Raw genomic sequence first — 72089 nt, 5'->3', positions numbered from 1 at the left:
TAGTTGGGTCCTGACCTTGATTATACACTCCTTTTTATGGATAATAAGTGCAAGCTTAAAAAAAAAACCCTATCGTTGTACTTCTTAATTCCCTAGCCAGTTCAAGATCCTTTCTCTTGCAGAAAATGTTTGAGATTAGTACATGACTTTTGGGCTTGCCTGAAAAAGTAATGAAGCATTTGGAACTTTGGCTTGTGGGCCTTTTATTTAATTTTATTCCTCCCTCACAGCTTGGATCATGGAGCTGGAGCAGAGGGAGCAGACTTGCATGCCTTCAAATTGTAATTTGCCTTCAGCTGTAGCTTTTCTTGGCGTATGAACACAGTCCCTGAGTGTCACTGCTGAAGTGCTCCCATTCATGCTGTTTCTGTAACTGAGCACTTAACGGCACACTGATACAGGAGCCTCTATTTGTTTAAGAATGTGTGCAGTATAGTTTTGTACAAAAGCTATTACACTGGGTAACTATGGATTGTCTGAGGGGCTGGATGAGTTAATAGCTAAAGACACTTTTCTTCTTGTTGCAAAATTTTCTTTCTTCACACTTCTTACTCCCAATTTTTGTGATCTTACTCTGTTACTTGATCATTGTTTTGTCTGTTTATTTTGGGTAGGAGGCTATTAGTGTATTGTTTCTAGACAATGAGTTTTCAAAGAAGGCTTTTTTTAGGGTTGGGGTTTTTTTATTTCTTCTATTTTAGGTATCTGGTTTATCTCATTTGCTAATTATATCAGCTAATCTTTCCAACCATATGACTGTACTGCATGTCTGATCATATGACTGGACTAGTTTCTTACAAATCTGTGATCAGTTTCCCCTTAAACACTAGAAGAGCAGTGTACAACTTCCAGTTATCATCTAGTGAATAAGACTTTTACTTAAAAACAGAATTTTTTCCCCTTTGGCTTGATATAGTCTTCTTTCACCATTTTAAAAATTAAGCTTTTTTTAAAATTTTCTTTCTAAGTTTTCACACTGAAATAGCAACAGCTGTTGAAAGATAACTTCTCTTCCCACAGTTTTTTCTCTTTATAATTAAAGTTGGTTTGAGCCTGCAGTATTTATATCTGAATTTCGGTCTCTGGCGTGGGGTTCCATCTCAGTATGGAGTGGTCTCGGGTGGAAGACAACAGCAACAGAGATCTCACCCAGTATAAAAGCTACCTTATATGTGTTAGGAGGAAATGGTGTCAGCAGATCTCAGTGAAATACTTCCAGGCAATAAGAGGCACCTTTGCTAATGACTGCTTATGAATGATTACATTGGGTTCTGGGGGAGCAGAAACCATATAAATTTGGGAGGGGGGGGGGGGGGGAAGCTACAGATATTGTTGAATGTCTTCGTTTTGCTTACTTTACATTTTATTTTATTTACAATCAATTTTACGTATGAGAATGATAGGAGAGCCATTAAGCCATTGCATTTTGAAATCCCAGTGATTCCCAGAGGTTTCTTCCCACCATGAGTTTAAGCCCTACTCCACATTCACGCTGTCCATAAATTCAGCTGCAAAGGAGTACCTGATTTTTGGGACAGGAAAGTTGAATGTGTCTCAATACACTGATAGCTACATCAGTTCTTTGCAATCTGTTGGGTATGAAACTCATGTGTGCTTTCATCACACTGGGCTATTGCAGCACCATTAGTATGGCAGGTAGCATGTTGTACGGCATGTTATTCACCCTCCCTCCCTCCCTGTTAACTCCGTGTGGATGTATCACCCCAGTGCAGCAGATCACACAGCCTAGGAAAGGATGTGGTAATAGCACCTCAGTGAAGGATCTCAGAGGATCCTAGTGATGGTAGCTTTGAGAGAGATTGGGAACTTAAGACTTCAGTAGATTACTGGGGGAAATCCAGCTACTAGCATTCTTGCATTGGCATCTGACCTGCCAAAAAATGTAAATCCCAAACTATTTACTTTAATTTCACACATTTGCTCTCTGAATCAACTGGTTTTTTTACAGTGCCTTTTCAGTGGCAGCTGTATTGAGTGACTGGGAAGATTTAAGCTACATACATCAGAGACAGGAGACTCCAAGCTTTTATATTTGCAGAGGAGAAAAGATTTAAAATTAGTTGCCCCTATCCAGTTTCCTAGTTGCATTTCCAATATTTATTCTCATAGCATTACCTCCTTCTGCTATTTCTATTTACACTGCCAGTTCTGGCAATTTTTGTTTCTCTGTAAAAGTCCTGTAAGCCTGGCCCACGTCTTTGCCAAAGCTGCATCTAAATAGAGTGTTTATGAAGCTGAATGGCTACTGTGGCAATAGCAGTTTTATGTGAATTTGTCTGAATATCAGACAGTCATACAGAAGAGTCACACTCAGCAAGGTGGGAGGGTGAACCTACCCTGTGTATTTGTAACTGTTTGCAAATACAGCCATATATTCTTTTTCATTTATTGAGCTGTTTTTTGGTATGGAATGCAGGAGTGAAGCTGCTGTTCCCATAACACACAGGAACAGCAATACAAACTGGAAGAACTGATTTATGCCCTATTTCCACTAAATTATGCAAATTGGAAAGCTTCAAAAGCCTTAGCAATCTGATGCAAATGGTACGATCATTGTTGGAAGCTGATTTCCATGTGTGTACGTTGCATGCATGCCTTCAAAAAATATACAGCCATCTTCTATTAGCAAAAGGAAGTAGTATGCATTTATTTAATGATTAAGGACAACCTTGTTTTCAGAGGGAAAGTAAAGAAATAATTTTGTCTTGAACAGGCATGGCTGGGGGTAAAAAGAAGAAAAGATGAATTGATCATTTACTGTATTAATGGATTTTCAGAAAGGAATCAAAAGAACGTATCTAACAAACCCTGCATACCAAACAGGATTAAAACTGACCTAGAAACTAATATTGAAAATGCATTGTCAGTCACAGAGTCAAAAGGGGCAATTTATATTAATGATATCTATATAATCTCTTAAGTGTAAAACAATTGTTACATGCATGTTAAGGTGGAGGGGAAGGTGAAAAATACTATAAAAAATTACAAGGTGACAAGATTGATAATTTGCTAAAGATGGGGCGGGACAGGGGAAAGAGCTTTAATTTTCCCTGTTAGCACCAGGGCTCCAATACCGCATACAGTAGTACCTTGCTATTAACACGGCTTCACTCCTTCCCCTTACTTTTCTTACCTTGTTTAGTTGCTGTGTTTGATCCTGATCTTGTTTTCTTGCTCCAGCAATCTGCACGCTATTATTCTTTCCCTTGCCCCATGTATTATCTTACATATAAGTGTTTTAAAGGCCAGCTATCCACATACACTCGAGAGTGAGATCACTACTGCAGCATAAGAATACTGTAAAATTAGCATAAAAGCATAACTACATTGCAGCTCTGCTCATACTGCAATTTAATTCTGTTTTTATGCTGGGTTTATAGTCAAGACTTAAGTACACCTAGAAAGATGACTGCTTTCTAAGCAGGGACATCTGTGATCCTGTAAAATCAAGGAAAGAGGAGAAGCCTGTTTTGGAAAGGTCGTCTCTGATTCACAAAGAAAGGGTGAAGAGCCCTTGGAGTGGGTATGCAGATGCAAACCAGAAAAGATAAGTAGTCAGACTTCAAGAGGGAGTCTTCATTGTGCTTAGAGGCTTTGCTCATACCAGTAAATAAAACAGAATTACCTTGTGGAATCAAGCACTAGTGAGTGAATATACATATAATTTAATTGTTAGCACAATGACTAACTGTCAAGGGTTTGAATCAAATAGAAATATTCCAGAAAATTGGCAGTTTTGCTTCTCTCTCCTTTTGGAATGAATATGAACTAGAGCTTCACCTGGTCTCAGTGTTAGAAAATGGCTCCAGCCTCTTTTATTTACTTTTGTAGACATAATCACAGGCCTCAGAAAGGGGACAGAGCATAGATAATCCTGTGACAGGATCATTGTACTGAGGAATGGGTAGTAAAAAGTGTAGTCAGTCAAGGTAAAGTGTTGATTAAAGATCTGATCCCAAGCTTATTTTGCATTTTCAGCACTTCTGTGAAATTCCTGGGGGACATTAGAGGTGCCTTTCTCTACAGTCCCTAAGGGGAACAAGCAGCTGCTTTCCCTTATAGTGCATCTCTTCTAGAGACTGATGGGATTTGCTGGCAGGAGAGAAATAATTTGCACCTGTCCATGCCATCTTCAGAGCATCTGGTCAATTTAAACCAATTTACATCAATATTCAAAAAGTGTGAATATTGATGTAATATTACACTTTGAAATTGGTCCATTCATTATTTATGATGGATGTTACTATGTGCTAGTTTCTTTTTGGACTAACTATAAGGAGGATTACTTGTTTCTATTGACTAACAGTAGTGTGGAAATTCTGGATTCTGCTACAAACAGACATGAAAAACATGTTCCTCCACTGAAAAAAAGCTGCTCATACATGGATAAAATAAAAATTCTGGTTCTAAATTACTTTTGTGCCTGCAAGTGTTTATTAGGACACAAAATAGTCTGGAAACTATATAAATATAATATGAAGTTAAGTTTCACAGCATTTCAAGAGCTTGCCTTCAATTTCTCACAAGTTTGCCAGGTTCTAAGCATTTGGGGTGAAACGTTCCATCTGAGAGATTTGCCTTAGCCTGAATTTCTCTGGAAACCATCAGTAAACAGTGTATGGCCATTTCCTAGAATAAGACTGAAGAAAACTACATTGTTCTTTCAAGTTAAAAACAAGTAAAAGCATTGCAATGGTGTTACTGTGAAGCTGTAGTAACTCAATACAGAACAGGCAACTTGACATTTGGCACTGGAACAGGCCTCTGCGTTACGTGTGCCATTTGCCAGCAAGTATCTGTGAAACCTACTGGCATAACTTGAATCTGTAGCGTAGATCAACATGCTGGATAAAAAATGAGTGATACTTTATATGAGCTGTGCTACTATGTCCAAGAGCCAGCAGGCTGTGCCGTGGATGAGTTTCCAGTCTTTTCTTTGATGCTCTTGAACATCAGGAGTATATCTAATGGTTCCTTGATTATTGTTTTGTTTTTAAATCAGAAAACACGTTCCTCACTAAGACAGCAAAGTCAAGTGCTAGAAAGTTAGGAAATGATAGGATTTATATTTTCTTTGCAGCCTTAACCAAATGTGTACATATTAAGATGCAATTTTGTTTTGTGTGCTTACAGTGTTTTGTTTTGGTGGGATATTTCTTTCATTCGGTGCTCCTGATGGAGCAGGGTGATCCAGAACTATAACATACAGAAGGCTGCTCTTACCTTATTTATTACTGAACTTAGAAGATATGTAGTGACAAGACAGGGGACAGGAAAAATATTTAATGCTGCTGGCCTTAGAACTACAGTGTGATTTTAAGCAAGTCAATGAAACCTTGTTTTTTAGTTGCAATCACTAGGCGTATATAGACTCTCAGTCAAGAACAAGTCTGAGATTGCATTGAAGCCCACAGAGATCTATGAGATCTTCTTCTTCAAAGCACCCTTATCACTTCCTGGAAGTTTCACAGACAGAACTTCTGAGAATGAACTTGAGACCAAGTCTTGACTCACTCATTATGTGGCTGCCCAGTTGCTTGTCTACTTTGAACAAAGAGTAGAAAACAATACACTGAAGAATGGAGCACTGTACCCTCAGAGGAGTCTTGCCTTAAGTGGCATCATTGCATGGAGGAGTCTGTATCATAATGTGCTTCCGGTAGGAGACTGACTCTGGCATTTTCCAACTTGTCAGGGCTTAATTTTGCAACCGTTGCACTCTATTACCGTTGTGAAACTGAGAAATAGTCTGGAGCTTTATAACGAAAAGGTAAAACATACTTAAGGGAATCATGTTATAATCATTGACGTTTTATAGATCAGATTTTTTTTCATTTTTTGCAGGTTTTTTGCAAAAGCAGTAGAATAATTAATTTCTCTTCTTTCACCTTCTTTTGTTTGTGTTCCCATTTAGCTCTGGATAGCATGTGGGATCTCCTTTTTTCCATTTACTTGGTCCTATTCACAGTTAGTTGTTTTGACTCTTTCTCCCTCCAAACCTTTCCACTACCCAACAGTTGCAGTAGTCACTTTCTCATTGAAAAGGCACAGCTTCTGCTCTGCAGTGTTAAGCGGTTTCATTGCAGAAAAATGTTAAGAGAAGACTAGTGAAGAGAAGGTGAAAATAGTGAGGGGGAGAAGAGACAGGAAGATTAGGATGGAGGCAACTGGTGTCTGCCACAGACTGGGTCCTTCTCAGTGCGGCTGGCAGCTACTGGAACAGAGCCAAGGCAGATGTGTTGGGCTCAGTGAAATACTGCAGTCTTAGCCAGGACCTCCATTTCCCTAATGATTGTTAAGTCTTTGTGTGAAAACAAAGACTCTTAGCTTAGGGTGCACTGGCCTTGCTACCTGCTGACTTTGTCTCCTTTTGTGTGAACAACTGATTTGTTGCTTGTTATTTTTCTGCATTTCAGCTGATTCCCAAATTGCTTTGAATTTTTCCCATCACTAATTAGAAAGTGGATGCACTGAAGCACAAGGTGAAATCTCATCTTTGGCAGTTACTTGGAGACTCTAAATAGTTCTCCTTAGTAGTTCTCTGTATTAGCATGATCATCCCATCATAAAGAGCCCTGGCAGGTTACAGTAGCTACTGTCCCTAATTCATGCCTGCCAAGCCTGTTCGCTTAGCAGCAGGCGACGTTTCAATGAGAGTTTTAACAAGTCTCCCCATTAGACAGCATCTTCTTGGTTTCCTCATTATAGCAAGATCTGATTTTCTTCATTAGCTAGAAGACTTCTACTTGTGGTACAAATATCCAAGAACTGGTAATGACTTCAGACTTTCTAAACTAGCATCCAAGCCCAAGTAGAGTTGGTTAGATTACTTACTGGGGGGAAAAAAAAAACCAACACAAATTTAAAAAAAACCCAACCAAACAAAAAACCCTTCCAACTAATTTAAATCCAAGACTTGATTTTTCATTTACTGTTGTGGTTTCTACATGTTGTCCCATCAGTCTAGCAAATGTAAAGAAAGTATATGCTGAGAGTCCTTTTATCCTGATGGAGCTTTGTACAGAAAGCTTACTTGTAAGTGGAAAAAAATACCATAACCTTTCTATTATTATATGACAAATTGATTCCTATTGTATTGATCCAAAGTAGATATAACCAGGTTGCTGTCCCACCTTGAGTTTTCTTGTGGTGCTTTTTGCAGGTATGACAAGACAAGCATTACAGATCCTGAGTTCTGATCCCTGGTTTATAGTTTCATATCCTGCTGCTTTATACGAACATGAACATGGAGTAGACCAGAAATAACATGTTCAATAGGAGATGATTTTTAGAGGACAATCTATTTTGCGCCAGGATCCCATGCCAGAGTTAAGCATAGGATATCAGCTCTGGGCTTAGAACTTCTTTACGAAGAAAGAAACGATTATAGAGACATAAAAAGTTTAATCTAACATTTAAACAACATAAAATAAGAAGTTCAATAATGGATTATCATCTTCAGGAAATCACTCTTTACAACCTGCCTCAAACATATTGGGATTCAACAACAGAATCCATATAAACAAAGAATTACTGTTGAAAGGATCCCCAAGGCCCGTCAGGGTGAATTCTATAGCCTAAGATGAATATATCTTGAGGTGCAATCAGCTGTGTAAATACACTCAGTGTCTGACCACCATTCCAAGCAAACCTCAGTATAGATTCAGAATACTGCTCCTTTGTTGCTCAGGTGCTTATAGATGTCTGGGAAGGAGGATGTCTGGGAAAAATAAACAGTGCAGTGAATTCAGTAAGTATTGCCTGTATGGAACTGGGCAAGTTTGCACATCAATTTCTTAAGAATCTCTCATGCTTTATGAAGTCTTATCATGATGTTCGCCAAGAGGACCGAAGGCAGTTTAGGAGGCTGTTGCATGTTTGATAGTCTGTGATGTTAAGAGGGAATACCCTGAGCTGCATTACACTGCTGTTACTTACCACGGAGATTTACTTATGGACAACCAGCACATTACAGTACTTTAGTAGAAGCTCCATAGAGTGCCATTTGTGCAAATACATTCATGTCATAGGAAAACTAGCAAAAATTAGTAAATTCTTTAAGAAATACTGATGGATAGGGAGGACTGCAAAAGCAGCATATATTAATTGGATTTTCTTTTGTTGAAAATGGTTGAAATAGCTCCAGTGACTAGGTCTAAATCATAAGGTTGTACGGTAAATTTAGGCTTTTGAATAAAACACTGGTCCTGTTGTCTTGCATAACATTATATGCTTTAACAATATAAAGAAAAGCAACTCATTCCCTTCTTTTTATTTAAATGCTTGGGTTTATATGTGTTCATGACTATCAGTGGCTGTATCAGCCACAGCTGATAGCTGATCTTCTTGTTAGGGTGGTGGTCTCCAGCTTACTGCATCTCTGTCATAGAAATTACTTTGTGTAGTTTACAGAGCATGGTTCATGGGTTTTCATGGAGGGCTCACGGCTTTGGATATTCTTGTGAACACACTTCTGTGAAATATCGTATCTCACTTATTTCATAACCTTGAGAGGGACATTGTGGCATTAGCTTTTTCTCATTTTTTAATGATCTATTAAAATTCTACTCACATATCTATTTGCAAATCCTCAGATGCTAAAGTAACTGGAAATACATAAGGTTCTCATAATATCTGATGCACAAACTTATTGTAAATAATAAAATAATCAACAGCAGATCATTTATCTGAAGGCTGCTCAAAATGTTTAATTTAGTTTGTAGAGTTTTTGAGAATGTATCTGGAAAGAATCAACAATGTATTTAGTGGCAAATTGTTAATAAAGAAGATATGGTATTTTCAAGACATGCAATTTTTAAACTTAATTTTATCTTTTGTGACCAGGCTGTGGTTATGCAGATATTCATAAACATAGATGTCAGTAAAATGCCATACTTTTCTTTCCCAGAATATTTACAAATTCATTCATTCATACTTCTCTTTTTCCTTATATCTTAAAGGTACTCTGTTTAATATTAGGTTATAGAAGTTGTGTAATAGCAGTAACCTGGGCAAACATTCATAGCCAGAATATCGGTCTTTCTTTTTTTCATATCCACTCATATTCCAAGTAACCTGAGATGGATGACATTTTCAATTGTGTTGTTCATGGAGAATACATCCTTGCTTAGTCGTCTTTGGTTTGGATTTAGTTCCTCGCTTTGCTTCCTGAACAGAGACAACAATGCCTAACTTTAAATTAGTGATTTGAGTTTTAACTTGAAATACTTTCTGATATGATATATTCATTCTCATGACCAACTGCAGTGTCATAAGTCTCCAGAACCAATTCAGGTAAAGCTGGAAAGTCTTATACCTTGCCTAGGCCTAGTGCTGTAACATTAAATTATTATGTTCTATTGCTCTGCAATTTGAAGGCACTTTAATTTTCCAGACAGCAGGGAATGATGAAGGCAGGAATGTATGAAAACCTCCTAGTTGCTTGTAATTAAGGCACATTGGTACAGCTGAGTAAATTAAAATCTATCACAAGTAGAGCTCTTACTGTAAGCAAAATATAGTTATTATTTTGACACGATGTGATGGGTTTTTCCTCTTTGATGCAAATGTTAACATTATTCATAACGTACTGAAGTACCAAGTAAGGTAGCACTAAACAGCACCACAGAAATTACTGTTTATCCCTACATACCATCCTTTTTTGGACGTACTTCTATTTCAATGCTATTGCTTCTTGCCCTCTGTAGCATTGTAGTCGATGTCAGTACAGTGAATGCTCCCACATTTTTGTTTGATATATCTGAAAACTATGTGGCCTACATTTGTTCTTAAGACAGATTGTTATATAAAGGTGGTAAAGAAGCAGTCTGAAAATGGAATAGTTAGGTTCTATGTTGTATCACAGTGTTTGGGGTTTTTTTTAAGAACAAGTCACTCCTACTTGACCATCTTGGCATATCTTTCAACAAATAGCTTGGAAGAAGTGTACGTGCAGGTATGAAACACGATGCGTGGAGAACAACTGCATTACACTCAGTATAAACCAAAACACTGATACTTAATATCTTCTGAATTACATTTACTCAAAGAACATTTAAAGTTAGCAAAAACTTAACATGGAAAGTTTGCTTCTTTATGAATATGTTAAGGCACGTTTCTTTGGAAATCTGATCTGAAATGTCTCATTAACTCTATTCATAGAATAGTTTATGAGCTTGTTTACCACAGAGAATGAAGAGGTTGCTTGTAAAGTTTGTCCTAATAAAATTCAGGTGAACACTAGTGATGAAAAATTGCATTTCCTACAAAATCTTCTTTCTTTCCTCACAGGATTGCAAAAATGAAAGCAACTGGGAAAAAAAAAGTACAAATTGACATGCAGCATGCAAAAGCTACAGTATAAGCCAATTCCTGGAACACTACGGTTTCCCCAGATGTTTAAAGTTTAAACTTCATAGTAAGATACTCCCTGGAATGTCATTGGTCCCAGGATCTCAAAAGGATCTCCTGCCTTAGAATTGGTTTCAACAAAGATACAAGTAGTATGATGCACTTGTTCATATTTCCAGGGAATTGTTTAAATTCTCAACAGTTCTCCAACTATTTAAAAGTACTTAATATTTTTAATGACAGAATTCAATATGTGGCTTGGTTTTTAATTTGTGAGCATGATATACCATTTACTTGAGGGAAATGTGAATTCTCCTAAAAGAAAACAGAAGATGTAGATAAATGTTAAATACTTTCAGTGCCACCTATTGGCCGATAAATTATTTAACAGTAAACATCAGCTTCATAATTTTGGACAAAGAAGTGAGATAGGGCTACTTATATTAATATTTCTAATTTGTACTGAAGGTAAAGCCAGCATCAGTGTCTACGACCACATTTGAAGACATTATCCCATCTACAAAGTATTTGAACTCTAAACACATATATTTGATTTTTCTTTATGGAAAACAACTCATGAATGCATCCTGTGGGATGCTTCAAACATCTTATGGTGGGACTGATGTTCTACAGCATGTAGTGAATAAGTAAGCTGGTGGGAGACATAGGAAGAGGTCAGGAAGTGATTTACACTTGTCTTTTTAGCCTGACAGTGGGGTTTTGTTTGTCTGAACATATGATCTAATCAGTTTAGCTACAGTTAGCTTCTCCTTTGTAAAATTTCGAGCCAAAGATACTCTTCACTGCATCTCAGGTTCCATTTCTGGAATATACCGAGCTCTGAGGCATCTCTGAGCACTTAAGCATGTCCTTAACTTTCCACACTCATAATTTCGTCAGGAACCTGAGGAATACCATTCAATTCACTGAAACTACACACATACTTAAAGGTAATCTCACAATTGTTTTCTAGAGCAAAGCAAAGTTTGCCACCTTGCATGAATGAGGCTTATATATTTTATCGTCTTTAAAATGTTCATGCTTCTTAATTCTCCTTAATGGCTTTGAACTTAGGATTTTGGGTAAACTATCCAGAGGCTGTGTTTATACAGAGAAGGCTTATTTGTTGCATACATAGTTATGAAGCTTGATGTTTCATTGCAGAGATGATAACTGAAGAGTTACAATTATTTCTTAGTTCTAGGAATCTTACCCTTAAATATGATTTACACTTTTTTTTCTCTGTGTTCTGAGGTTTTTTGTTTGTCCCCTGGATAAATTATGCCACAGTAAAGAGGTGAAATTATGCCTAATAATTTCAAAGAACTGAACTGCTTTGAAAATTTGGCTTGATTATAGTTCCCTATGTCAGAAAGGGACTTAAGGTCCCATACAGCTCTTTCTTTGTATGTTGCTGACACCTTTTTTAAGAAGGTGTCAGATTTTTGTTATTTAATTGAAGAATATGTAAGATATCTTTTTAACCAGTGAAGCAAAAAGGAAAAGCACTTGGGGTGACAGAGACTTAGCTTATCTCTTTGATAAACTAGATATGCTTGGAGAAGAGCAGAGCTGCACCAATGCCAAGAGAGTCCGACCACTGCAAACTAAGAATGGACCAATTTCTGGCCTGTCCTATCCTGAGAAAGGGAATTTATCTCACATCTCTTTAGCTACCTGAGAGTTCAGAGTCTACCTAAGCTGGCTGTCTAAGTTCCTTCTATAGTCAAAGGCAACCTCTCCAGGTTGGCAACCTAGAGAGAAATCCTAGTTATAGGACAATGAACCAGAACAGTAAAGTATCTTTACGACGTGCCTGTCCCGTATCAGGGACTACACAGGGAATGCAGGTGACCTTACATTTTACACAAAACCTTTTTAGGAGACTGAAATTTTGAGATGAGTCCTACTTTTACTGTCAAACTCTTTGACTCTGAGCATAGGCAGGTCCTTTGTGAGCATTTCCAGTTGTCCCAGTTTCTTAAAAAAAAAAAAAAATCAGATCTATGTTACAAAATAATCTTGGGATCAATGTCCCCGGCTGGGGGCAGGCAGGGCAGGACCTCTCCAGCTGAGGCCCCAGAGGTCATGGGACTGGCCCCAGCTGTGGAGGTCCACCCTGCCCTATCCATGGGCAGCCTCCACCATTCCTGTCCTCATAGTGCACTGGCACTGTCAACATTTTGGCACTGATTTAATCCCTCCTTTCAGGTCTTTTCTATTCCTGGCATTAATTTTTGCTTCTCCTTTCTCCTTATGCCCTCGTTGAATCGAGCTGCCCTTTTCTGGCACTGAAATGCAGCAAAGCGGCCTGAAGGTTGTGAACTTTTGGCCACAGATTCAGAAGCCATGACAGAGGCTGAGGCAACAAAATGACTCAAGGCCTGAAGTGCATTTGAAAAAAGAAAAAAAATCTGTCCCATAAGATTTGAAATAAATTAGGTTTTTATCGAATGACAACATAATCTTTGGTCAAAGGACAAAAAAAATCCCAGAACGGGAGCAGTGGTTTCTCTAGGCTAACGTGGTGCAAAAAACCCATGAGCTCCAGTGCTAAACTATATCCTCTTGGTGAGGGAAAAATCCCACACTATAATAATTACTTATTAACAGAAGAAAACCTCTGCCTTAGAGTTCCTCTGAATCCCAGCTTTCAGACCACCTCCAGCAGAGGAGAGGTGTTCCCAGTTTTCTCTAGTTTATTTCAAAGCTCTGAAAATGATTGTAGTTCTTATATTCATTAATCTGCAACCTATTTGCTGTTTGATAGCACACAAAACTGTTACACTGGTGGTCCTACTTTAATTCCCATATCCAAATCTGATATTATATAGGCTGAACCAGAAATGACCCTTAGCTGTGGAAGCTTATTTCCTGGCTAGGGGTAAAATCATGTGAGGGCATCTAGTCTTGCAAAATGTGAACTATGTAGGGGACTGGAAAAATAGGTACAGCAGCTGATTTGCAATACTTCTGATGTTAGAGGCTTTTGCTTACACAGGTCACAAGATGTTGGTGCTGTCACATCCAAACCAAAATTCATGTTTTAATTAGTCTTCTGGATAAAACCAAATGTGGATCTGGAATATAACCTGTCTTTTTTAATACTAAAAAGCCACTCATCACTTACGTAGCTTTTTTTAATAAATGCTTTGATTTTTAATAGATCAATTTATTTAACTTAACCAGCCTCTAATTTCCCAAATAAGACAATTTTTCATACTAAATTATCAAGCATTTATCTTTGTGTAGATAAACTTTTGCCACAGAGTTGCCTGTGGTATCATCCTCATTTTGGTAGTTTCCTTTTCCAAACAAACAGAAATCATGTAAGACCTACCTTTCAGATGAGTTGTTTACCATTTTTCAATGTTTATATCATTTGACTTAGAAACTAATTTCTCCTGGTCCATATTAAAATAATTTTTAATAATGTTCTTAGTGAAAAACATGTAATTACTATGATTAATCTCAACTGATGATGACACACTGCACAACTAAATTGTCACTCCAGAAGAAAAAAATCAACAATTCTATTTAGCAGGGTTTCTTGGGTCATGATGCTTGTTCAAGTATTACAAAGTTCATAATAATCTCCATATGGTATTAACTATGTTCATGTCAGACATTGGTCTTAAGTGTGATGATTTTAAATTTCTACAAACAAATGTTTAGTAGAATCAGTCACTTGAGAACACAGTAGCGATATAATTCCAGCACTAATTTGCTATCAGCAAGACTGTTTAAACGTATGCACTGAGCTGCTACTTTCTTTAAACAGTGGTTCTGGGTTGTGTCTCTCCACAGACAAAGTATTTAAAGATACAGTTCACTCTTTGTTAAGGATCTCTCTCAGTCAGCCAGTGTGCTACTTGGAAATATAGAAATAAAAATTGAGTAAGACTTTTTCCTACATTCAAAACTGTTAACCCTTTGTTCTCCCTGCAGTTCTTCAAAAAGCTAATTGCTGCACAAATTAGGCTCGACTATGGTGGAATGTAAAAAGAAAAGAAAGAAAAGTGTGGTTTTGTATTATTGAAAATTCATATCTATGGGATACCCTTGTCTGACTCATGATTCCATGCTTTTTAGGTCACCATTAATTACTGAAATAATTCTGTGGCTCCCTTTACTCAAAACTATGATTCTAAGTCACAGCCTGGTACTTGTATTTTACCTAGGACAGGTTTATGAAGTCTATCACTGTTTATTAAGTAGAGAAAACTCCTTTTATATTTATTCCTGAATGTTTTATAAGAGTTGAATTGGAACTCCAAACTTTCAGAAATTGGTATGTGCATTTGGAGCTGAACTAGCCTTAGCTTCAGAGTTCTTTTTGGTTTTGAAAAAGTAACTATACTCGGAGGTTTATATGAGAATATTATAACTTTTTTTTTTGTTTAAAGTCAGCTGAAACCAATTCTCTTTGCTGAGGAGCCAAATCACTTATTTGCTTTAGCTTAACACATTACAGTGATTGTAGTCCAAAATGATGTTCTCGGGATATGCTTCATGTGATGTTGTTGGCTTGTTAAGTACATCCTTAAAAAAAGATGCAAAAAAAAAAATCTTACCCCTCTTTCATAAAGCAGCTAATAACTCACAGTTTCACTGGAATCTAAAAAATATTTACTACAATTTTAAAAGATTATGTCAGGAAAAAAATTCAAATGTATGAGCGTGTTTCTGGACAGCTTGGTTGTTATGTCTTGCAGCTGTGTCACATTTTTGTGTACAGATTTATGATGTAGATTTTCAAAATAAGCAAGGCTCCAGACCAAGTGGATACAATATGATGATGCATTTTGAGGGTGGTACAGTTCCTTCAGTTCTTGTTTAAAATAGCTTCTCAGTCTCCTGAGTACCACCAGAGAGACCAGACTCCTTGCTTATTGCTGAAGTGGCAGATTGCTTAGTATGTGTACCTCATGGTGCCATTAGGATGACACTTCGCTGGATGTACCATTTGCTATGCCCACAAGCTCTTTAAAGGAGGAATTATTTGTTTATTTAAATAGTAGGCCGTTTTTCTGTCAAAAATGCTTAGTAATAGCTGTTGACTAGGAAAAAAAAAAAATCCCTGAACCCTTAGAGCTACTTAAACTAGCTGGTTTAGTCAAATAACTTACATCATTGTTTTCTACTGTGGCAGTGTTCTTATGGGACTTGAGTCTCTTTTATGCCTTATTCTGGACAGCAAAATGGTAATGTTTATTTTATTAATTTGTTATGACACAGAATTCCCATGAAAATTCTCATGAGCTCTTCTTTGTTAATGAAAATATATTCTTCTTGGGTCTTTTTTGATATATCTCAGTATATCAATTTGTCAGCTGAAAAGGGCATGAAAAGTCAGCAAAAGGAAAAGCAAGCCCTAGGAAGGAAATAAATACATATTAAGCACAAATATTATTCTTAACTGAATACATACATCATATTTTCTATGTTGTTCAGTGTTTGCTTTATAACACTCTATCATTGTCCTGTCATTAATTCAAAGAAAACAAATGCAAATAACTGCAAGACAAATAGCAATATCATTGCATAAGACCAAATTCATATTACTAAATTTTACCTGCCTTAAAGTTTAATATCTCATCTAAACTTCTCAATGCTTCACTCCATTCTGTGCTCTTTTAGAGAGCAGTTCAGCTAGAATTTGAGTGAATTGACATCTGGAAGTAACTGTCTGTCTCTATTTGTGTTTGCCTCCCTCAGTTATGGTTAGGTGAGATGGAGTGCCTTTCCCTCACCTTCCCCCCAGTCACCTCAAGCTTATTTGAATGAATTGAGTACGGGAGAACTTCATATGTCCTCTTCCTTTTTAATTGCACATTTTATGGAAAAACAGTTCACATTTCTATCTTATTCTGATAAGATATCAGAATAATAATATAATAATCATTAATAATAATGATATTAGTTATTATTTCCATCTTGTCATATGTATGTCAGAAATACATTACTGTCCTTAGAGCCACTTTTTAATACTCTCCATTGAATTAAAACTTCTAATATAGTCAGGTTTGTAAATGAGAGCCTTATTCCGTTGTAAAGGTGACAGAAGACACACAAGTGCTACATATTCACATTTTTTATTGATTAATTGACGATAGAAATATTTTTTTCATGGAATTATAGCACAAAGATAAAATCCTATTTATTGTTCTTTTTTAATTGACAATTCAGTCCCTTGTTAACTAACTCCTCTATATAAATAGATCCATAATAACGTATTTGGGAATCAGACTTTTATCCAGGAGCCAGTGATGGAGCTGTCACTCCTGATGATTAGTGAAGTACAGCCTGACCCTTTTCAAATTTTGCATTGTCTTGTAAAATAAAGGAAGATGTATTTTATATTTGCACATATGCTTTCTAATTGTTTAATCAACCGAGTCAAAATTTTACAAATAAAAAAGATTTGTCATTTCATTACTGCATTGTTTGGGGTTGAAGAGGCATTTGATTATCATAATTGAGTAATGGATATTAGCTACAGTGATAATCAAAATAAACATAGAACATTTATATAGCAACTTTCACCACAGGGTCCTTTTCCAAGTTATATAATCCATCTACAAACTGAGCATGAATGAAGTGTTAAGGTTAAACAACCAAGCCTTCAGCAATCAGTCATGGTGAAGTCAAACGTTTTCTTCCAGGCATATGTCTCCAAAAAATGTGGTACCTCTTTAACATTAAAAGGCTAAATATTAGGTTATGTGAACACTAAATGTTTCTTGCCTCAGTTCTATACAGTGACTAAAATTTTATTGTTTGAAATGATTTAAAAGCTTAACTTCTTCACTCCCACTCCACAAGATGCTTTAAAGAATGTCTTCATGTATTTATGATTTGCTTTCCAGTGATAAGTGTGTGATTAGCATTAAACTGTGCTTGGCCTGGTACACAAGCATGAAAGACACAGTTATATCAGTCTGTAAAAATACAGCTTTCCATTAGAAAAAGCTAAACAGCTTTACTTAAGATGGCATTTTTGACACTAGAAGTTTATTGTTTGTTTTTTTAACTTTTTATTTCTGATTAAATTACAATATAAAAATGTCCCATTTATGAATTATATTGAAATGAAAAAATATAAATTTTCTATTACCAAAACTTTTGTACAAAAAGATCGCTTCATTTCACGCATTTTTAAATAAGAAATAAAAGGGTTGCAATAAATTATTTCAGTTTTATTACCCAGAAACACATTTTCTGATGTTCTGTAAATGCTCTGAAAAAGTGCCTTCCACTACTGTTTGAAACAGATAAAATGCTTGTTCCATTATCGATGAGATCATGAATCCACTGCAGGCAGTGGGAATGTTGTCATGAGCTTCACTTGGGCCAGGCATTTCAAAACAGGTTTTTGGATTTTTCTCTCAAATGCAAAGGTGAGGTACTAAGTAACTATGCTATGGAAGAAGAATCTGATGCAGGCTGAATCCTGATTGAGGGAGCTGAGTAAGGTTTAAATTCCAGAAATCTGGAGAATGCATAGGGAATTAGTTTTGAATACTCAGGTTTCCAAGTACTGAGGATCTGAATATTTATAATATTTGAAGGGGATCGTGAAGCCTTACCTCTTTTGTTTGTTCTGCAACACACTTATGACCATGGAGAAATATCTTTCATGTAATCTTGTTTTCGTGTTAGCACTATCTCTTTCATTATTAAGATTAGTGAAGATGTATAACATGTATAACCATTTTTTGTATATAAACGTGGAACACTCATTTCTATGAGAGACACTGTACTATATAACCTGTAGTATATATAAGCCGCTCTAAAGTAGTCTAGGTAATAGTAGTCTTTTGCTATGAGTATATGCAAATACAAGACAATTTGCTGCAAGAATTTAAAGCTGAGAGTTTACTTGCACAGTGCAGATGTAAGAGGAATTCTAAATGGAAATCAAACAGCATTCTCAAGCCCGACAATGGGGTTGAAGGGCCTCCTAGTCTTGGGATAGCCTGTCTGCAGTAGTGAAAAAGTATCTTTAAGCGACTTTTAAAAAGATCTAAGCTGAGGTACTACAGTTCTGGAGAGCTATCTTTCATTCTTAACTTTACTTCCTAGTTCAAATGGAGAAAATATTACAATTTGAATGGAGAATCTCTCTGTAAAAGAAAAACAGTCAATGGCATAGCCATTTTGCAAAACAAACAAACAAACAAAAAACCCCAAAACACCAAAAAGAGCCCAATCCAAAAACCCCCACAAACCCTGTTTATGTAAGAGGGAGCTTGCAAATGCTATCCAAAAGAAGAAAAAAAAAAAATTGTTATACGTATGAAGGGTTAGGATAGATGGAAGACTGGTGGGAAAGTCAATCCCCTAACTTTTTGTTCATTTCTGTAATTGTGCTTAGTGCTTAGAGTTTTGGAAGAATACTGGCAAGAACTAGCTTCTCCCACCCTACACAGAATGAGAAGAGAAACTTTTCAGGAAACTAATGATTGTCTCCAATCTTTCTTTTGACCCTTTTCCATTTCAGAAGTGGGATAATCTTGCACTAAATCTCACTGATCCAACCCTCTAAATCCAGTGGACTTTAGGGTTGACAAAATTTCTAGGGAGAGGCAGTATCTTCTATATATCAATGGAAAAGAAAGGACAACTTTTCAGGCTTAAATGTACTTTTTCAGTCTGAAACAGAATCAGCCATTAAACAAAAAGAATGGTTCTACATCTTCTGAGATGGGTACATTAAAATATTGCTGTGGGCACAAGTCCAGTTTTTGGCAACTAAGTAAAATCATAAATTTCAATTTCTTTCCCCCAAATGATTTAAGAACATGGTCTACTTGTTTTCCTGTATTCAAGCATCTCCAGAGAATACGTAGTCAAATATTATTGATACTTGGTAAATTCCAGAACACTTTAAAAAGCATCATCCATTGCATTCAGTAAATATATTTTCTGCTTATTTGGCCATCTTTATGTAAACTAGTTAGTAAAAAACAAGCATTCTTAATAGGGGATGTTGTTACTATTTATTTTCAATATATACCCACAAAGGCAGCAAAAAAGAAGGATGTGGGTTTTTTTTAAGAACTTAGAACAGTGTCAGATAATCTATAAATAGGTTGAAAGAAGAAGAGGTGGCAAAACGTTGTAGGAAAGAGTAGCGAAACATTGCCTATACTTTCCTAATTCCGGGGGTTCTTTCTTTGTGACATTCAAAATGAAAATGTGTACCTTCTTGCAGTAGGTGGTATACTATGCTGGACTCCTTGTTTTAGTAATAGTGTAATTAAGGAGGGATTTGAAGAAAAAGAAAAGCTGGGTCTCAAGGCTAGTAACTGAGGGAAATAATGGAAAGATTTCCAAGACTGTAGGCCTAGCTTTCTGCTCTTTGTAATTGAAGGTGTACTTGGTCCTGCTGGCAGCATAGCTTTTGAGGAAATATTTGTAAGGACTCTCTTACGCTATGGTAGGCTTAACATCCGGATGTTTTGCAGTTATGTGGCTGAGTCTTCCTGACAATTTTAAAAAATACAAAAGAAAGGCTGTTTTGTGTTGTATCTTACCTAAAGATAGCGCTACTGTTGCATACACGTTAAAGAAAGTAGCTTCATAATTGACAAAAAGACCTTTCCATCATTTTGACCGCCTAATGAAATATTTTTCTCAAATGCCCACAAGTAAATAATGATCCCTGTGATGCACATGTACACATGTGCTTTTGTTGTGCATCTTAGATCAGCGTAGAAACTTGGAATAAGGAAGTTCCTGGTTTATCTGTCACAGTCCTTGCAATATAGCACTTCTTCCAGGAAGGATCTATTAATCAAACTAATTCAACTCTCTGCCCATGCCTGCTGTCCAAAACATTATAACTTAGTCCTCCTGACAGTGGTGTCTGTTCTACAGCCAAACCTTTTTCACCCTCTTTTCTGTTCAGTAGTTGAAACCTGACACCCTTTAATTCTGCATAATGATTGGGTCATTCAAGAGAGATCTTTTTACAAGGCTGATTATTCTTAAATATTTCCTTATAATATACAGTATCTTTCCAAAGAGCTTGAGATTAACGAAGGGTCTTAGTAGTCTACCTGACATTTTTAGTTATTTGAATCTCATATTCAAATACCATGACATCTGCAGAAATTTTAATGTCTAGTCCCTGGGTGTACCAATGTACCTGAAGTACCCTGGCAAGTCTCATCTGAGGCCTCCACCTGTGCACTCTTTGCTCATTGGGTTAGGAGCTGCATTAACCTCAGGCTCTTGGCTCTTCTTGGTCCTTCCCTGAGCCTGAGCTATGCAGTAGGTAGGCTGCGCTGAGCAATGACTTTCAGGCAGAGATTTGCAAATGGGTCTCTGCTCTACTGCATGGTAGCTCTAACCTCCGAGCAATTGGAATGAAGTCTCTCATCTTTATCTGAAGAAAGATGGACCTACCTCCTGAAGAGGGCTCACAGTTCAGAGCCCTGCATGGAGGATCCAAGTCTGAGGGGTAGTTATTAAGACTCAAGTCTCCTCTGAAGTGGCTCCTTTTCAGCCTAGTAAATTTTGTGACTGTTGAGCAACTAATATTTTACCTTGCTCTATTTCCCTGGGAGTCTCTGAACCACTCAGTACTCAGTGTACTCTTCCAATGAGTGGGAGATGGAAATTTATTTCCCTCCTGCCTAAGAGTATTTCATCTCCCCACCACTAAGTGCCCTGAAAAGCTGCCAGCAGAAGTGGGTGGAGAGGTGCACACAGAAAAATTCAAGTATTTTTTTTCTTGTGCAGCATTAAGCAAAATGGGAAAAACAGAATGTGTTGGATATAAATTACTAAACTCATTTGATGTGGTAAATTAGCCTGAATATTAAATACTGCACTACACAGTTTTCCACTGAGAAAGAAAGGCAGTGAAACAGATGTATAATTTTCAAGCTTAAGGTCTTCTCATTATTCTGCAGACACTTTTTTCTTTGCAATATTATCTCACAGTAAGCCATAAAAATGTTAAGTATTGTGCATTGTTCTTATAGAAATTTTTCCAAAAGCTTCACAGTAGTAGAGGAAGATGAGAACTCTACATGCCTATTTCTTGCCTCTAAAGATTAAACAATCGGGACTATTATTCAGAGTTATCTGCTCTGCATTCTGAACACTGGTCATTTGGCAGTATTTACACACTTACAGGACTGATCATGACTTGTGTGCCAAGCAAGGATCTGTAACTGTCACTGAATCCAGCTGTTTTCACTGTGCTTCTATTCATAATGGATCACTTTCAGAAAAGCGCAGGCAGTGACTTATGCCTGCTAATAGGGGAATTCAAATACAAATAGATTTGGCTACTTGCTGACCCAAATCAAAAATCTCCCAAAGGACACTATAATGGTGAAGAAGAATTAAGAGACAGGACTGAAAATCCCTCAGAGAAGTGAAGGATAGAAATGAGTGTTTTTCTATCACCAAAAACCGTGTTATTGTCCATGCCAGGAGGTTAGCTTATAAAATGGTTCCTTGAAGAAAATAAGTACTTTCATACTATAGAATTTTCCTATAGAATTTTCTTCACTGTTTTAACTAGCAAGTCAAAATCCACATCAGAATTTGCTACCCAAATTCACCCTACTATGAAATAACTTCATGCTGCAGGACTTGCAGATAATAGCAGCCCCCACAGAAAATTTGTTCTCAAAATACTGCATAAGTTTTCAAAGATTTCTTTGTTCTTATGGCCACAAAGATGGCAGTTAACCGTTTCCCTTGACTGGGCTGAAAAACATTTAAGAACTAGTAGACCTGGAACTGAAGGTCAAGAGAATATCATGAGGTCAAATACTGATACCATGAAAATAATTTCTATAATGCTGATTTCTTTAGCCTTCAAAAGTTATATTGGTTAATCTAGTAATAATTGCTTGCATATTTGCAGTATTTTGATCCTGGATTACAATAGAAAAAAAGTAAGAAACAGTTGTTTTTCAATATAAGAATATCAGAAAGTCACTTTTAAAATAAGCTCTAGTTCTGAGTGCTCTGGAATAGGCATCACTGTCTTCTGAAAAATTAGCATTAGTCCTGAAGTTAATTTTTTAAATTTGCCTACAAAATCAGCCAGAGATTTGACAGCTGTGTGCACGCAAAATTAAGTGAAGCTAGATTGTATATCAGTGTTGCTTGAAGCAAGTCTTGACACAATTTCTGTTCTATGCCTAGCAGCGTTTCTTCAGAATTATCTGTTGTAATATAATTGTGTCTATTTACTTTATGTACCTGTGAAATGTTCCCATTATCAAAGGTTTCTTCAGTGCGTACAAACAAACCAAGCCTAGAAGTAGTCCTTTCCCAAGCAACGGAAAAGGGGTCCTGGGGCTCCAGAACTGTTTGGATTTTGGGAAGTTATTATTGGTATAACCTTTTCTTCAAAGTGGAACACCATTCACACAAATAACTCAGGTATGTTCAGCTGAATGTGTCTTACTAAGAAAGAATAATGATCTATCATCGTGTCTTCTGGTCTTGAGCAACATTTGAGATTATACAACCAGTGGAAAGGATCACACAAGTTCCTAAATTTTCTTCTTTCTCTTAAATGACATAGAATAACACAAGCTCATTATGTGAGGTGGAATAAACTTACAGTTGTATGGACTACATTGTATGGATTACAGTGTACAGATGACTGTAAAGTACACCCACATATGAACACACCGGGATCCCTTAACAAAGTGCTCTGACAAAATGCTTACTTAGGAGCAACACAGCCCTTATACCACATAGGAAGCTCTGTTGGGTTTCTTTGACACATTGAGGGTAGCATATTATTTTACTTCAAGAGACAGGCAAAGACTAGATTGTTCCTTGGTGTTGCAGAGAACACACTTTTGGACAGGACCCTGCCAATCTTCTTCTGTCCACTTCTGTTCCAAAGGAGGATTATATGTGGCTATGTTGCTAAAGCCCCAGTTTGAACGTGGCTGGAATGTTTCCCAGACGAGGGGGAGAGAATGTCGTAGCCAGAATTACGAGCTGTCTAGCAGACACAAAAATAATTGTGCACAAGTGTATACATGTGGGGTCTTTGCTAGGTCCAGATTTTGTCTCGCTTATTTATATAAATGCCAGGTCTATGTCCAGGCAGTGTTGTATCTGCTGGGTATTTCCCCATCCCAGTGCCATCTGCTATTTCATATATCTGCCAAGTATATGGATTGTCTGCTGTTTCCCATTTTATGTCACGTTTTTAATAATGGTAATGAATGTTTGCTGAATGATAGTTGCACGGGCTATAGTTGTAAAATTCATTGTCACACATTCCTGTCCTTTCCTTATTTATCTTATGAGTGCCAGAACTCTGGACATACTTTTCACCTCTCAAATATCTATTTTGCCTAAGGATTCCTTCTAATGTCCCAACATATCATAGTGCTTTACAAAATATTACTCCCCAATTCATGTAACTAACTACATGAAGCTGAGTGTGCATGTATCCATTCATTTTCAACCTATGCAGGCAGAAAGTACAAAATATAACAAGTTTTAAATACAGAAAGGAATAATCTGGCAGGGCTCCACCATCTCACATATCATTTGAAGAAGCCCATCCTTTCACAGTCACAACAGTAAAGATAACAAATGAATAGTCCTTCCCCACACCTCTCCTGACACCAAGTTTAGCAACCCATTATGATAAACAGTGTGCAGCATGTTTTGGTATTTGAAATGTGATAAAACAGAATTGATTTCATTTTAAAAAGCCTCACACAAGGACACTTTTTTTCCTTTCAATATAACTTATTTTCAAATGCCTGAGCTCTGAAGACTCTTATATCTCTGGCTTAAATGAAGGAAGTATAAAAATAACCTTTCAAAGGGACATCCCATGTGTAATTTGTCATGATATGTAACTCAATTTCATTGTAGCTGTGGATACTTATGATGGTTGCATGATATATACTTCACATCTTTATTGTAACTTTTTTTCCACTGAAATCTGGTATCAGACCTCTGCAGTGGGATAGTACAGTGTAATCAGAAGTAATCATGTCTTTCCCCATCAGAACTGTCTATCCCAATGTTCCCAAGAGTGTATAAAAAGCCACTTAATCACTAGTTGTAATATGTTTGTTGGCAATTTCATTTTTTGTTTCACCTTGAGAGCTACAGTGAGGTCAACCCTCATGAGTCCAATTTTATACTCTGCTGTAATAACTTGAATCCTACCTTGAATATTTTTTACTTACATACATATAAGGTCAGTGTGAACTGTAAATATATCTGTCGTTGAACCAATATTCTTGATTTTGGCCTTGTTTTCTGGCAGTTCTAGTAACTTGAAATAAACTTTCAGCTAGATCCAAAAGAGGATTTAGTAGCTAAAGCAGACTTAGCTAAGACTAAGTCCCTAAATTCAAAACTGTAGGAATGAAAAATGGTGGTCACATTCTGCTTAGCCTTGGAGGTGTCACAGGTCCATGAAAGATCCTCTTTTCATGTGCAGGACTTTGAAGGGTTCAGGAAATGATCGACAAGTTATTTAAGTGTGTTTTTTATCTAGCCGTTAAGGGTTCTCCACAGTTTTCCCTAATGAGCTTTCATCTAGTGGCTGTTCCCAAGGCATGCCTTATACACTTCAACATGAGAGGACACTGCTTTGTGTTGGAGTCAAAAGAGGAACATGAATTCAGGTAGTTTGGCCAAATGCATCTCCCTCCATCTGTGCTCCAGTCTAATAGGGCAATTCACAGAGAGAAGCTCTTGTTGAAAGCAAAGATGCTGAATTTCACTGGTCAGGCTGGTTTCAGTGCTACATGTATCAAACAAATGCTGAAAAATATCACAACAGTCCTAGGAGTAGGCACACTTTCCCCAAAAGAGCAAAAGCATGGGGCTACAAATCATAATCATCATCCTCCTCCTCCAGCCCCTTTCCCTATGTGCCTGTCTTTCCAAGGTGGCACATGGTGGCAGCAGGTGAGAAGGGAATGAACCCCACCACCAAGCAACCATGAGACATCAAGCATTGGTGTAGAAGCTGCAGAGGACACTGTCTTGGTTTCGGCTGGGATAGAACTAATTTTCTTTCTAGCAGCTGGCATAGTGCTGTGTTTTGGATTTCAGATGAGAATAATGTTGATAATACAGAGATGTCTTAGTTACTGCTGAGCAGTGCTTACACAGTCAAGGCCTTTTCTGCTTCTCACACCACCCCACCAATGAGTAGGCTGGGGGTGCACAAGAAGTTGGGAGGGGACATGGCTGGGACAGCTGACCCCAACTGACCAAAGGGATATTCCACACCATATGACGTCATGCTCAGTATGTAAACTAGGGGAAAAGTTGGCCGACGGTCCGCTGCTTGGGAACTGGCTGGGCATCGGTCAGCGGGTGGTGAGCAAATGCATTGTGCATCACTTGTTTTGTATATTCTATTATTATTATTATTATTATTATTATTATTATTATTATTATTATTATTATTTTCCCTTTCTTTTCTGTCCTATTAAATTGTCTTTGTCTCAACCCACAAGTTTTACCTTTTTTTTCCCAGTTGTCTCCCCCATCCCACTGTGGGGGATTGAACAAATGGCTGTGTGGTGTTTAGCTGCCTGGCAGGTTAAACCACAACAGGCAGTAACTCTACATCTCACCTGTGGGTAGACCACCCAAAAACTGGGCTGTAAATGTGAGACCCTCACATTTCCCTTGACAAAAAAGCTACAGTTTTACCTTCAGGAATGTGTTGCAAAGTAACAAGAATTTTTTCCCTGTAGTTCAGTGAGAGGACGAAGGATATCCTTGTTGAGTGGCACTCAGTGACAGCTACCGATGATTGCATGCTGATAGGTCCCATCTCACTGTGTGGCTGTTTTCAGGTTTTTTCTAAGGCACCTGGCTCCCCTTTGAGATCTACCAGGGGATCTACCAGGGGACTAAATGCCTAATTTTGAACTCCACATTGTATTTAAATCTGGCACTTTTCCTTTGAGTGTTCTTCTCATAAGGGATGGTCACAAACTGACACAATGCCCTGACTTTTTTTTTTGATAATGGAAACGATGTATAATGTCTTGTTAAAGTTAAAAGAAAGCAAAATAATAAAGGTGGTCCAGCTTTTATCTATCTCTATACACCAAGCACACAAAAATATTTGTGGGTGTCTTTTTTCAGTGTAAAACTGCTTTTAGACAACTAAAGAATAATATAAGGTCAGAATTGCTTCATTCCCAAAGAAAAAAAAAAACAGTACATGTATATAATACTTAATTCTGAACCTTTAAAAAGAACTAAAAATTCAGAGTTGGAGCCTGGGTCTTGTTTTCCCATTTTGCATAAAGACACCTTCAGCCTTCCAAATATGTCTCTATGTGTAACATTTATGTATACTTCAAGTCACAAAATGGAGACTTCTTAAGTAAACAGTGTCACATTCTACTTTTCACTTGCTCTCCACTTGATAATTATATTGATTTGCTACCTGGGTTTCTGTTCTGCATAAGGCTTTGTAATTGGAAATGAGCTCAAACTGAAGGGGAAGTTTCATATTTCTCAAATATTTGAAACTGCTCAGACTTGGATCTTAATCCAGGACTATTTGAAATAGTTTATCTCATTAGAAATAAATACTTGTTTGTTGAAAGTATGTTCTTCACATCTCAGTGTTCATATTCGCAATTATTCCAATTGTTTAAATTCAGTTACTTGTTTATTATTAGAATTTCTACACTGAGTACACCGAATAGATCATAATGCCATTTCTACTTTTGCATGTGAAAATAGGTATTATTTCTACAGTTATTCTACGTATAATACTTAATTTGCAAGGTATATTAGGAAGGATAATTTGGTTTGCTCATTTGTCAGCATTACAGAGCTCCTAAACACTAGTTGATCCATTTCAAGAATTCCTAGAGTAAAAAAAGATAAATTATGCAAGATAACTACATAATCATATTAGCGGATACTGGTAATTTTGTAAATATTTCAGCACGAAAGTCTTAATTAGCTGTCGAACAGGCACACAAGGAGAGGACGATGGTGAAGACAGTTGTAGCCAATTCTCAAAAAAGAGAAAAAGAAATAAAAAAGAGAAAACAAGCCTTTAGTCTATTCTATAAAGGGAACAGAATTTTCCAGTTGTACTGTTGTGTCCATAGAGACCTATTCCACAGCATAATTACAGAATTATATCTGCTCAGACTTACTAGATCTACCATTGCCTGTGTTCCTTTACTAATTTTTGATAGCTAGAGTCTAACATCAATATTCTCCATACTGACAGAGACGACTTCTGATTTCAGGTTTTCTTAATCTCCTTGTATGATCCTTGAAGTAGTCCCAATGCATGTGAAAATAATTGTCATCCACATGTATTTAAATTTAAGTTCTCTTTACAAAATTATTGCTACAAAACCAACTAACTTTGTTAAATACATTCTGAGAAATATATATACCCCCAATGCCATCTTACAGCTTCATTTTTACAAAGGCATCATCGTCCTTCAAATAAGTTTAGAAAACCATTTCTCACAGAGAAAGAAAATGGTAGATGTGGCATGTACTGCATGGGTGGTGAAGCAAAAATTATAGGCTTTCATGCTGTCTTTCATCTGGTCAATTTTAAAATGGCAAATACTATCTAATATGTTTTCCAGCAATCTTTTTAGCAGCTCTGCAACAATAAGAACAGGAAGAATCAAAATGCCGTCTTTCACCTTTGTTTGTCTCCTTCAGAGAAGAGGATGAATTTGGTGGCTGAGGGTAAGTGTAAGCATCGGCTATATACATGGGGAGAGAGGAAGGGACAAAACTGAGGTGGGACACATAATTGCTTATTTTGTTTAGCTACAGAACTGGAAAGAGAAATGAAAAGCAAATTTTTTTTTTTTTTTTTTGTTAAATGTTACAGGGGAAGCAGAAACAGCTGATTAACAAGGTTAGCAAAAAAGGAAATACTTCTTGTCCACAGTTTTGGTGGGATCAGGATTTGACCATACAGCTTCCTAACTTCCAGTAGTGTGCACTGGTCTCTGTGCCATGGAGAGAGGAAAGGGAAAAAGCCTCTCATGCTTTCTTGATGAAACAGATTTGTTCTATAGAAAATGATCTTTGAGAGCAGGGGCTGGTGTCTGCAAGTCCCACTTCCAGAATGTGTACTCTGCCTATCAGGCTCATTCGTGCTTCACCCCAGGCTAACTACTAACATTTACTGTAAAGTAACTTTGGAAACTGAGAACTACCATATATTTTCCCACTTGTCCACTGGATTTGATACTGTCCTGAAAAGTGAGTTTCTGGGTCTGTCCTTAGAAGAAAAAAATTATCTTCCAGGTGGCATGGAAGCAGGGCTCATGCTCAGAGGAAAATATAAAAGCTTTTCTAAAAGGGATACCATCCTCTGAGCACTCGGCATTGGCTGCCGTCAGTAGTAAGTCAGCAAGTAACACTGAGGTCCTAGTTCAGTGCACTGACTCTTGTCTTCCTGTGATCTGAGAGAGGCAGAGAAAGCACTGACCATGGGGCAAGCTGTGGTCATTTTGTACTTCACCAGGTTTTGGTTGTTTGTATATTCTACTGCAGAAAGCTCCCTTATACTTATGGCTTGCCGCTGTGAACACCAGGAGTCAGCTCATCTAGTTTTAGTCATCTTGAAGTTAGTGATCTAGTCTGAGGTAGTTTTGTCAACTACTCCTACATACAATGGAGAGAGAGGTGTTCGATAAGCAAATCATCTCATCTTAAAATAATATTACCAGATAGATAGGACGACCTTCCTGGATGGAGGCACTTCCTTCTTTTTCTTTCTCTTGGCTACAGAGGAAGCAAAGACAGAAAGCTTCTAATATTTCAAACTAAATTCATTCAAGCTAAAGCTGGATGAGTTGACTTCCACCATTGATAACTGAAGACAATTTCCCTGTCCCAGATCCTCCTGACAGAATATTAAGTGTACCTGTAGCTCTGTGCTTTCCTTGACATTATTTCCACCTTATTGGCTGAGTAAGTTACTGTCTCCATTTGGCTGATGTTTTATTTTGGGGAAGAATGCTTCTCGCCTCACATCCTGGGTACCTGGCTCCGTTACTGCTGATCAGCAGCCTGATATCACGGAACACTCTAGCAGCAGAAATATTTTTTTTTCTTCTCTGTTTTCTCTTCCTCTTTTATGTTTTTTATAATTTTAAAAAATGTATTTGTTTATCTCTACTGAGTTTCCATCAGGGGAGATGGTTGCTTACAATTATATTTACACTGTCCTTGCAGCAGCTATAATTCTTGCAACAGAAAAGCTCTGCCATAAAATGAATGAAGCTAATTTATTAGCCAGGGATTGGATTGACAGCTGGTAAGCTAACAATTCTTTTACTCCTTTAACAGAGTTTCAAGATTCACGAAGTGAAAGATGTATATTTTATTGGATCCTGATAAAATATTGTTTTAATACTTCATAATAAAATAAAGAGCAATAGGAGCAATATGCCTGTTGTAGCTTGAATAGCCTTAAGGGTTGCTTCGCAGGGATTCATAAAATGACAAGAAGCGTTTAACAGAGCGTATCTGGTTCACTGCAGATTCTATTACCAGTGCTGACCTGCTAAGCTCGGTATACAAAGATGCATATGGCTGGTCCTTTCTTGAGGGACTTGGGATTACATCAAAGAAATGAAGTCATAGAATCATAGAATCATAGAATCATAGAATCATTGAGGTTGGAAAAGACCTCTAAGATCATCGAGTCCAACCGTCAACCCAACACCACCATGCCCACTAAACCATGTCCCTAAGCTGGAGTTGTGGTGAATGGAGTTCAATCCAGTGGGTGGCCACTTCATTTTTCACAGTGAGGCATCAGCTTAATGTCGTGCTCAATAACATTATTGTCATTCAAGTCATAGGTAAGACAGATACAAACTTCAAGACAGGAAGGCATGGTGACTACTTTTTTTCCAGTGGACACAAAATGCAGAAGGTGTTTTGTTGTGCTGCTCTTCATTACCAGAGATGGGCAAAGATTTCTCTTTTGATTGTTAACCAATGTGATTAAATAACCCTTGTTTTGACCACTGACTGTGGATTGGGGCAAGCTTCCTTCCCTGATTGATCCTGCTCAGTCATGGTCCCATCTGGAAGGTCTGAGTTTTCAAAATATTTGATTAGGTTTCTGAAGCTTTCTTCTTTTTTATTTTCTTTTTTTTTTCTTTTTCCTCTTATTTTATTTTTTCTTTTTTTTGTTTTTCTTTTTCTGTTTTTCTTTTTCTTTTTTTTTTTTTCTTGACTGAAGCTAGTCTCTTTTTCTATACTTTTCGATATGGCTCTTTTTCATACATTTTAATTTCAGCTGCTTACACTTGTTTTGTTACTCTGCCCAGCTCTTGATTCCTGGCTTGTTGTGCTGGTTTTGGCCGGAATAGAGTTAATTTTCTTCACAGTAGCTAGTATGGGGCTGTGTTTTGGATTTGTGCTGAAAACAGTGTTGATAATACAGAGATGTCTTAGTTACTGCTGAGCAGTGCTTACACAGAGTCAAGGCCTTTTCTGCTTCTCACACCACCCCACCAGCGAGTAGGCTGAGGGTGCACAAGGAGTTGGGAGGGGACACAGCTGGGACAGCTGACCCCAACTGACCAAAGGGATATTCCATACCATATGACAGCATGCTCAGCATATAAAGTGGGGGGAAGAAGGAGGAAGGGGTGGGGGGAAACATTCGGACCGATGGCATTTTGTCTTCTCCGTTACGCGTGGTGGAGCCCTGCTTTCCTGGAGATGGCTGAACACCTGCCTGCTAATGGGAAGTAGTGAATGAATTCCTTGTTTTGCTTTACCTGCGCGTGTGGCTTTTGCTTTACCTGTTAAACTGTCTTTCTCTCAACCCACGAGTTTTCTCACTTTTACCCTTCTGATACTCCCCCTTCCCACCAGAGGGGAGTGAGCAAGCGGCTGTGTGGGGCTTAGTTGCCGGCTGGGGTTAAACCACAACACTTGTGTTCCTAATAACTGCCATGCTTTTCATCTCCTGACTTTAGCTCTTGGCTTCCACCTGGAAACCTGGCACAAGCTCTTGACCTGTGGCTTGCCTTCTGCTAGTGCTGGCCCTACCCACCAGACAAATCTATCCATGCCTTTGGTCCTATCAAGCAGGTGTCTAAAAGCTACAACCCAGAAGGAGCATGGGTCATTTAACTAATCAGAAATAGCTTTCACTGTCACTCATATTAAGGTAGAATATTCTCACAAATTATTTCAGTATCTCTACCAACATATCTTTTCTGCTTGCCTTTCTCTTTTAACTTCCTCTTCTCAGCATCAGTTTGACAAATGTTTGGTGGGTCCCTTCTGTGCCAGTGAGTCATTCGCTGCAGAATTACTCAGCTTCTGTTTGCTTTCAACTGGGCTCCACTCCAGATACGTGGAAATATGTTCCTTTGATGCAATAATGATTTGTTTTTCTGGGCATCTTATTTGAACTATTGGCTGTTTGTTTTGTCCTGATTTCCAGATAAATCTACCACATAGCTAAGGTAAGCAATTGGAATTTGTGAAGCCTAACAGTAAGATATATGGGTCAGCATATTAAAACAGAGGCAGATGGCTCGCACTTTGCTGGTACACTGGCTGATTACGATCAGACTCTACCCTAATCCAACTGTGTGTTGCCAGTCAAGAAAGTACCAAGTGTGTTTCACCTTCCTATCAGCTGCAGAATAGATCAAATACAGTCTGTATATCTTTAGTTATGTGAATGGGTCTATTCCACAGGTTCAGGGTTAAAGGCTGCAGAAGACCTTCAGAAGTTTTAGGGTAAGCCATTTTACCATTCAGTGCAAACCCCTCTTTGATGAATTCTCCTTACATATGGAAAAATTATACCAGGGCTTATAATTTATTGTGCAGGCAAAGATTAAAAAATATTATCCTATTTATCCCATCGCTTTCATTTGACACAGTTTTCAAGGTGCTTCAAAGAGATCACAAAGATCTGTCTTATTTGCTAAACAGAGTCATTGGTTTAACATCCTATTTTCCTTCTTCTAGCCCACATCTAGTCTTCATAATTTTACAATTGAATGTCCTTAATTAATTTAAAGCTCATCCTGTTATCTTCCCCTGAAAAATGGTAATAATTTTTCTTTGATGACTAAGAGCCTTAATCGTTAGCCCAACATAGTGTATGTAGCACTTGCTCTGGGAAAGGGAGTGATTGTGTCTCCATTAACATTTTGTTTCAGAATAGCAGTATCTTTAAAATTAATCCCCAAATTCTGTATTTATCTATTTACCATGTGTTGGTTTAGTTTCCAAGGTGTTTTTATTTAGCAAAACCTAAATTTGTTCTGGAGAAAATTAAGCTAGAATATGTTCTCAGGTTTTAATTTACTGTCTTTCCTTTCTGTTTTGCATATTACAGGTGCATGATATAAACAACTCAAAGAAATAAACAGGAAGCCCAAGAGTGTGATTTATGCTGACAATTTCCTTCATGAAAAAGAAGGAAGAAAGGACTCTGCTAAGTTACCATCTTCATCCTCCTCTTCAATTTTTTCGGCTTTTCACCGTACCATTCTTTGGCTTCCCCTCAACAACTCCAACTCCCAGGTGACTTTTGCAATTGCAAATAGCTCTGATGTTTAGGTAGCTCTCTATTTATGCATAGCAGATAGAGAAACAGATCAAATGCAGCAAGAGTTAGCCCCTTTTTCCCCTATTTCTGAATGATCTGTACATCCTATCAAAAATCATGATACTAAGCTGACTGGAATGTCAGAAATCACACTGGATTTATAAAATCAGAAGCATATTTTCAGATGCAGTACTCATGCAAATGATTCATGACAGTAAGAGACAGGAAACAGTTTGAGTATCCCTTCCCAGAACTTTTTTTCCTTTTCCATAAATTTTGAGTATATCACTGCTTGCATATCCATTACGTTAATTTTAGACCTAGCAATATTTCTACTCTGAGATACAGGAATATACCTAAGCCATGGCTTTGCTTCAGGTCTGAACAGAACCTTCACAGCTGCTCCACACCCTCCCCTTTCTTCCTCACTCTGTGCTTTGGCTTCTCTGGGAAGGAATTCGAGATACGTGGGCTGGAAGACAGTTTCTGTGCCTGCCAAAAAGCCCCCTGATTGGAGTGATCACAAGACCAGGATGGGGCAACATACTGTGAGGCATGGCTGTCTCATGGCTTAAGTATTGCCACCATCTTTCATTGATCAGATATACATTCAACACAGCCTTTGCTTTTTCCCATTGACTATTTTCCATACTGTACAGCCACTGTGACTCTTCCTGTAGAAGAGTCCTGAGTAGAACCCATGTGAATATAGACATGAAAAGATGGTCATGACATCTGTGCCTTCATCAGGATGAATCAACAATTCGGTTGATCAAGTTGTTATACCTAGTTTTTGGTAGTGGGTTTTTGGAGAATGCATATTCCAAATTACAGTCTGATTGTAAGCCCTTTCTATCAAGTTACCCAGAAGAAGAACGATGTCAAATGGGGCCCTGAGAAACGACAAGCCTTTGAACAAATTAAAGAGGAGATAGTTCATGCAGTAGCCCTGGGGCCAGTCTGGGCAGGACAAGATGTAAAAAATATGCTCTACACCGCAGCCGGGGAGAATGGCCCTACCTGGAGCCTCTGGCAGAAAGCACCAGGGGAGACTCGAGGTCGACCCCTAGGGTTTTGGAGTCGGGGATACAGAGGATCCGAGGCCTGCTATACTCCAACTGAAAAAGAGATATTAGCAGCATATGAAGGGGTTTGAGCTGCTTCGGAAGTGATCGGCACTGAAGCACAGCTCCTCCTGGCACCCCGACTGCCGGTGCTGGGCTGGATGTTCAACGGGAGGGTCCCCTGTACACATCATGCAACTGATGCTACATGGAGTAAGTGGGTCACACTGATCACACAACGGGCTCGAATAGGAAACCCCAGTCGCCCAGAAATCTTGGAAGTGATCATGGATTGGCCAGAAGGCAAAGATTTCAGAATATCACTGGAGGAAGAGGTGACATGTGCTGAAGAGGCCCCACTGTATAATGAACTACCAGAAAATGAGAAGCGATATGCCCTGTTCACTGATGGGTCCTGTCGTCTTGTGGGAAAGCATCGGAGGTGGAAAGCTGCTGTGTGGAGTCCTATGCGACAAGTTGTAGAAACTGCTGAAGGAGAAGGTGAATCGAGCCAATTTGCACAAGTGAAGGCCATCCATCTGGCTTTAGACATTGCTGACTGAGAAAAGTGGCCAGTGCTCTATCTCTATACTGACTCATGGATGGTGGCAAATGCCCTGTGGGGGTGGTTGCAGCAATGGAAGCAGAGCAACTGGCAGCGCAGAGGCAAACCCATCTGGGCTGCCACATTGTGGCAAGATATTGCTGCCCGGGTGGAGAACCTGGTTGTAAAAGTCCGTCACGTAGATGCTCACGTACCCAAGAGTCGGGCCACTGAAGAACATCAAAAGAACCAGCAGGTGGATCAGGCTGCTAAGATTGAAGTGGCTCAGGTGGATCTGGACTGGCAACATAAGGGTGAATTATTTCTAGCTCGGTGGGCCCATGACACCTCAGGCCATCAAGGAAGAGATGCAACATATAGATGGGCTCGTGATCGAGGGGTGGACTTGACCATGGACACTATAGCCCAGGTTATCCATGAATGTGAAACATGCGCTGCAATCAAGCAAGCCAAGCGGTTAAAGCCTCTGTGGTATGGAGGATGATGGCTGAAATATAAATATGGGGAGGCCTGGCAGATCGATTATATCACACTCCCACAAACCCGCCAAGGCAAGTGCCATGGGCTTACAATGGTGGAGGCAACCACTTGGATGGCTGGAAACATATCCCGTGCCCCATGCCACCGCCCAGAACACTATCCTGGGCCTTGAAAAGCAAGTCCTATGGCGACATGGCACCCCAGAAAGAACTGAGTCAGACAATGGGACTCGTTTCTGAAACAATCTCATAGACACCTGGGACAAAGAGCACGGCATTGAGTGGGTATGTCACATCCCCTGTCATGCACCAACCTCCAGAATATCAAATGATACAATGGACTGTTAAAGACTACACTGAGAGCAATGGGTGCTGGGACGTTCAAACATTGGGATACATATTTAGCAAAAGCCACTTGGTTAGTCAACACTAGGGGATCTGCCAATCAAGCTGGCCCTGCCCAGTCAAAACTTTTATGTACTGTAGGAGGGGATAAAGTCCCTGTAGTGCACATAAAAAATACACTGGGGAAGACAGTCTGGGTTATTCCTGCTTCAGGCAAAGGCAAACCCGTTTGTGGGATTGCTTTTGCTCAAGGATCTGGGTGCCCTTGGTGGGTGATGAGGGAGGATGGGGAAGTCCGATGTGTACCTCAAGGGGATTTGATTTTGGGTGAGAGTAGTCAATAAATTAAATTGTATGGTGTTAATTGTTATATAAAATTGTATATCATCTCTTCTATAGTGGCTATATGCCATATCAATGATATTACTGTAAGAATCACCCAGATTAATGAAGAATGATGAAAATGGAGAAAAGCACAGTGATAATGGAACCAGAACTCGCTTTAGCATGCAAGAATCATAGAATCCTAGAATCATTAAGGTTGGAAAAGACCTCTAAGATCATCGAGTCCAACCGTCAACCCAACACCACCATGCCCACTAAATCATGTCCCTAAGCGCCTCATCTACACATCTTAAATACTTCCAGGGATGGGGACTCAACCACTTCCCTGGGCAGCCTGGTCCAATGTTTAACCACTCTTTCAGTAAAGAAATTCTTCCTTACATCCAATCTAAACCTCCCCTGCCGCAACTTGAGGCCATTTCCTCTCGTCCTATCACTTGTTACTTGGGAGAAGAGACCGACACCCACCTTGCTACAACCTCCTTTCAGGGAGTTGTAGAGAGCGATGAGGTCTCCCCTCAGCCTCCTTTTCTGCAGGCTAAACAACCCCAGTTCCCTCAGCCGCTCCTCATAAGACTTGTTCTCCAGACCCCTCACCAGCCTCGTTGCCCTTCTCTGGACACGCTCCAGCACCTCGATGTCCTTCTTGTAGTGAGGGGCCCAAAACTGAACACAGGATTTGAGGTGCGGCCTCACCAGGGCCGAGTACAGGGGCACGATCACTTCCCTACTCCTGCTGGCCACACTATTTCTGATCCAGGCCAGGATGCCATTGGCCTTCTTGGCCGCCTGGGCATACTGCCGGCTCATGTTCAGCTGGCTGTCAACCAGCACCCTCAGGTCCTTTTCTGCCAGGCAGCTTTCCAGCCACTCTTCCCCAAGCCTGTAGTGCTGCATGGGGTTGTTGTGGCCGAAGTGCAGGACCCGGCACTTGGCCTTGTTGAACCTCATACAGTTGGCCTGGGCCCATCGATCCAGCCTGTCCAGGTCCCTCTGCAGACCCTTCCTACCCTCGAGCAGATCAACGCTCCCGCCCAACTTGGTGTTGTCTGCAAACTTATTGAGGGTGCACTCAGTCCCCTCATCCAGATCATTGATAAAGATATTGAACAGAACTGGCCCCAAAACTGAGCCCTGGGGAACACCGCTCATGACTGGCCACCCACTGGATTGAACTCCATTCACCACAACTCTCTGGGCCTGGCCGTCCAGCCAGTTTTTGACCCAGCGAAGAGTACACCTGTCTAAGCCGTGAGCCGCCAGCTTCTCTAGAAGAATGCTGTGGGAGACAGTCTCAAAGGCCTTGCTGAAGTCCAGGTAGACCACATCCACAGCCTTTCTCTCATCCACTAAGCAGGTCACCTGGTCATAGAAGGAGATCAGGTTGGTCAAGCAGGACCTCATGAACCTGTGCTGGTTGGGCCTGATCCCCTGGTTGTCCCGCTCATGCCTTGTGAGCGCCCTCAAGATGAACCGCTCCATAATCTTCCCCGGCACCGAGGTCAGGCTGACAGGCCTGTAGTTCCCTGGATCCTCCTTCCAGCCCTTCTTGTAGATGGGCGTCACATTGGCAAGCCTCCAGTCGTCCAGGACCTCCCCCGTTAACCAGGACTGCTGATAAATGATGGAGAGCAGCTTGGCAAGCTCCTCCGCCAGCTCCCTCAGCACTCTCAGGTGGATCCCATCCGGCCCCATAGACTTGTGAGCATCAAGGTGGCGTAGCAGGTCATTGACTGCTTCCTTTTGGATTATGGGGGGTTCATCCTGCTCGCCATCTCTGTCTTCCAGCTCGGGGGGCTGAATACCCTGAGGATAACTGGTCTGCCTGTTAAAGACTGAGGCAAAGAAGGCATCAAGTACCTCAGCCTTTTCCTCATCGTCGGTGGCAATGTTGCCTCCCGCATCCAATAAAGGATGGAGATTCTCCTTGGCTCTCTTCTTGTCATTAATATATTTGTAAAAACATTTTTTGTTGTCTTTAATGACAGCAGCCAGATTATATTCTAGCTGGGCTTTTGCCTTTCTCATTTCCTGTCTGCACGACCTAACGAGATCCCTGTACTCTTCTTGAGTCGCCTGCCCCTTCTTCCACAAGCGGTAAACTCTCCTTTTTTTCCTGAGTCCCAGCAAAAGCTCCCTGTTCAGCCAGGACGGTCGTCTTCCCCGCCCGTTCTTCTTGCTCAGGGAGGCAGCAGACTTCCCTGTGGGATGGGTCTGGTCGGCATATTGGGCCCTCTGTTCCCCTCAGAAGGGAATCGCCTACAACAATTACCCTCCTTTTTTTCTTAGCAGAGGCAGTCATAATGCGTGGGGCTGACTGCCTCACCCTAGGCAACCCCCTGGATGGACCTTCATCTACATCCTCATTTGCCTGGCCCTCGAGTTCCAGGGCCCCATATCTGTTGTGTAAGGGCATCTGGGAAGGTGAGGGAGGCCAGGCGGGGGTTCGCCTGGCACCCTGAGCAGGGATCTGTTTCCATTCCCCCCCATCACTTAGGTCCCCTCTTTCTACCTGGTGCCAAGAGGGCAGGGGATCCTCTGCTTCTCGTGGAGCCTCCATCTGTTAACTTTGCCTTGGGGATGGTAGGATGTGGCTCCACCGATCTATCTCCTTCTCACACTCCCAGATACTCCTTAACCTTTCCACTTCCTCCTTCAGCTCTGCCACCAGGCTGAGCAGATCATCCACCTGGTCACACCGCACGCAGGTGTTGTCTCTGCTGCCCTCCAGTACAACTGACAGGCTCAGGCACTCCCTGCAGCCAGAGACCTGGACAGCTGTATGCTTGCGTGTGAGCTCCGTCTGGGTCGCCACATTCCTTCTGGCGACGGCTTTCGGCTGAGTGGAAACCATAGCTGGTCCTCTTCTGGGAAGGCGACAACTACTAGTGGAGTTGGCCTCTAGAGCCAGGAGGGGGACTGTGCCTTGCCCGCTCGCCTTCCCTGCACACCCTCCCTCGTGAACTGCCACGTGAACTGCCACGCCACGCCCTTCTGACACGCCACGTCCTGTTTGCCCGCCCTTTTCGCCGCGCTCCGGGTCGCTCGCGCTCCCTGGGGGCTGCTCTTGTATGTGAGGGGGTTTAGCCGCCGTCCCTCTTGTCCCCGCCCATGCTGAGTCAGAGCTGCCACTCGTCAGGAGCGCCCTCCTCCGGCTCGGGGGGGGGGGGGGGGGGGGGGGCTGGGGCACCCCTCTCACTCCCTGCGCTTTTGCCTTCACGGGTTTTGCTGTGGTTTTGCAACTTCAGGAAGGGTCCCCCATCGCGATCCTCCGCTCCGGAGCCCTTCACATCGGTGGCTTCACTGAAATGGCGGGTACACTGGGTTTTTGAATCCAACACCACACACCATCTCTCCTGCCCTGAAGGACTGTTATGACAGATGGAGCCCAAAGTCATGGGCTAAATGAACACAACATTTTATAGGGACAGCCAATAGACTTAGGGAATGGTATCTTTGTGTATATACATCAAAAGACAGGAAAAGTGGTGATTAATGGGAATTTATTGGAAAGTGTGGGAACTGGGCATGACATAGATGGTATAGAATAATGGGTGGATACTGTCCTGGTTTCGGCTGGCATAGAGTTAATTTTCTTCCTAGTAGCTGGTACAGTTTTGGATTTAGTATGAGAATAATGTTGATAACACACCGATGTTTTAGTTGTTGCTAAGTAGTGCTTACACTAGTCAAGGACTTTTCAGCTTCCCATGCTCTACCGACTGAGAAGGCTGGAGGTGCACAAGAAGCTGGGAGGGGGCACAGCCAGGACAGCTGACCCAAACTGGCCAAAGGGACATTCCATACCATGTGCCGTCATGCTCAGTACATAAACTGGGGGAAAGCTGGCCGGGGGGGGCCGCTGCTCGGGGACTGGCTGGGCATCGGTCGGCGGGTGGTGAGCAATTACGTTATGCATCACTCACTTTGTATATTCTATTATTATTATTATTATTATTATTATTATTATTACTATTTTACTTTATTTCAATTCTTAAACTGTTCTTATCTCAACCCATGAGTTTTCTCTTTTATTCCTCCGATTGTCTCCCCTATCCCATCGGAACAGGTGCTCAGCTGCTGGCTGAGGTTAAAACATGACAAGACTATTCTTGAGTTTGAAGAATATGGAAATAGAAATATTCTTGAATTCATCTCTGAAGTTAGTATTTGTGCCAGCTAGGTGTTATTCAGTCTTTCAGTACTAGATTGATAAAAACTGAAGGGATCCTTCTGTGGTATACATATGCCTGATGGTTCAATTCATGCAATGTTGGACTCAATGTTTCTGAACCCATGTAAGAAAAGTTTGTCAATTCAATGAAATAAGTGCAATAATTTTAAGTCAGATATATTCCATGATACTTTAAAAATGAAAATATTGGGAAAGTCTACTATTACAGCTTTTATTTTTTTTAAATTTTTTTTTTAGTATGACTTCATGTTCCCCATGATTCCCTTCTATAAGAGGACAACAATTGTGTGTTGCATCACAGTTGTTTTATATAATCTGTAACATTCATTTAAATGGTAGATAAAATGGAATCCCTAGTGGGTCCTCTACTGTGGTCTGTCACGGCTTCCCTTGGAGTTGCAACCCCTGCTTTGCAAGGCACTGGTTTAGGAATCTTTTCCTAAAGTGCACCCTGTTTTTTTGCCTTAATAGGATAGTTTTTGATGCTCAGATGGTGATTAAAATCCCATATCTGAAGAATGCATATAAGTGGCTATTTATCTTTCTGCTCTATTGCATATTGTAGTGGAATTAGATAAAAAGGGGAAAAAAAACCCAACCAGTTTATTTTGTCATAAGGCTGCTGGGAAATGCTGACATCCAAAGTACATGTTTCAGGAGTTGTGCCAAGGAAGCAGCTAGGTGGTGTGAGTAATGATGCAAAGACTTGGAAGGAAGAATAGATCATGAAAAAAAAGAAAAAGAATCGAGGAAAGGAATGTGATTATGGGACTGAATGTGTGTGCTTGTGTGGCTTTGCTTCTTCATGTGAGGTTAACAAAAGGAAATAATTGGTCTAAGAAGAAACGCTTAAGAGCTGAAATGAAATGTGGAACTGAAGGCCAAAATGCCCAGTTTATAGGTAGTTTTACTGCTTCAAAACATCTCAGCTGTTCTAACACAGTGGCATTTGTTGCTACAGAGCAACACTATAGTTGCTTCATAGCTTCTGGTTCCCTTCAATACAGACCATTTTCCGGCTTCCTAGCCGTGTGAATATTCATTAGCAAAACCCAATCCTCTTCATTTCCCTTCTTGCCCTAAATAGCCTCAAAAGGAAACCAAAGCCTATAACCACTTCAGCCCTTAGGATGAAAATTAATTTGGTTATCTTTCAATTAACATGTTTAAATGATGGTTGCTATTAACAGCCGCCTTCTCCAGCAACAAATCACAGCACATAAACAATGCACCTACCGCAGATTGATAAAAGATCACAACACTTTTTAACACTGACCAGCCCTTAGATTAAATACAAGTATTAATTCCAAATCATGATATTGACCCACCTCTGCAGTCATTCAGCCGGATAATTTTATCTTAAAATTGACAACTGTTCAAGTAGAAACTCGGTTGACAGGAGTAATAACAAGAATAAAAATAACAATAACATTGTGGCAAATGCAGCCTGTGTGAAAAAAAAAAAAAAAAATCTATAGATCAAAGCACATTTTCTACTTGAAATAACGCTCTTGAAGTATTTAATATCTGGTTATGAACTTGAAGAAATGTGTGTCTTCCAGAATTATGATACTCTAATAAAACATTTTTCACCTGTAAAGAAATCAAAGTTCTCCCTCATTACCATACAGTCAAATCAGCTCACAGCATCACTCTACAGTAAGAAAGTACTGTTGTCTTGTTTCACAGGGAAAGAAGTTTAAATTATTTGTTCGAGATCACGCAGTCTGTGGCAGTACCCAGACTTCTTGAGTCCTGCTGTAATACTTCACCAGGACAAAGGCACAAAAGAAAAAAAATCTACTGCCAAATAATCCTACGGCTGATGCAGTATTGGTGGAAGAACTAGTAGTTAGTTCCTGAGGATTTGCCCTCTTTCACAACAGGCACAGATAAATTGATTTTTTAATTCCATTTACATCAAGATTATAAATAAATCTGCCTCTAAAAATTTATAAATAATTAAAAGGCTGTTTTATGTTTTCTCTTTCACCATTCTGTTGTGTATCAAGGGCTCTTACAAGTACTCATTGCTTGCACATTTTAACTGTTTAGTAAGATTTTATCTGTGCACAATTTGATTCTGTATGCAATTTTAGCAGTTAGCAGCCTAAAGACTCATAAAGTTCCTGACCGTATGTTCTCTTGCTCTTCAACTTTTAGTACAAAATTCAAAGTATGCATTTTAAAAATATTTTTAGACTCCTAAACAAATGTTGTTGCTATGCTATGAATAGTCTGTGAAAACACTGAAACTTTTTTTTAAACTGTCTAACATTTTCATTGCAATAGAGAAACCACAGTAAAATAGCAGAAGGGAAGAAAAAAATAAAAGAAACCTATTTTTCTTCACTTATGCACCACTTATTTTCCCAATTTTCACACCATTATGAACTATGATTATATCATAGTTCATAAACTAAACAGCGTCAAACTCCATGAAGGCTTCAAAGGGAATCAGCAAATAAGATCTAAAAGCAGTAAGAAGTTTGATAATGATTCAAGATTTCTTATTCTGCTTTTGTACTGATCCATTACCTGGCACTATGTTCTATGCCACTGACATGAGTATTTCATAAATCCAATGTCCAAATCACTATTAAACATAATGTGGTTTTTTTTGTATATATCACCAAAGAATTTGTTCAGGACACATTCTAATTTACATCATCTGTCTTCGCTAAAAATTCCTTTTTTTTCTCAAAAAAACATGCACAATTGACCTATGCTGATGGTAACAGCTTTCATATTAATTTAAAAATCACAAAAATAGTACTGCTAAAACAGGTGTTCAACTATACCTCAGTTAGAAATGACCCCACCTAAGCCTTAAAGTTTTTGTTCATTATCTAGACATTCTATTTTTTTCCTTGATTTCTTTTGTTGTTGTTGTTCTAGATACAGCCGGATGCTAAAGGGAATTATGGTCTGTGGAATGCTGATGACATAATTCCTTCATGTTTGCTGAGTAAAATATACACACCAAAAAATAAAATAAAAATGAAAAAATCTCGTGGCTTACTTCAAATCAGAAGACCTAAGAATAAGACATGGATAGTATAAAAACATTCTAAATTCTTAGAGAAGAAATGCAAAACCTTTCTTCAGCAGCAGAGACTCTTTTACCAGATTGCATCACTACAGCCATGAGGTTGTCCTTTTAACCTCCAATTCTGCACTCCAGTGTCACATTCTGGAAAGAAGAGCAGCAATGGGAAGAGACTTGCAGCAATGTGCAGGAATCATGGGAGGGGACACAGAGTGCGTCTACACTGCGTACTCTGGAGCACTCATGTGCCCATATTCCCCTAACTATCCTCACAGTATATGCACACCTCACCTAGAAGATGCATGCATGTCTCTAGTCAAATTCTCTTATGGGAGTGGTATCGTCATAGGCAGCTGGGCTTGAATGTAGAGTCGTTCACTGCCCTTCTGCCAATTCCCCACACTTCTGTTCTGTTTTTTACCCTACCAAAATATTCCCATCTCCCTCTTTCCTAGAAACTGACACTTTGATTTACTTTCAAAGCAGCTTGCTGTAACCTGTTAAAACACTACTAACAGCTCCCTACAGCCTGATGATCCCCTACCAAGAGCTAGATGACCAGAGGAGTGACTTTTACAATGCAGAAGTGAAATATGTTCTAGAAATATGCTCATTTTTGTCTGTTCAATCAAGAACACAGTTATAAGTCTACTTCAGAGAATCTGACGTTATCAGGCATGTGCTATCACTGCGTGCAAAGCCAGAACTGCCTGTGTGGTGATGGCAGTCTGAGATCTGTCTGTACGTACAATCTGTGCATGTTCTTTGAGCAAAGTGCTTGATACTCTTCGATTCATGAAGCACCCTATGTCCTCAAATCCCTTTCTTCTTTGAAAAGAACTCATAACATATTAAAAAAAGAATGATTTTCAGGAGATATTATAGGATCACATCATAGTCAGTTGGACCCATTACATTCTAACCAGGAACAGTCTTTTGAAGAAATCTAGTTTTGGTGAAAATACACTCTTTATTTACACCTTTTATTCTGAAGGTTTCGCCAATAACTTTTTGTTCTATCACCCAGGTTTATATTTATCACTACTAAAGCTCACTTCAGTAACTTCAGCGGAAGATATAGTGAATAAAGGAAGGAAATATTTACCTAAACCTTCATAGGTAAAATGATCAGTAAAAAACCTGTGTCATAAGATTCTTTGCCCTCCTTGACCGTTCTCTGTAAGTGGAAACTTACAGTGTTTTGGTTGGGTGACAGGGGAGGAAACAAAAACCTAAAGCCACAAATCTCTGATTACTTTTGTTAGTGCTGCTCTTGATGTTTATAGACACCTGAAGATAGAGGTTAATGCCAGAAAACATTTATTTTATAATATATAATAAAATATTTTATATTCTTTCTATTTACACAAATATGTATGCTCTTGGATTTGCAGTTAGATCATTCTTGTCAGTGTGGCAGGTCTCATTCTTTTGTTTCTGACCCTACTTCTCCATCCCATGGCCTATTGTTTGTTGTTGTTTTTTGTGGTGGGTTTCTTTGTGGTTTTGTTTGTTGATTTTTTTTTAACATGGTTCTCAGCACATATTGATGAATCCTAATTCTGGCTGGAAATATCCCAGCCTTCTCCTTGTAGAGCTTCCACTACATGTTCTCAGTAGGTGACAGGTTGAGACGAAGACAGAGCCAGTGGAAGGAGTTCAACAGTCATAAAACTTCGTTGTACATAACTGATTCAAAAGTAAATAATACAATAACAAGCATGAGTAATTTTACCTCTGTACCAGTTCTGAGTTTAACATCTTAAAAATGAAAAGTAGAGGCACAATAGAGGAAATGTTGATTCAATGTTGTCGACAAGTTATGGAAAATAAAATAAGATTTTACATGTTTCAACCTTAATGTTTTCTTTAAAATAATTTTAAACCTCTCTCTTCTTCCTTTGCTTCAGCAAGCATTTTCAAATTCTAAAGAGATTTGAAATGCATCCAATTATGCAGCCTAAATGATCCCGCAGTAAGGGAATGACAAAGGTATTTATGATATGGCCAGAGTTGCATGAAGATTCAGGATTATGAGATGATCCAATAAGCCTGAGAAGCATATGACAGGATACTACTGGGAAAAGATCTTGAAGCCACAGATCATAGAATCATAGAATCATAGAATCATTGAGGTTGGAAAAGACCTCTAAGATCATCGAGTCCAACCATCGACCCAACACCACCATGCCCACTAAATCATGTCCCCAAGTGCCTCATCTACTCGTCTTTTAAATAGCTCCAGGGATGGGGACTCAACCACTTCCCTGGGCAGCCTGGTCCAATGTTTCACCACTCTTTCAGTAAAGACATTTTTCCTCGTGTCCAATCTAAACCTCCCCTGCCGCAACTTGAGGCCATTTCCTCTCGTCCTATCACTTGTTACTTAGGAGAAGAGACCAACACCCACCTCACTACAACCTCCTGTCAGGTAGTTATAGAGAGCGATGAGGTCTCCCCTCAGCCTCCTTTTCTGCAGGCTAAACAACCCCAGTTCCCTCAGCCGCTCCTCATCAGACTTGTTCTCCAGACCCCTCACCAGCCTCGTTGCCCTTCTCTGGACACGCTCCAGCACCTCAACGTCCTTCTTGTAGTGAGGGGCCCAAAACTGAACACAGTATTCGAGGTGCGGCCTCACCAGGGCTGAGTACAGGGGCACGATCACTTCCCTACTCCTGCTGGCCACACTATTTCTGATCCAGGCCAGGATGCCATTGGCCTTCTTGGCTGCCTGGGCACACTGGTGGCTCATGTTCAGCCGGCTGTCGACCACCACCCCCAGGTCCTTCTCTGCTGGGCAGCTTTCCAGCCACTCTTCCCCAAGCCTGTAGCGCTGCATGGGGTTGTTGTGGCCGAAGTGCAGGACCCGGCACTTGGCCGGGTCTGCATGATCTGCATGATTATGTTTGATTTTTTTTGATTATGTTTGTTCTGGACAAATCCTCAGCATCCTGCACAAGCCTTCTCCACCAGCCTCTTTAGTTTACTGTTGTCAGTGTGCCACCATATAGTACAAACAAGAGAGGACTTACAAATCTCTGGAAATTGCTGGGGATGAGGTGCAACACCACCATAATCACTCCTTTACAGCTTGTGCTAGACACTGTACCCAGGAGAGGAAAATAAGAGGACACCATAAGCAGTTGTTACTTCTTACTGTTCTAGAGTCAGCTTGTGTCTAGAGTTGGTTATTTTCTCTGTAATAAGTTATTAGGCTGTCACTGCATGGGTGCATACTTCAGAATTGGAAGCATGTGCATCTCCACTGTGTGAAAGAAAAGGAACACAGTTATGTTCCAAATTTCACTTTTTGTCATAATGCAAAAAATTTATTGTTTTAGAATTTCAATTTGCTCTTAGATCACTTCCTCACACCATTTTAAACACACATGCTAAAGCAAGAAACTCAAAAACTTAAAACTTGATATTTTCTTTGACTTAAAAATGTCTTAAGTCTAACCATAATGAAACTGCAGAAGATTTCAATTAATACAAGAATGCCTATATTGAAAAAGTGACTTTTTTTCCCAGAAGAATTGGGAAGATGGCGGAAAGCCAAATAACAGTCCTGAACTCAGACCAAACTCTTTTTCACACCTACAGAAAATCAAATATCATGAAAACCTATCAGGATAGAAAGCTGTATGCTGTTCTTTTGTACATTAGCCAGATCCAGGTCAGCTGTGTGATTCGTCACTTAAAATGGGGAAATGAATTAATACAGAATGATCTAGCACAGGAAGTACATTAGAAACTTTCAACTTCTCCATCCCCATTCCTCCAGAATGAAGAAAACTGAGTCAAGCAAGGATTTGGCAAAAAAAAAAATCAAATAAATATAAATATTTTGTAGCAATCTGAGGGGGGAATATTTTCCATAAATATATTATAATATAATTTAAAAACAGGTTTTGTTTTAGAATAATTATGAGAAATTGAGAAGACACCCTTTTGGTGAAAGGAATGAGGAAAAGGACCTCTAGAACTTTAGAAATTTTCTAAACATCTTCAGTAGCACCTTGAGCTTCAATACTTCCAACAAGAAAAATGAGAGCAACTAACTTTCACATTGAATGATCTCAGAGAAGAGTGTTGAGATAAAGTAGAGGGAAAAAAGGAAGCGTTTTGAACAAATAAGAATACCTTCTTTTCAACAATGTACAAATCTCAGGCTTACTGTGCTTGTTTGTATCTCATTCTTTCTCAGTAATCTTAGGTTTCTGTGGTGCTTCTAAACATTTATATTCAAAGTTAATGTGTTTTCAAAAAAAACCCTAATTTATGATTGTTAGCACAAAGTTTTGATATTAGATTTTTATCAGAAGGACTTTTTTTTTAAGCTACAATCCGTTATCCTCTGTTAGTTTTGACTATTTTCACTGGCTGAGTCACTTTTAGGAATGATAAGGTTTGTAGGGATTCAAATTTGTATCTTTCTTCAAAACACGGGAAAGATGGTCTATAGAAATAAAAGGTCAAGTGAGAAAATACAGCCTACTAGCAATGAACTCTCTCCAATAAATAAAGAATTATTACTCAGATAAATTCATTAGAAACTCTTGATATTTAGATATTCACAGCGTGTGTTTGAAATTAACTGAGGAATGACATGACTAATGTTTTCCTTAAACATAAGCACAGCTAAAATGAAATCCAATATATTTTTTATCGCAATGTGATATCCCATTAACTTTACATTTCTGAGCTTAACAGGATAAAATCTGCTCAACTCCACTAAATAATGCACATTTTACCTTCATTGAAAGCATTTCAAATATGTATCCATGATCACCAAAAATCACCTAAATACCCACTGCGTAGAATAATCAGTATGAAATACAACTGAGATTCTTGAAATCTACTGTATTCTCAAACTCCTTATCCTTCATACATAGCTGCTGGCTGACAGCTGCCACTACCATCAATCAAAGATCTCAGAGAAATACCTACACCAAATGTAGTCCACAGGCAAAATAACAAAAATGAACTTTAAACTCCTTTTGCTTTTTTGCTGTCTCTTTCTGAATGGCTACTCTTAAGAGGGTTCATGCCAGACTAATCTATTGGTCTCATCTGTAAGTAACCCAGCCACATGAAACGCTTTGTGTCCTCCTTTTGGAGCAGAAGACACTATTTTTCTGTATTCTGTTGAAATGATAAGTAACTTGACTCAGACCAGATAATTAAGCAACCCATTTTCTGTCTTTTTTTTTGGAGCAGATGATACAAAAATGTGGGTTTGTTGGGCTTTTTTTTGTTTTTTCTTTGCTCTTCCTTAGTTACCTATTGGGGTATTCATCACAGTTTCTCTGTTACTGTGCCAATTAATAGGAAAAACTCTTACAAGTCTATGTCGAAGACTGACCTCAGTCAAAATTGGGCTGCAGTATATTTCAGTCATAGTAATTATAAGAGAACAAGGTACATTTTTCTTCTTAAAGAGCAGAAATCTATTTGAGCATGACTTATAGAGAAAACAACATTTGACCATGGCTGTATAGAGGTTCACGAGCTTTGCTGCAATCCCAGACAGTGCTATAGAAACCAAGCCTAGTGGAAATGTCTGTGAAAAATTCATGAATTTGTTGTAAGTATACTTGCCTTATTTGGACAGAGTTAAGAAGCAAGAAGGCATGACTGCATTTGTCCCGCCCTATATAGTTGCCACAGGCTAATAAATGGCTGGTAAGAAGAGCATAGTGAAATGTACCCACACTACTATTTCTTCTCAGGAGTGCATTGCATTTTTCTTTTTATACACATATTCATTTTACTCATGCTCACTACAAACACAGTTCTGTTCCTTTTTTTATGTTATGGCTCTCTTGTGCTCTAGAAAAAAATACCTAAAGCCAAAAGGGTTAAGTATTTTAGCTTATTTTAGATTTTTTTCTGCTCCTGAAAGCATAAATGTAGCTGCAGGTAGCAAGGGTGTTTATTGCATTGTCTCTGAATAACAGAGACACCACGGATGCTGTGAGCCATTGCTTTAAAATGCTTTCAAATCACATACCACAGTATAAGGTATGAAAGCAGTCAAGGAGCAACTTCCCTTCCTAGCTTCACAATTCTCCTGTTGTACTTATGCTGGGTGACAACATCAAACTAGAATATTAGTAGAGGTTTGCAAGGAGACACAATTTAAATAAACTCAAGGTAATGGATAGGTTCAGCTTTGTAGTTATCTTTGACCCTTGGTTTTATGCATTTGCTGTTTATTTTCTCCCTCTCCTGAGATGTGAGATTTTACGTATTTTGTAAAATCTAAGCTTTGGTCATTGTTCACAGGTTACTCTCCTCTAGTTTCTCCAGACTACTTTGTAGTCTGGGTCTAACTTCCCTTACTAGTGTTTCATTTTTAGTATTGTCTGCAAATTTTGATTATGGTTGAAATTCTATCTGTCAACAAGAGACATTTGTTCAGCAGACTTCAGCTCCTGTATAGCTATCCCAATAGCCAAATTTACACCCTATGAATAAAAGAGAGCTCTCCTTGAAGACTGAATGTACCACTGAAAATTCCTACTGTGGTGACCACCTCCCACTTCATTTGAGAATTCTCTGCTTTTGATGTACCCTGCTCCAAGGACCTCTTGGAAATGCTCTTTAAACCACCAGCTGAATATTGAGAATCTGACCATCACTGCACAGAGAACATCAGTCTTTATATTCCCTTTATTTTGAATAATAAAAACTCTCATGAGTCAAGTCTGATGCATGACTGTGTGGTTTTCTCTCATGGAAAACACCGTAGCAAGACATTAAAAGGATGAAAATCGCCCTTTATGGGGATTTTATTCCTTTAGTCATGAAGACTGCTGAGCAGTCTTCATGGGGATGATTAATATCTTTCCTCCGGGTCTTGCCATGAGGTTCAGCAGGCCTGTACTGACCAGAAGGGGAAATGCCACAAGGATAATTCACACTGACAGGCGCTCATGACCACACTGCACACACAGCTTGTCCCTTATCTGCTCTGTGGCAGATACGGCTCGAGGAGAGCCAGTCCCAGGAGGAAGCTGGAACCCCACCGAAACAAAGCCAAGAAGCAAGCTAACAACTGTGTGACAGAGGCAACCAGGCATCTAGCTCTTTAGGTGGCTCCTGACCTCTTTGTTCATCAGTGCAGACGTACAATAGTGCCTGGAACAAGGTGTTCCCAGGCCATATTAATATTTGGAAACCAGCTGGCAGCATCTGTTCAAACACAGCCCCTCACTCTGCTTTGGTTTTGTAAAATCTCTTACTTAATTCTTTCCCTGAGCCTATTCCAGCTCCTGTACTTTATAACTGGAAGTAAGTCGCTTCATTTATCTCCCTGTCCTTAGAACAAAGAGGAAACCATAGAGGTAAATGTGACTCAGATAATACTGCTGGAGTGGCACAAGTGTTCATTTATATTTTTTATTCAAGATTCAGTATTACAGCTGAAGTCATAGCCTCTAAGTCAATCTGATAATTTGGTCGTCTGTAATAAACTTGTTTGCTGACTTACACATCCCAGTATCAGTCCTGGAGAAGGACAAATTTTTTTTGACTTCTCAGAACCTTTATGAACCTAAAGCTTGTGAGAGAACAAGAGGGTAAAACTTCATTGCTCTTATCAGATGGTAGACTGTCCATTTGGCATGCTGCCTGGAAACTTGCAAACTCAATTAAATGCACATATGGTCCGTAGCAGGCAGAATCAGTCTTTGCCAACACATGTCCCTCTTACGGCACTTCCAAACTGTACCCACGCTAGATAGCTTTTTCCACATAGATGATTTTTTCCACTTCTCCAGCAGCATCAGCTCAGCATATTGTCTTCTCTGCCCTGGAAGAATACAAGGAAGAATGCCAAGATGAACATCAGTTTGAACTCCACAGGGGTGATTTTGCTATCGAGGAGCTTTTGTTGAAGAAGACAGGTACGGAGATACCTAGATTTAATGAGCAGTGCTTGTAGAATTAATAAATCTTCTCAATACTCCCTGAAGCAGCTGCTCTATTTTGAAATAATGAGCATATGGTTTCATTATATTTCATTGATTTGATCCCCTTCAGCTAAAGAAATATTTCAGGGGAATGCAAACAACTTACAGAATTTCTGCATATTTCTCACTCCTTTTATTTTTCCTGGCTAAACAGAAAGCTGACTAGCATGTAAAAGGAAGAGCCAGAGGCAGCATTCAGATTCCTTAATAGGGGTTGTATGAGGGGCAATGGGGCCTCTGACAATAATGAGGACTTGTGTGTGCCTTGAAGCTACAGTGCTTGTGGGTTCCCTTAGAGGTTTTGGTTCTGTGAAAGAAACTGTGTGAAAGAAACAAGCTCAAGCTGGACTAACCCTACTTATAAGCAGTATTCTTTATTTAAAATTTCTCTCCAGAGGCAGGGGACAGGCAGGGAGGAGGGTGAGAAAGCATCGAAACAGCTTGTTAATCTAACAGGTTCAAAATTTATAGAAAGAAAGGAAGTTGTGGGATAATTTTAAATTGTCTACAAGAACAAACCTTTCAAAGCAAAGTAAAACATGTTTTACTTTCTCAGTTGCTAGAGCCATTTCCCTGCCCAGTTGTTCTGAGAGGAAACTGTATACAATATTTTATCCACTGTGCATCCTGCTACTGACATTAGAAAACCGAATTCTGAAGTGAAAGTGAAGTGAAAGTCACTTGCATTTTTTTAATAAGATCTTTCTGGAAACTGATTTCTGGCAGCTGCAAGCTCACAAGCTATCTTTTTAAAGGAGCCAAAATAAATAAGGAAAACTTACATATGTTTTCATCAGGTAACTGGATAGTCTTGGCAGCTCTGGGGTCTGGAGGCCAGGAGCCATTACTGGAATGGCTGGTGACCGACAGGGAGGTACTATGTTCTGCTCTGTCAACAGTGGGGAAGATGTACATTCTGCTTCTGGTTACTCAGCTCCATTCCTTATTCATTGCCACTACAGTATTCTGCAATAGACATATAGTTGTATGTTCTACCTGTATATGCATATGTTCTATATGTGTGTGTGCATATATATTTTTCTAGGTATAAGTATACATATGTACAGATATACAGTATATGTTATAGCTTTTACACAATAACATTGATACACAATAACAGTTGTCAAGACTGTCCTTCTTTACCCAAAAAAGCATTACAGTACTGCTGAAAGTACTTAAATTTTCCTTTTATATTTTTATTTTAGTAAAATCTGATTTTAAGAATCCCCTTGAGACTTATAAACATTTTCCCATGCTGGTATTTTAGAAGGAAAAAAATCCAACTCTTTTGTGATGCTGCAGCAGCTTACTTTTTCACCTGCTGCAAATGCCTAATGTTGCATCATGTAATTATTGACATTGTGAAACCAAAGCAAAAGGATTGCCTTCCAGGTCTTTGCCACATTTGAACCAATAAGACCTAATTGTAGATCCAGGCGTATAAAATACAAGATCAAAAGGAAACTCATGGTGGTATTTTTCATACATAAGAATTCAGCGCTTCTTAGGACAAGAAGCTGTATACTTCAATTTTTTTCCAGCAGAAATAAAAGTGGTCTGTGTTTCGATGGATTGCAAATTGATACTAGGATCAGTCAAAGCCATCTTTTTCTCCCTTACAGCAAGCAAAATAAACTTGAACATCACAAAAAGTGAAACAACTCCATCACAAAATACCAGTCTTTAGAAAGCAAATTAATCTCCCCTGCCCTTAAAATGTATCAGAAATATTACATTTGCTATCAAACTAAATTACAAAATTTATTTCAGCCTCTGTGGTCCTGCAGAGATTGTGGCACAGTGTTGTCTGCTCTTTACTTCTGACATGCAAGTGGCAGGGAGACAGATGAATGCAGCACCTCTCTTTTTGTGACATAATCCATACATTATTAATTTTTGTTGTTGTTGCTCTAAAGCTGTGAAACAGATGCTGTTCTAAACTGAAAATCACCATTTCGATATGAGCAGACGCAGTCCCTGCGCTACCCAGTCAACTAATTAATGCTGCATAATTTAATAAAGGATGGTAATTACTCAGTTTTCCCCCTCTTGTTCCCCTCCCTGCTAATGATAACATTATCAAGCTTAGGCAGGGGGTAGTGAGCATGTGTGTGTGCGTAGGGAGATAATTTACAATGAAAGAGGATGAGTAAGCAGATGAAGCAGGAAATGGTTCAATCCAGGAACAGGCTTCTAAAATCTTCCAATTTCTTATTTAGGGGGGATCTGTAGAATGGCAAAGTGTTAAGCAGACTAATAGTGTCAACAGAGTCATTAAAAGAGGTAGAGGGAAAGTAGAGAAAAAAAGTTAATCTTCCATGCATTTATTTATCAAATGTTGCTTTACATTTCATTTTTATTTAAATCTTGGTTAGGAGGCAAATGTACTTGTGGACAGAAAGGGAAAGTCTCCTCCACAGGCTTTTTCCCCTCTCCCTTGTTACCTCCGAGTGGGCAATGTATGATGTCAATTATAGCAGGATCAATCTCAGCAGCAGAGATAGTTCCTTCAGGCATTCTTCGGTAGTCCCACCATATGGTGCAAGTTTTTCCACATTCAAAGGAAGGTGCCAAAAGGTGCTGCGAGCTGCAATACATTAATCCAAACTTCTGAGAACTAGGCCTGGCACGTAAATTCTCTTTTATATGAAACATCTCAGAGGAGTCTTAGCACACCTGTATATCCTCTGTCCAACTAACAGATTACTTAATTCATTATAATCTGGTCACATAAATTCTACATTTTTACTCTTTTCATTTGGTCAATGCTCAAAGACTTCTCAGAATAAAAAATATATATTTTTTTTTAAGTAAAAAGATGCTAAGCAATAGCAAGCTATATAATAACTGCACTGCTGGCAAAATCTGATAAGAAGAATAAGAAAATAAAGAGTTTTTTCTGAGTTAACAAGATTCACCTGTTTAAAATACATATTCATTGCATTGGGGGACTTCAACTTCCCGGACATCTGCTGGAAATACAACACGGCAGAGAGGAAGCAGTCTAGGAGGTTCCTGGAGTGTGTGGAAGACAACTTCCTGACACAGCTGGTAAGTGAGCCTACCAGGGGAGGTGCCTCGCTTGACCTGCTGCTTACAAACAGAGAAGGACTGGTGGGAGATGTGGTGGTCGGAGGCCGTCTTGGGCTTAGCGACCATGAAATGATAGAATTCTCGCTTCTTGGTGAAGTAAGGAGGGGGGGCAGCAAAACCACAACCATGGACTTCCGGAGGGCAGACTTTGGCCTGTTCAGGACGTTGGTTGAGAGAGTCCCGTGGGAGACGGTCCTGAAGGGCAAAGGGGTCCAGGAAGGCTGGACGATCTTCAAGAAGGAAGTCTTAAAGGCGCAGGAGCAGGCTGTCCCTGTACGCCGTAAGAAGAATGGGCGGGGAAGACGACCGGCCTGGCTGAACGGGGAGCTCTTGCTGGGACTCAGGAAAAAAAGGAGAGTTTACCGCTTGTGGAAGAAGGGGCAGGCGACTCAAGAAGAGTACAGGGATCTCGTTAGGTCGTGCAGAGAAGAAATGAGAAAGGCAAAAGCCCAGCTAGAACGCAATCTGGCCGCTGTCGTTAAAGACAACAAAAAAAGTTTTTACAAATATATTAATGACAAGAAGAGAGCCAAGGAGAATCTCCATCCTTTATTGGATGCGGGGGGGAACATTGCCACCGAGGATGAGGAAAAGGCTGAGGTACTTAATGCCTTCTTTGCCTCAGTCTTTAACAGGCAGACCAGTTATCCTCAGGGTACTTGGCCCCCCGAGCTGGAAGACATGGATGGCGAGCAGGATGAACCCCCCGTAATCCAAGAGGAAGCAGTCAATGACCTGCTATGCCACCTGGACACTCACAAGTCTATGGGGCCGAATGGGATCCACCCGAGAGTGCTGAGGGAGCTGGCGGAGGAGCTCGCCAAGCCGCTCTCCATCATTTATCAGCAGTCCTGGTTAACGGGGGAGGTCCCGGACGACTGGAGGCTTGCCAATGTGACGCCCATCCACAAGAAGGGCTGGAAGGAGGATCCGGGGAACTACAGGCCTGTCAGCCTGACCTCGGTGCCGGGGAAGATTATGGAACGGTTCATCTTGAGGGCGCTCACAAGGCATGAGCGGGACAACCAGGGGATCCGGCCTAGCCAGCACGGGTTCATGAGAGGCAGGTCCTGCTTGACCAACCTGATCTCCTTCTATGACCAGGTGACCCGCCTAGTGGATGAGGGAAAGGCTGTGGATGTGGTCTACCTGGACTTCAGCAAGGCCTTTGACACTGTCTCCCACAGCATTCTCCTCGAGAAGCTGGCGGCTCACGGCTTAGACAGGCGTACTCTGCGCTGGGTCAAAAACTGGCTGGACGGCCAGGCCCAGAGAGTTGTGGTGAATGGAGTTACATCCAGTTGGCAGCCGGTCACGAGCGGTGTTCCCCAGGGCTCAGTTTTGGGGCCGGTCTTGTTTAATATCTTTATCGATGATCTGGATGAGGGGATTGAGTGCACCCTCAGTAAGTTTGCAGACGACACCAAGTTGGGCGGGAGTGTTGATCTGCTCGAGGGTAGGAAGGCTCTGCAGAGGGACCTGGACAGGCTGGATCGATGGGCCCAGGCCAACTGTATGAGGTTCAACAAGGCCAAGTGCCGGGTCCTGCACTTTGGCCACAACAACCCCATGCAGTGCTACAGGCTTGGGGAAGAGTGGCTGGAAAGCTGCCCAGCAGAGAAGGACCTGGGGGTGGTGGTCGACAGCCGGCTGAACATGAGCCGGCAGTGTGCCCAGGCGGCCAAGAAGGCCAATGGCATCCTGGCCTGGATCAGAGATAGTGTGGCCAGCAGGAGTAGGGAAGTGATCGTGCCCCTGTACTCGGCACTGGTGAGGCCGCACCTCGAATACTGTGTTCAGTTTTGAGCCCCTTACTACAAGAAGGACGTCGAGGTGCTGGAGCGTGTGCAGAGAAGGGCAACGAGGCTGGTGAGGGGTCTGGAGAACAAGTCTCATGAGGAGCGGCTGAGGGAACTGGGGTTGTTTAGCCTGGAGAAGAGAAGGCTGAGGGGAGACCTCATCGCTCTCTACAACTACCTGAAAGGAGGTTGTAGTGAGGTGGGTGTCGGTCTCTTCTCCCAAGTAACAAGCGATAGGACGAGAGGAAATGGCCTCAAGTTGCGGCAGGGGAGGTTTAGATTGGATGTGAGGAAAAATGTCTTTACTGAAAGAGTGGTGAAACATTGGAACAGGCTGCCCAGGGAAGTGGTTGAGTCCCCATCCCTGGAGGTATTTAAAAGACGTGTAGATGAGGCGCTTAGGGACATGGTTTAGTGGGCATGGTGGTGTTGGGTCGACGGTTGGACTCGATGATCTTAGAGGTCTTTTCCAACCTCAATGATTCTATGATTCTATGATTATCATCCTAGAATCTGAATTGATGTACTATTGTTTTTAATGTCTGAATTTTTAACTAGATTTGGAGCCTAAGTGACTTACTGAGGAAAAGTTGCTAAATAAGAGTGATAAATTAAATAATTTATTACTCAACTTCAGAACTTTTTGCACAACTTTCTATTGATAAACTTTAGAGTACTCTTTAAGTGGCAAATCTAAATTTAAGAAATGATATGTGAAACTTTATTTTTCTTAAGTTTTCCATAGATGTAAAAGTATATTTTCAGGCCACAAAATACACTGAAATGTAGATAAAACTGGTTTCAGTTGGGCACCTGTAAACCTAAACTCATATAGACTAACCTCTCACATTCAGCCTAATTCTGAATGCACTTAGCTGTCTTCTCAAGGAGGAACAAGGACACTATAAAGGATACTTCAGTGGGCAAAGAAATAGTATCTTCTCTTACCTGCAGCAGGTTTTTGGGAGGCTAAGTCTTCTGGGCCTCTTATTTATATTCCTATTGAGCCTACTCTTTCTTCTAAGCAATAGACTATCACAAAAGAATTACTTCCTTTCAGAAATGAAAATTCTTCTCTATTTCCTATTTACCTGAATATGCTTGGCAGGTTGATCGGAGGCAGAGAATGTAAAACCTCCTTTTTTTTTTTTCTTCTCCCCCCCCCCCCCCCCCCCCCGATTCTAGAAATTAAGACAGTGACAGCCATGCAGCAACCACTCTGGATTAGCTGTTCCGTACCTGATATGGAAGAGATAGAAGAGATAGAAGAGATGTTCAGGTGTTTCTTTTCCCCATTTGCCAAACCAGTGCAGAGGAAAGACAAAGGATATCTATCCACATTCTGCAGCCGGGGCAAAGGAAAGAAACACATTAGAAGAACTGTTGTTTTCCTCGCAGTCTTATTTTCCATCAGTGTATTCATACATTCTTCTTCTGATGGGACAGGCAAGGAACAGCAATGGTGTTTTAAATAATACTTTTTTCTTTCTGAAACCTTGAAAGCTCCTTAGCATCCATTATATGCACTATACCATGAATCAAAACTCCTCAGGTCTCCGTTTTTGTTAAACCAATCTCTTGAGACCACAAATGCTTGGAGTACCGTAATAACACAACTCACAGTTCAGTTCCTTATGTCTAGGAAAATAAAATTTCATTAAAAAAACAAATACTAGAAGAAGTATGTAACAAATTTCCATGCAGGATCTGATGAAAATCATCAAGTGTAGTGTTTCAGAAATGAAAGATATCTAAATTGTGTAACCAGTAAGTGATGCCTGTGGGCTAAAGACAGTCAGAGTCTTTATCTCACAGTCATTCTGGATGTGATGGTAAAACATACAGCATTAGACTAAACAAAGAGGTATTAATGCATTTACAGGCATGAACATGAGGAATATAAGTGTAAATCACCTCACGCTTCAGGAAGAACCTGGAAAGAGAGCAGGTTAAAGCTTCTGATAACAGAATCAGAACTGCTTAAGCCAAAATACAGATTTCTTAAAAGCACTCCAGTTTCACCAGAAAGTTCAACTTTCCTTGTCACTGGGTGGTCATTAGGAACCTGATAGCTGAAATGCACATCTAATCGGTGGTCTCAATCAAAGAGAAGTCTGAAAAGGGAGGTACAAAGAGAAGTCTGAAACCAGCCAAATCATCCTGGCTGCAGAAGATGAACAGCTCTTTAAAAATGAGTAATGCCAATTTCCAATGACTTGGCTAAAGGGAACTACGTATACTCAGGTAGGAAAAGATGAGAATTCCTTTAAATCTTGTCAGGAATTAAATTCATGAAGTATTGAGTTGCCTCTCCTGTCAGCAAGTGGGGAAGCCCATGACTGGGCTTGGACCATGGCTTCCCTTTCATTACAGGAGTCACTCTGGTCTCAGTTTAGCAGCGTACGCATACATGCACTGAATTATAAACACCTGCTTAGTAACATTCAAGTATACTCAGGTAGAGACTCTCAGCAGAGAAACCTGCCTGAAATCCCTCACAAACAAAACATAGCTGGAAGTACAGTAGTCCCACCTCACAATCCCAACAATTTAGGAAAAAAAATATATATATATATTTCTATATTTTATTATTTAATTTTATTATTTAAATTATTATCCCTTTTATTTTACTGTAACCTTACCATGACTATACTAGAACACAGTCTGATTCCACTAGGTCTGAGCAGAGTATGCCATATTGTGACAGGACCGTTTTGGTATATATTAAACATTATGTGCATCTGTCATGTTGTATATAGATAACACCAAGAACAAAAAATTGCATTTCAAAAAGACTTTCAGGTTTCAAGTCATGTTCATTTTGTATGAAATCTAATGTTTGTTTTGTATGAAATCTAAAATATAAAAACTCTTTATCAAAAATATTTTAAAGATATTTTGGATCCACTGAAACAGTGAAACAAAGAAAACCAAGATATTTTATTGCGAAAATGTGAAAATAGAATGCTTTGAAAGTATCAGAACTTTTTTCCCTCTTCTTGTTTCTTCTTCAGAAGGAATGTATCAGGGAAGTAGACACATTCATTGGCAGACCACAGTTTACTATCAAGGTGTTTCTGACAAGCTGTGGTATGAAGATTTATTTGCTTTATTTTTTTCTGCCAGTACCAAACAAAAAATAGAGAAGTGTAACTGCATTACTAAACTATATTGATTAACTTAGACTTCTCATCTGTAACTCTAAAGCCTATAGATGCATCTCCATGGTAGGATCCATGGTTATATGCAAATACGTGACCTAGTGCCTCCAACTGATTTCCAGGCAAGAAAAAATTGTCCTCTTTCTAAATTTCCAGTAGTGTCATTTGTGTTTTGTATGGTTACAGTGTTCCTTCCCCTCAGGCTTGCTGACCTAAACCTTCACTGAAAAAAAGCTATTTTTCATTGCTAATATGTGTTAGTAATTAAAGAACATTTCTTAATTTCTTCCTTAGAATTTTTTTACACTCTCTCTCACTCTCTCATTAGGGTAATTGGTACTTTAAAGTAATAAATGCAAATTTTAAACAAGATTGGACTACAACAACTATACAAAATAAAACAATACAGCAGTAACAATAGCAATAAAAAAAATAAAGATAATAACATTCATACAACTAGAATCTTTTAGGGGATAGAATTGTTACAGTAGTTCAAGCCCCGTACCAGAGTTTGTTATCTCTTTAAAATAGTCTCTGTTGGGCAAGACATTTATTAATAGAAATAAATAACAATATCTTGACCCAAGAAGCTTTAAAGACAAATGAAATACCTGTAGACTGAAGTAGAGTTTTCATAAACTCTGAATTCTTGAGCCAGAAATCTTTCTCCAGTTTTATTACAAGTGAATCTCAGATGTTACCTTATAAAATTGAGACATAAAATACAATTTACAAGTTGTCTTATGGTTGCAAATTAATATGTAATATGTTGATAGTCATTTGATAGCTCTAAATGAGCAATAAAAAATGTTTCAGTGAAACAAAGCATCACTATTTCATATGATGAGTCTGAGTAGTGAAAAGCCTCTTATAACAAGGCAAAGAATGTATTAAAGTAATAAACAGAGTGTTCTCTCTCAAATATTCATGAACTAAGTCTTGGGGAGCTTAACTCTATTCAGTCCACAGCAACCAACACTGCATGGCTAAATCTTTGTAGGACTCAGAAGACAGCATACCTTTTGCAGGAGACGTGTGTATTTTGTTTGTTGCAGGTTGCAGCTCATTTTTAATATGAAAATATTACAGAAGGAAATCATTCACTCTAATACTAAGACTTGTTTTGATAGCACATAATGGTTATGAATATTATTGCTTATGGATAACACAGCAGGAAAATACATAGAATCTAGTCATAATAGCTAGCAGAAGATGACAGACTTCCTAGTTCTGTTGCTCAGTTTGTCTTTTCATATAAATTGCCATTATAATTCGTACCAATCTATCCGCCTATGTTCTGATTTACACCCAATTGCTAAATATGTTCTGTACTCTACTCCTGAATTACCAGTTAGCTTTTTCTTGACACGAAGCTACTTGTTATGGATATTATGGCAATGTTATAATATGAGGGGGTTTATTAAAAAAAAATATATATATATTACACTACTGGGAGCCCAGGTGCTCTGTGGTTCAGTGAGCAAATGCTTTCAGAAGTGGCACAATGTATTTTTCTAGTGTTCTTTTAGAAGAATTTTACTGTGATCTTAGCATTCCATACTGTTTTATTGTGCATAAATATCTCCTGTGTCTTCTACACTTAGAGGTAGATGAGTGGCAGTTCTTCAGTTCTTGAAATAGAGGATGACACATGCTATTTTATCTCATTTACTCAAAGAAAGCGTAGAAGGGGGAAAAAAGTTGCTATGGACTTCAAACACCTGCCAGTGACAAATTACTTCAGATCCCCTTTGGAACTATTAATAGCCACTGCTGCAATTTCAGCTTTTCCCAAGTGAGGGGAAACATTTTAAATGAACTAGTGCAGTGGGTGGTGAGAAACTCCTTGATGCATCTCATGCATTTTTCATCATTATTTTATGCAATTATTTGTAAAGAAAGAGTGCAACAGCAAAAATTCCCTTTCAATTCCTTAAACTCCACCTGACTACACTTTAATTTCATTATCATTTCTTCTAAGCAACATACATGTTACTATTTTTCTGTAGGTTTTGAGCATCTGATCTGGAGATTAAAATTGTAATAACAGTTCACAGCACAGTCACCCTGAGCTTTGCTGGGGTGGGGAGAGGAAAATCTGTGCCTTCCCTCCCGAGATGACTCAGAATTGATGTAAGATAGAAGCTGAGTCTCAGATGGCTGCATGAAAGTTGTTTCGCAGAGCTCAAGGAGTGCTGGTCTTTCTTCCTTACTTTATCTAGCGTTTTGCTCTTTTCAAAGTTCAGTTTGCACTCGAGGCTAGAGAGGAAACTGGAAAAGAAGCCAGAATGATTGCTGGCAAGACAAAAGTGACATTAGGACTGATACTCTCTGCCAGTCAACAGATATTTTTCTATATGGTAAGGATATTTCCTGTAGGTTTCCTGCTCTAGTTTGTTTATTAAAAATAGCAATAATTTTCAGTCTGGTCCATACAGCATGTCGGCAGTAAGAACACAAAGTAAAGAATATTGTCAGCAAGGTCCATATTGACAGGCATAACTTCTGAAAACAGAATAGTCATGCCCTTGCTTAAAACGTTGCCAGTTAGTTATATGAGGCAGCTGCCATTACTGTGGTATTTCAGAGCTCTTCCTGAGGCAAAAACTGCTGCAAGTGCAGTGGTAATTTTATTTAGTTATGGACAGAATCAGAAAATGTTCAGTTGCAGCCAACAAAAATTTTAGCTAAATGCTGAGAAAGCATCAAGCTGGTTTCCTGGCATATTCAGAAAGGTCAAGGAAAGTCACTTCCACAGGTGGTGTTTTTGTGAGGAGAACTAACTGGTAGAAAAGAGTGGAAGTGATTAATTGTGTGTGTTGTGTTGCATGTAAATGTCTCATTTTTGCAGAATTTGTATGTGCATTTCAGGGGCAGAAGCATTTCAGGGGCAGAACCAGTGAGGGTTCTCTTTTCTTCATATCATGAAGAAAACGAGCCATCCTGAAACACGGTTATGCCTTGTAAAGCCTTACTGGAATATCATGTCTGTCAGTAAAGAAAACACCCATGACCAAAACTGTCATCCAAATCAACTGCTCTCCTTACTGCAAGATGAGCTATATTTGCTAGGCGTGTGTCAGAAGAGGTTTATTATATCATCTTATATACCTTGTGGTATCTAAGATGTGTGCACAAAGAAAACAGATATAATAAAGGATTTGTTATCCACCTTAAGTCTTCTGAAACGGCAGCTGGCAGACAGCTGAAATGCTTTAGGGGATGGAAAATGACAAGAAGAACCTATGTTTAAGCCAAAGAATCTCACCCAAAGTGTCTCGCTGTTTGACTGTGAAAGTTTCCTGCCTTCTGAGCAATGAGCCTACCATGTTCGGGATTCCCCAGTGCTTGGTGGCTCAGCTTCTATTCTTACCTATGTTCAGGTAGAATTCAGAAGAGATGCTTCTCCCAGAAAAGCCCAAAACTGCATGTTCTAAAATGATCACATTGATTTATAGTGGTCTGCAATTCGAAGAAATCACCTGTGAGTGGCAAAACTAAGTTAATTTTCTCACTTAGCCTGCAAGAACTTGCATCCACGCTTTTTCACCTGTTAGATAGGACTGAGGAAGATCAAAGCAAGCAGCAAGTTTAGCTTTGCAGGTCCTAGCTTAGAAAATCTGGGTGTTGCCCCTGAAACAAAGGAAAGTCACCATACTTGAGGTCCTTCAGTCAATTAACGCCAGCTACTTACCTTCAGCTGCTGAGTGTCTATACCCAGTTTCTTTTCTGCACACTTAGCAAATACTCTTAGTTTAATATAATTTGTATTTGTATCATTGATAACTTCTTTGAAATGTATTCAGGAATCTGAGATACATGTAAGGAACATAATCTGCTTCAAACATCTTGGTGGAGTTGCACCTTTTTAGAGGATGGAAAAGGGATGGGAACAAAGGAGGTAAGGAAACAAAGGCATCAAAAAGCAGTGATAAGCAGCACAGCAGGAATCCTGGAGCTGCTCAAGGGGTGACCATAAGCTGTGTCCCTGCAGAAGACACAGACATCCTTCTTCAGAAATGGATGAAGGGAAATATTGAGGGTTTGGGCACCGGTAGGGTTTAAAACTTTCTTAGCCACTAACCTTTGCATTCCAACTCGGTCAAGACCTTGCCCTACAGTAGTAACATAATTACCTAAATTTTCCTGCACTAGAAAGAAGTCTGCTGCATACTTAGTTTCCTTTCCTTCCTTATTTCGATCCTCTGCTTTCTTTTCATTTGAATATGCTGCCACACACATTTTAGTTTCCTGTTATAATCTGAACAGGAAGATTATTGAATGATCAGTGAGGTAGAAATCATCATCCAACGTCTGAAAGCTTTCATTTACCTCAATGAACATTTACTGTTACAGAGTTTAGTCTAAGGAGGAGTCACAAGAATATGAAGGGGATCTACAGTGCTTAGTCATGAAGTAGAATGATCCATTTTCATTGCACATGTAATTAATTTGCTACTACTTCTCTTTTCATCAAGTAACACTTCCTGGAGTTTGTATTCCATGTACATCATTGATGTAAGGCAGAAATAACGTGGTGTGAAAGGCCTGGGTCTTATCAAAAGTTTTCAGACCCAAACCATGAAAAACAGTAGGCAAGAGTGGGGGAACATTGCCTTGGAAATCTGATGGTGAGAATCAAGATCTCATGCAAAGGCGAGAATCAGGTTGTAAGTGGCATTTGGAAATTTCTGTGATGCTGGAGTCATATCTTAAGTTTCAAGAACAGAAGTGAAAGATTCAAGAAGACTAGAAGATACAATAGAGGTTATGTTACAATAACAATATTCACTGAGATACACTTAAAGAATATACCACTCTGCTTCATACATCTTGGTGGAAGTGCAGCTTTTGGGAGGATGGTACAGTAAATTTCAGGGATGAGAACAAAGAAGGTAGAGGAACAAAGGTGTTGAAGAGCAGAGATATGAAGGGCATGATGCAAGGGTTTCACCTATGTCCTCTGAAAGGTATATCCTCAAGTTTATATAAACCACATGGGTTCTCTTTATATCTGCTGGAGCGAGAGATATTCTTCTAAACAGTGATTCAATCCATCTATCTTAAATGCTTGTTGTATGAGGGATTTAGTCACCTGTTGGAGCTGCCCATCACTGTTGACTAGAGAACCTGGATGAAGGGGTTAGAAAAACAGATCACTTTTAGATGGCAAAATGTTAAAAAGTAAAAAAAAAAAGAGGCATGCACTATACCCGCTGTCTTTCATATTTAGTCAGTTGCTTTTTTGACAATGGGTAGTTTTTCATTAGGATAAGAACCATTGCTTGGTAGGTCAAATACAGCCAGACTCCTCATGCACTGCTGCAGAATATCTACTAGCAGCAGGAAATTAAGATGAAAGAGTTGGGATGGAAGGCTGTACATGGAGAAAAAAAGAAATAATTTTTAAAAATATAAATTAATTCAAAAACAATGGCTGAGTTACTTTCAAAACATGATTTTTCTCACAAGGCACCTACAACATATTACATAATGTTTCCATTTACAGTTATTTCCATTTATTCTTTGGTTGTAAAGATTCACCTGTCAGCAGATGCTCACTTAACAGTGCAAAGAAGTGGGATTTCTGTAGTGACTGATGTATTTTGGATTGATGTACATGAAGTGGGAAAACTGTGAAAAGTTATATTGAAATCTGGTTTAGAACATAAAAAATACCGCATCAGTTGTCTGACTGAATATAGATTCTTTTTAGCATCTGAATTTCTAGGTGGAATGATCACTGTCGAGACATAGTAAAATTGTTCCTTTTAGCAAAGGACCCGAAAGAGAGAAATACATGAAAGTAACATTACTCACGCACACCCTTCCTGTACAGCAGTGTTGTGATCGGACAGATGTCTTTGTCTTACCATGCCTTTACTACTAAGTAATGAACATAGGTCCATTTCCTACATGTCTGCAAGAAAAAAAGAAAAAGAAAAAGAAAAAGAAAAAGAAAAAGAAAAAGAAAAAGAAAAAGAAAAAGAAAAAGAAAAAGAAAAAGAAAAAGAAAAGAAAAAGAAAATAATGAAAACCATGTAAGACTGAGGAACTAGCCCTTTGTGCTAATGAGGTCCATTTAAAAAATACTGTAATTGCATCCTGAAATTGTATTAACTTCCAATCAAGTTGGAGTTCTTATCATTATGGAGATACTAAAAGTCCAGCAAGATTCAGTCTTCTGCGTGTCATGTGTGTGTGATCTCATCTCTCTTGCAAACCTGAGGAACTACCAGAATACACAAAGTTTGTTCAAGCCACAGAAAACTAAGAGGTGGAATAAGTCTTCAAAAAACAAAAGGTTCTTTCAAAGAGAAAAGGAATAATCAGAAATAATGGTAGGTTAGGTTTGGGTTGGATATTAGGAAAAGAACAGCCTACACTATGAGGATAATTAAAACCTGGAATAGATTGCCCAGGGAGGAGCATAATAAACATCCACGGGGAGCACAAGGAATGTCTGTGGAGGGTTTTCTTTTGTCTTGTTTTTAAAGAATAGGTTATGCAAGGTTCTTTCAAGAATGGTTCGAAGACAATTGTTCCTGCTGTGGGCAAGCAGTTGAACGAGATGACCTCTCAAGGTCTTGCTGAGTTCTATATTCTACAATTTTATGAAATCCAAGTGATTTGTTAGCACAGAACTGAAAAAATGTATTAACGTAGGTGGCAATTAACACATACATAGTTACTTCCATGTTGAGGTTGAACAGATTATGTCATTTCATGCAAGCACAGAGATATAAATGTATGCTTGACTGTAGAGAAAATTGAAAATCCTACTATTTGTAGGGAAATGCTGCTTTTATCAGAAATCATCAAAAGACCTCTGTGCATTTCTATTAAAAAAGACACCTCAGATTCTGAAAGCAGTTGGACATTATGAATCTTTTACCTCATGACCCCAGGAAAATTGAAATAAGGAATTTTGGAAATCCCTTAGATGTAGCAAACTTTTAGGAGTAGGCTGATAAAACTCCTTTTTACTTACCTGAATGAATCTCCTCATTTGGGCACCAGAGAAATGTATTTGATCCTAATAACTGGCTAAGAAGCAAACTCAGAAGTGCACAGGCTTAGAGCTGACTGACATCCAGGCAAAAAGGTGCCATGTGTTATATGGTGTTGGGGCTGAGGGAAGTCTTGATGTCGCAGATACACTTGCTAACCTTTCGTCTGCAACTCTCTTCCCTTCTGAGTTATTACGGCATTGCGGAGCCTGGACATTTAATCTGCTATATCTTCTCATAGTAGATATGAAAACAAAGATAAATAAAATGTTCTTGTGCTTAGGAAGACCAGGCAAAAGTCATAGTTGTTTGCAGACCATTCTGGTCTCCACCTTGCCAGGATTTTACCCCATAGCTGTCCAGCTTCTTTCTGAATTTTGTATTCATCTTGTTTCATCTAGTGTATGAAATTTAACGTGAAATTGTAATAGCATGATTTTAATTTGCAGAGAAAAATGAGAGAGAAAATTGACTTTATACAGAGTTAGCTTGGAAATAACTATGACAACTTGTTCTTCCAAAATAGTGTCTATAGCAGACTTCATTATAATTTAATGAAAATTAAATTGTATTTATCAATATGTCTGTATTTTTTTTTATTATGGCAGTCTGTAACAGCTTTGTTTCCTTATGTCTGCCAAAAATTGCATGTAGTAAAGCAAAAACTAACTTATATGCCTCCTAATCTGAGACACAATCTCATTTAGTTTAATTACATGGAGTACTCTGTATCACTTGCCAGTGAGTCCGTAACTTATTCAGATGGTTCTTCAGCAAGGCCCAGTAAGCACTCATAGCACGGTTATGCATGGATATTTTCTCAGGATTTGGCTTCAGTTCAGAAAGCATTAAGACAGTATTGTGAATGAGAGTTTTGAAAGCCTTCCCAAAGCCAATATAACTGATAATTTCTCATAGTATGAGAAATTGTACTTCATCAGCTATAGCCTCGTTTCACATGCTGAAATGCCAGGGCTTTCAATTCTGTCCCTCTCACTGAGAGTCAACAGCAAGTGGCGTGTCAAGCAAAGAAAACAGGGTGTCAGCAAGGGTACACTGGCAACACAAAGAGGTACTATTAGCAAACATGCAAATGTGCGGTTTTTAATGTTAGAGATGTAATGAAGCCAGAAGACTGGCTGGATTGCTGTGTTGTGCAGCAGAGAAATGAAGACGTAATGCATCAGGCATGAGTAGCCCTGCTCTGTAACAGAGGAGTCTTCACATTTTCTGATAATACCTAAGTTTTAGAAAAGAGCAAGAATGTGGTGTTGCGGGGATTTTTCATTTAATTTTTTAAATCCTCATTTAGTATGCACTACAACTTGAAGATAAACCCAAGAAGTTCTGTGTTGAATTGTAAGCACAGATCCATAGATTTCATGAACTTTTCTCACATTCAGTCCGAGACTAGAATTTTTTTGGCGTTCTTGCCTTTCACTTTCTTATGGATAAAGATTATGTCAAGTTCTTCATGAGACGGTGACCTACTGTATGCTTTGTGAGACTATTTTGTAACTTGATGATATGGTTCAACCACTTGAACATCTCAGAAACTTTTTGGAAATAGTTCTGAGTAATTCTGCCTGGTTTTTAATACCTGCCAGGATTTACCAGAGTGTAAGAAAGCACAGAAATAACCTCTCTTGTGGAATACTTCTCCTTCTCATGTACTAAAGAGACGAATTACAGCAGACTGAACACATTAATCATCTGGAAAGGAAGGAAACAGAGCTTAGCCCAGCACTGGGAATTATGAGATCTGGGTCATATAGCCTTTGACAAATTGTGTTCCTGTTGACAAAACAGAGACTTAACTGCTGTTTTCAGGGTGGTAAAATAGAAAAGAGGGCATATAGCTGATCTATCACCTGCTTTCCAACTCTTATTTTCACAAATGATAGTAAGTTGAAAGGTTTTGAGTATTTTTTTTCTAAAACTGAAAACTCCAGGCCCTCCCCTTTAGGATAACACATAAAATATTAAGGGGTCGGGGTAGGGTTAGCATATTGCAAGTGAACAGAGCAGACTGTGGCGGGATTAGCAACAGGGGTTCATTTGCACCTCTGAGTACCCCTCTCCTCAGAGCCCACAACTTACCCAGAAATCCCCGCAGACATCAGGTCCTGCCTGCCAGGATGGATGTGAGCATGAAAGGACTCGGATGAAGCACTGGCACTAGATGTAGGGCACAGCCGTAGCACAGAGGAGTTGTTTGTGTAGAAATGAGACCAAAGAAATGTAGTGGAGGTGGCATGAGGGACGTGTGTGGGGCTCTTAGTGTTATCCTATTATGCTATCCATTATGCTTCAAACCAAGGAAGTTTGGGGTTTCTTTTGCTTTGGTAATTTGGTTGGTTGGTTGGTTGGTTGGTTGATTTTTTTACTGTTCCATAGTAAGTTTTGATGACAAGTCAAAATTGGCAACCTTCATAGAAGTCCAAAGTAATAATCTGTTTATTCAAAAAATTGAAATGATTGTGATACTATAAGACTCCAGCAATAGTTTGGTTTTGTTTTGAAGTACAGACTTGGAGGAAAGCACTAACTCACCAAAATAGTTCCCATATTCCTTTCAGAATATAAATAAAATACACTTTCATACTGACAATGGGGTAGGCAGATGATCAACAGGGTTGGCACCTTTTAAATAGACTCACTAATGCCCTTTATGTTGCAGTGATGTTGCAGCCTTATCGGAATTGCAAAGAAGATGAATAAGGGCAGGAGAGGTGAACAAAATGATAAAGGATTTAAAATGATCTCTTTGTGCAATATGCAAACTCCTATTTACTGTACTGCATTCTTTAGGTCTGGCTGAATTACTTGGGGTGAATAATTTATGCCACTACTTTGGGATTTTTTTCCATCAAAGGGAATATTTTAAGGTCTACATGAAATTGAATAATACCTGATAAATACTTTGTTAATCTTATTTTGTGTTTACAAATTATATCAAACACCAAATTATTTGCAACCACATCTTCATGTGACTTGGACCAATCAACAATAGCGAAAAAGTGTCTACAAAATAACAAAAACCTCAAAATATATAAACAAAAAAATCCCTTCTTAAAACATAATTTTAATTTTAGAAAGCACCTATAAATGAATTAATGCTAAGAATTTTTAATTTTATTTTTTAAATGCCCTTCAGGGACTGTAGGAGACAAGGTAGACATAGTGGAGGTTTCTTTGGAACTACATGTCTTCAAAGTTAGTTTGAGATCCAAAAATGAAATTTTCTTCTGATTGTACAGATTGTCTAGTAAAGAATGTACAGGCAGAATTTAGTGCTACATTTCAAATGGTCCACAGGAGAGACAATTTCTGGGGCTTTTAAACCAATATGATTATGCAGAAGTCCTTACCAGAGGAGCAAGGATTGTCCCTCCATGGGTGATTTAAATCCCAGAAGGCAAGACAGAAACAAAGCACATGTACCCATATGTCCCTTATCTCTTTCCTTCAAATGTGCAAGCTGCATGCATTACGGTCCTGCCACAATTCGTCTTCTGCAGGAACCATACAGAATTAATGTTCTGCTTAACATCATATTCTCTGGGGTATCATGAAAGAGGGGAATGGGAAATCACAAAGGTCCACAATCTGGAGGCCTTTCAACTTACAGCCTCACTTATTTGCAGGCAAAGCCCTTCTGCAGCCTACAGAAGCTGAAATAAATTAAAGCGTCCTAGCTTTAATTGCTCACTCTGCAACTTTGGTTCTGTGGATGGATATGAATCCAGATTCCTTGGTGGTGCTATATGGATAAATAAACATCTGTATCTGCTCTGATTTTATGGAAATATTATTATCTTATGAAACAATTTACTGATAATGAGGGAACTGAAAAATTATGCTCTTCAGCAACCATGGTGACTCTCCAGTGACATGAATTGTAAAACTGGTTACTCCACCAGTAGAAAAAGAAGTCCTTAACTAAATCCAGAGCACTGATTTGTTAACTGGAATGACACCATTTTATAAAATTACTCTTTATTATTATTATTCCTCTTTGAAAGAGGTGGAAGTGTTGAGTTGTTTTGATTCTTTTATTGAATTGATGATCAGAGTTTTAAAGTTAACAAACAGCTCTAATCATTTGGAACTGTCAGAATTTGTATTTATTATTTGTTGATTTGGGTTTTTTTTATTTATCTGTACCTATATGAATTGTACCTAGGAGATTATTAATATATTTTAACATAGTTTTTAAGAGAAAGGTAATAAAAACTGCTTAGATGTAGGAAAATGCTAAAATAGCTTATCATTCAGTGCATCCTTCCTTTAAGAGATTTGACCCCTATCTCCCTATTTAAAATGAGGTTCTAAAACAGATGTAGTGTTTAAAAAAATATATATATAAATAAAAAAATATCTATTAGTTTTGTTGTTTTGGAAAAAAGTAAGTTTGAGTAAGATCATATTTCACAACTAACTCAATTAACTTCAGAGAACAATGGCTTTGAAAGCCTTGTCTGAGGCTTTGTATAAAAGACACTACCTAAAAGAAATGTTGCATTCTGTTATTAGATGGTTTTGTTGTTAGAGTTTTTGCATGAAGGCTGCATTCATTTTGCTTTGCTCTTCGTCTAGATAGTTCACTAAATAAGAATGTGCTGCACACACAGAGAAACAGGAAATATATTCCTGAAACAATTTCAATAAATTGTGTTATGGCTTGCTTGGTATTGTTTTGCTGGAAAGAAACTCATACCATAGGTCTAAAAAAAATGGTGTTTATCATAATGCTTTAAATGCCAATAGGTTTCTATTGTTACTGTAGTAAAAACAAACTACCATTTTTTGTTTTGTTTTTTATCATTAAAGAAAACATCAGCAGAACTGAGAATACAATATTCACATTTCATCATTGTCTTCAGGGCAAACAAGTCTTTCTGCAGCTAGGGGTGGTGTGTGATGGAGATGATAACATGTTAAGTCTTGATTCTGTAAATAAGTGAAGTTAGTTTGGCTGCACAGAGACAGTCTGCCTGTCTGTGTGTGACCAGCTGTAAGACTGGACCTTATTTTTTATGACTTATGACCAGAGGTTTTACACCTCTTCTGTACACAGCATTTGCCTGTGGAGAACTTAATTTGACATTTCTTTACCTGTTTTTATGCTCTCCATCTCTTTCTATTACAAATATTATTTCTTGGGGGAAACAAAGACAGGACAGTTGTCTATGGCCAACTAACTTGCTGCCAACTAGATATAAACCAGTGCAGTGTTACTGTTAGATAAAAATCTCATTCAGTTTTCTAGCTTTTATCTTTGTATCTTGGTTACTTTACATGTTCACTGGCATTTATGTTCAAGTTTTCATTTGGCCCTAAATTTTTAAAATTCTGCCTTGTAATCCTTTGCTGAAATACCTGAGTTTTGTTAAGTGATTTTTAGAAAGTCTTTCTCTCAAGAACAAGGGCAAGAATTTATTTTGCTTTTTAAATTTGGATGTACTCACAGGAATGAAAATGTTGAGGTCCTGTAACACCTGTGTTGCTTACAGGCTTTGAATCATGACATGTAATCACATACTACATGTGGATTTCTGACTGCAAGGTTTCTTACTCTCTCTCCACCTTCCTCTTCAGTCAGATGGCAGCTGTAACCATTCTTGGATATCACATGAGAGCATCCAGCAGTAGGTGCTTGGGAAAAGAGTAGGAAAAGTGCACTTCTCCACATGTATTCTCAGCTATAATTTGAGTGTTAGATAATGATAAGGGTTATAGTCATCTTCAGGAGTACTGCACTTGCTGTCTAATAATTTTTAATGTCTTTTGCTTTCAAAGAGCCTTTTACAATTTGACCTTCACGATTTCCTGTGGAAAGAATTCCAGAGATTAATTTATGTACACTAGTTCTTCCCCTTTTTAAAAGACATTCATGTTTTTATATATCTTTTTCATAACACTCCTGTTTTATCTGTTATCCAGCTCGTAAGACCTAATCTGTTTAGTTCTTGTACAGAAGCAGCTTCATACCTCCAACCATACATTTCTTCCTTCTCTGTGTTGTTCTTAGTTCTGCTATATTTCTTGATACAGG

At 39.1% G+C, this 72089-nt stretch overlaps 1 long non-coding RNA gene across 1 annotated transcript; it reads left to right on the top strand.

Moving 5' to 3' along the window:
- The first annotated feature begins 28000 nt into the window (after window positions 1-28000).
- LOC143155687 (uncharacterized) lies at window positions 28001-42900 on the top strand. The gene is made up of 3 exons (XR_012994457.1): window positions 28001-28089; window positions 32738-32925; window positions 42842-42900. It is a non-coding gene; the product is annotated as an uncharacterized LOC143155687 (long non-coding RNA).
- Window positions 42901-72089: the final 29189 nt, after the last annotated feature.

This window comes from Aptenodytes patagonicus, chromosome 1, assembly GCF_965638725.1.
Source record: "Aptenodytes patagonicus chromosome 1, bAptPat1.pri.cur, whole genome shotgun sequence".
NCBI classification, from domain to species: domain Eukaryota; kingdom Metazoa; phylum Chordata; class Aves; order Sphenisciformes; family Spheniscidae; genus Aptenodytes; species Aptenodytes patagonicus.
This window is presented reverse-complemented; position numbering and strand designations above follow the sequence as displayed.